Source organism: Panthera onca, chromosome D4 (assembly GCF_046562875.1).
Source record: "Panthera onca isolate mPanOnc1 chromosome D4, mPanOnc1 haplotype 2, whole genome shotgun sequence".
Taxonomy (NCBI): Eukaryota; Metazoa; Chordata; class Mammalia; order Carnivora; family Felidae; genus Panthera; species Panthera onca.
Genome location: NC_138351.1, coordinates 79,160,390 through 79,224,153, shown reverse-complemented (window position 1 = coordinate 79,224,153; position 63,764 = coordinate 79,160,390). Strand labels below are relative to the sequence as shown.

General features: G+C 40.1%; 1 long non-coding RNA gene across 1 annotated transcript; it reads left to right on the top strand.

The window, feature by feature from the left end:
• The first annotated feature begins 3,360 nt into the window (after window positions 1-3,360).
• Window positions 3,361-47,092, top strand: LOC132663806 (uncharacterized). Its single transcript, XR_013551573.2, has 4 exons — window positions 3,361-3,549; window positions 3,898-4,010; window positions 32,442-32,475; window positions 46,800-47,092. It is a non-coding gene; the product is annotated as an uncharacterized LOC132663806 (long non-coding RNA).
• The last annotated feature ends 16,672 nt before the right edge of the window (window positions 47,093-63,764 follow it).

The window sequence follows — 63,764 nt, the reverse complement described above, 5'->3', positions numbered from 1 at the left end:
ACATGACACTTCCAGAACTGACCCATTAATAAACTTCCCAATCTCTCTTTTTCCTCTTGCACTAGCTGGATGGCAAGTTCTCCTGTGACCTAACAGAGGGAGAAGACACAAAATGAAGGGAGTCTAGGACCTTGAATGACTATGTAAAGCAAGCATCCCTTCAACTTCTGATTCTCCACATTGGATTGTACTGTACAGGAAAAATAATGTTAGGCTTTTATTTCATCAAGCCATTGAAAGTTGAAGGTTACATGTTACAGGAGTTAGCCTACTTTGAGTAGTATATCTGAAATATGACCAATTGAACTGTGTGCTATTCCCTAGCAAAAACAACAAATCAGCATTTTTTGACCTTTGTCCATCTGTCTCTGTCTCTCATGTTTTGTACATGGATACACATTTTGTTAGCTTTTCTTTTAGAGAAGTTCCAAGTCTCTCTGTTCCAAGTCTAAGCTTCCCTATTCTTAGGAACTCTTTTTTTCCCATCCTTCCCTCCCCCCTCCCATGCCGTACAAAGCTGCTGACAGTCTACATTAGTAGCTATCATATCACAAAAGCAGAAACAAAGGGATAAGTTTCTTCCCTTTATGCATCAGAATTTCTGGGATCCAGGAAGCATCACGACTCCATAATAGATTATAGGGTTCTTGAATGACTTAAATTCAGAAGAAAGAAAACTTAAGCACTGTGCTAGTCTCTGTGGGTCATAAAAATGTGTTATATACATGATTGCCTTCAAAGAATTTATATTCTGGTAAAATAAATTAGAACAAAAACATAAAGAGCTATGATAAATACATTATAAGGACAAATAAATTCCTCTAGAAGTTCAAGAGAGAAGTTCAAGAATATCATATGTAGTTAGAGACTTCAGAAAATAATAAATTGAAGCAATGTCCTTTCACATGGGTTTCAGGAATAGGTAGGTTTTGACAAATGAGCATGGGGTGAGACATGAAGCCATTGAAATGCCAATTACACTAGGGGGCAGCGGGAAGTCTAATTGGCCAGAGTCTAGAGCAGCACCATCCAATAGAAATATAATGAGCCACAAATGAAAGCCAGGTGCAATGTTTTTCAAGTAGCCACATTAGAAAAGTAAACAAGAAATAGGATAAATCAATTTTAACAGTATATTTTAACTCAATATATCCAATACACTATTATTTCAATGCACTTCAAATAAAAACATTAATAAGATACTTCCTTTGTTTTTTTCATTGTACATCTGTGAATTCTGGAGTGACTTTTACTTTTATAGCACATCTCAATTTGGATTTGGACGTGTCTAGTAGTTATCATATTGGACAATTCAGGGCTAGAAACCATGTAGGTAAGAGGCCGGGACTTTGTTCTTGAAATCACCCACATGGCCTACAGTGGCCTACAGTCATTTGCACAGTGGTACTCAGCGCGGTCTGTTGGGAAGAATTGTTTCCGTAAATGCTTCCACAGAAAACACAGGATTATGAAGCTTCAGAGACAGACTTTTCTGCTGTGATATAAAAGAATATGATGTACTATGAAGGAAGTCTTAATTGGTTAACCCCCATCACCTTTCCTGAATGCTGGTCTCTGATATTTGACTCTGACATTCTAATGCCTATTTTTCTGTCTTCTTAGCTGCATGAGATATATTGCAGCAAAGTCACCAACAGCACCCTGGGATAGGTCTTAACATTCTCAGACTTGCCACCAATGTCACCAACTTTAGGCCCTGAATGATGTGCAGGTCTTCTGGAGTAAATCCAGTTGCCCTAAGGGTTGTTTTGGATAACTTCATTAACTTTTGGAAATTCTGGATTAATTTTTATCAAAACCAGTGTCTGAATTTTATTTTTCTAATTTTCAGTTTTGGTTCTGCCATATATATATATATTTTTTTTTTTTTTTCTTTTTGACCCAGTGTTTGTCCATTTGCCCTCGTCTTCTAAAACTGTCTGCAACTCCTTGTTCAGGGGTTCACTACTTGCTTGATTCCAAAAACATTCAAAATGACCCCCTGACCCAAGTTTCACCTCCCTTCATCCATTCTCCCCATTGTTGCTTGAGTGATATTTCCAAAAATAAATTGGAGGGTGCTCTTTCTAAAAATATCACCATTATTTTGAGACCTTCTACAGAAGACCTCTGTCAGGGAGCTTTTTGACTCTTAATGAGGTTTTGTTTTATTTAGCTGCGAACTTTACTTAATAATAATGATAAAAAATAAGATTTAACACTTTGAGGTGCCCTTTTGAGTTCATCTTAGAACCACAGCTTCCTAGGATCTCCTCCCCTGTGCACTCATTCCCCTTTATGTGAATCTGAAACAGGGTCCAAGCTTTTCGCATTCACCACTTACAATGAACTGATCTCATATTACTTTTTACAGACTTCTATCACACCAGACTTCTTTGGTGATATGCTTACTATACTTACTGTTCCCAAGTTGGAAGGAGTAACAGCTGGAAAAAAAAAAAATCAGTGATTCCCATGCACCAGGTACTGGGCTTCACATGCAAGGTTTACTTAATTCTTAATACAGCCCGATGGGGAACTGGGGCTAAGACCTTGCTTATAGGGTCGTAGAACTGGTACATATCACGATGGGATCCCAACTTTGAGCACTAGCAGATTCTATAGCTCCAGCAGTTAAGCACTCAACTGCGTTTTGACATCTCTGTAATGTACTCATGGCCTTCCATTACCCCAGTCTCCAGGTAGCAGTACCTTTCTCATCCCAGCAGGCCCAGACCAAATGCTGCCTGCTTCATCTATGAGGCCTTCCCTGACATGTCCTGATAAATCATTCCTATTCTTTCAATCCTACAGAGGGATTTAGCAAATACTTCACTAACACTGTCTTTTACATCGGTCGCTGTCTACAAGTATTTTGCCCACTGGCTCTGAGTCACTGTTGCCTTGAATTTCAATTTCCTTTTTTTTTTTTTTTTTTAATTGAAGACGAATAGAACTTACTTCATAGTGTTGTTGTGAGAAAAAATGCCAATGGGAAAATATATGTGGAGTCCTTAGAAGAGGGTCCAGAATATGGGAAATGATCAATACTGGTTAGCAGGTAAGCCTATTATTAACCTCACCAATATTGTCACTGAGTATAAAGGAATTTGCATTAGACATTTCTATACCCCTAATTCCTAATATCATATCACACCTTTTATCCGGTAAGGGTTCCATAAGAGCCTGGTGAACTGAATCATGGTGAACTGCTACTTTTTTCATTCTTCTTGGACTTTAGCTCTATAGAGCTCTCTTATAACTATCAGCATTCTGCTTCTTTGACCTCACAGAGATCTTTATGTTTTAGAATTCTTCTAGAATATCTCTGTATACTTATTTTAAATATGGTAGCTCCTGCTTATTGTTTCTTTCTTTCTTTCTTTTCTTTTTACTTTCCACTCCTCTGCTCTGCTTCTATTTTAAGGACTGAAAATGAAGTAAGGAATAAGAGAGGTTAGTTTCCATTTATGTGTAGTCTTACTTTCTAGTGGAAAAAAAAACACAAGGCCACGAGTAAATGCTCTGAAGAAAATAAAACACTGCAAGGTAATAGAGAATTCAAATTAGTTAGGGAGGGGGTCAATGGGTATTTTAATAAGGTAGAAGGCTTCTCCAATGAAACTTGTATGATGGAAGAAGTCAAAGAGACAGATAAGAGTGTTTCCAGGTAAAATAGCATGTAGTAGGCCCTGATTTGGGGATAGGTGTGGACTTTACCACAAATACTAAGAAGAGGCTATTGCAGAGAGTGTTAGAAAATGAAGCCTATGAGATAGGGGGATGCCAGTTCACTTACGGTCATGTTATAGACCAAAGGGTGGAATTTTTTCAAAGACTTTAGGGTTTCCATTGGATTTTAATCCACGGTGACATGATTCAATTTAAATTTTAAAGGGATATCTTGGTTTAAGGCTAGTGAGAAGAGGGTAGGAGGACAAGAGAGGATGCTGGAAGTACAGTTGGAAGCCATTGAAGAATTCCAGGTGATCGTGATGGTTTGAATTATGGTAAGACATGTCTGCATTTAAGATATATATATTATATATATGATATCTACATTTAAGATATATATCTTATCTTATATATATCTTATCTTAAGATATATATCTTATCTTATATATAGTCATATATATCATAATATAGTCATATACATGTCATATATAGTCATATATGATATATACATATGATGGAATTCTTCAAATGTTTGTAAAAGTAGAGAGATCAGAAAAATAAATTTGTATGTAGTCATCACACAGTTTGTCAACATTCTATGCTTCTCTCTCTTTCCTTTTTTCTCCTGCACTTTTTCTTTCCTTCTTCCTTCCCTCCTGCCTCTTTTCCTTCCTTCCTTCCTTCCTTCCTTCCTTCCTTCCTTCCTTCCTTCCTTCCTTTCTTTTTTTTTCTCACTCTCTTCTTACTGCAGGGGTTGGCAAACTTTTTCTATAAAGGCCATATAGTAAATATTTTCAGTCTTGAAGGCAGAAATTACTATTACAATTATTCAATTCTGCCCTTGTGATGCCAAAACATCCTTAGACAATATGTAAATGAATGTGGATGGGTGAGTTCTAATAAAACTTTATGACAAAAACAGGCAGAAGTTGGATTTAACTCATGAACTATAGTTTTGTTTTGCTCTTGCCCTAGAATCTTATGAAGCAAATATCACACATCTTATGTTTACCAGCAATTAATTCAGGAACTATCTCTAACAGATCATGACTATTTCTTCCTCTTTTTCTCCATCTTCTCATTGCTATTTTGTTACTATATTACTGTTAGCACACATGACAACATTACAAGGTTCTTATTGTCATCTAATGTCTAACCCATGTTCAGTATTTCCCCATTGTATCAAAAAATGTGTGTGTTTTACAAGTTATTTTCCCCAAATCAGAATCCAAACGAGATCTGCACATTGAATTAGGCTGATTTGTCTCTTAAATCCACCTTGATCTATAATAGTTTTCTCTCCCTGTTTTTATAAAATAATCGAAATGTTTTTAAGTATGCAAATCCTTTTATGCAAATCCTAAATGTACAGCTCAATAAATTTTGCATACCCATATATGAGCCAGATAATTTTGAGCCAGATATGAGCCAGATAACTTCGAACTGCATGACCCTTCATTCCCTGCAAGGAACCACCAAACTGTATTTTGTAGTACAGATTGGTTTTGACTGAATTACTACTAAAAGAAAACTCTTCCATCTCTTCCATAAAATTGGCATTATTTTTATCTTTTTCTAAAGTAAGGTTTTTGTCACACAGACATTCCCACATTCTGTAGTTGCCTGATTATATATTCATGGTGTAATCATACATGTTCCTCTATCCCCTGTACTTCCTAAGATTTGAAAGCTATATCTAGACATTTGATTACAGTCCCAGGTGACTGGGACTTCCTGTTGCATCCCAGGGGACACAAGTTCTAGTGGTCACTCTTCAGTGACACTAAGGTTGATTGGTGTATTAGGGTACCATTGATCTGACTCATTCTCTATGAAGTTCCCCCATTAACTTCTTACCTAATAGTTATAACAGCCATAAATATGTGGTGCCTTGATCTGCATTGTTTCATTAGAGTACAGGCTATTTTGGAGGGCAGTAAGACTTGATGTTAGATGGCACCAGAAAGTAGAAGTGAAGATTCCTAAGCTGAGCCACCAGGCAAATGTTGACCCCATTAATTGATTAGGGGATGACAAGGGATTGATGGGGAAAAATCAACATTTTGATTTTGGACATCTACTAGATATTCAAATTTATGTATGGAGTTTAATAGATGATTCCCAAACTAGAGAGAGTTTGTGACTGAGTACCTACATTTGGGAGTTTTCAGTGATCTTTGAAGCCTTGGGATAAAATGCAATCCCCAAGGAAAGGATACAAATAGTTAAGAGACCCCAAATAGACACCTGCTGGCCACTGCTCTAACATCTATGAAAGTTTTTTTGTTTTATTTTAGAGAAAGAGAGAAAGTGGTGGGGAGAGCGGTGGGGGGGGGGGGTGTTGTGGAGAGAGAGAGAGAGAGAGAGAGAGAGAGAGAGAGAGAGAGAGAAAGAATCTTAAGCAGGCTCCATGCTCACTATGGAGCCTGACACAGGGCTCAATCCTATGACCCTGGGATCATGACCTGAGCTGAAATCAAGAGTTGGATACTCAACTGACTGAGCCACCCAGGCTCCCCAAAAGTTTTTAATATTCAAGATGAAACATCACCTTAAAACACTAGACTATTCTTGTGATCTTACAGCTAGAAAAGCTGACGTGTAAGATGTCAAAAAACAAACAAACAACATTTAGATTAGGTGAAGGAAGTTTGGAGTCAGAGTAATCCTGCTTGGTGGATTAGTGGTTGTAGGAACCTGGGAAACATGCAGTTGGTCTAGGCTCCGGCCTCCTAAAAGAATAACACTGTTCAGACCTAGCAAAGTAACAAATGTTCATTTATTTGGCCAATTCCCAATTGTATTTTAGGATCCAGTATAATTCTCCTATCTTGGGAGGAGCTTTCTATAACTTTCTCAAACGTTCTTGCTGCTGAACTATGTTCCCCTGGTATCTTGGTGCACCCTTTGTCATAATTCTTTATTGTGAATTATTTCTCCTCTATACTGAAATCACCTTCAGGGCTTGATCAATGCCTAATATGTTCTTGAAAAAGCAAGGACCTAGTGCTTTGTCTGACACGAAGGAGGCACTCAGTAAATAGTGAGGGAAGGAAGAAAGGAAGGAATAACAAATGGAAAAAGAATATAGAAAGAAGGAAGAACAGAGGAAGGAAAGAAGGAAGGAAGGGAGACAGAAGGAAGGATGTGGGAATCTCTCTTACTAGATGAAGTTTCTTAAGGCGAGAGGCATTTTCATATTCATTTCTGTATCTCCAGCTCTTATCACAGAGTACTAATAATGAAAATAACTGTATTACCAAAACCCCCAAATTATTGCAGGGCCATTATTATTTGGCAATATTTTATTTTATTTTATTTTATTTATTTTATTTTATTTTACACACTATGTACATAAACCTTAAAAATTGGGTACTTTTTCTAAACATTCTTTCAGATGAATAAAACGAGACCCAAAGAGGTGAAGTCACATGTTCCTGGTCATTAATTAAAAGTGCCAGAACTAGAATTTCTTTCCTGTAAGTGTCCAAAATACCTTCACTGGGTAAAAACTAAAATATTTGTCCAACAAATGAAAGAAGTTACAACTCAAGTGACACATGGTAACTGCTCCATAAGTGTTAGCTAATGTCATCCTTAATTTTCTACTCATTTCCAAGTAAGGCCTCCCACATGACCAGCCAATATTGGTTTTGCAATTGTTCATACTTACGTACTTATCATATCTTACTCACAGAATAGTTCCTACGTCTCACTTTTGCTTTTCGAGCCAATGGTACTCACCTGTGCACTGGGACAGTACCTAAAAACACCATTATGTCTGTCACTGTTTCAACTCTAATGCAAGTAAACAGTAGGTGCTCCCTAAATGTTCCTGAATGATTGGGGTGGTTGCTAATTGAGAGGCAGCTTTGTGCAGAAGAGGGAACATGAGATTGACTCATGAAGGTTGTAGTCCTGGTTCAATTACCAGCTGCACACAGGAAGGGGGCCACTTAATCTCTCCATGCTCTCACTTCCAATCTATAAAATTGGGATGATAGTTTGTCCCCATAACTCTCAGAGGTATCGTGAGGTTCAAATAGGATAATGCAAGCCACAAATTGCAGCGCAGATACAAGGTTTTATTATCCCAGTCATATTATATCCCTCTCTGTCTACTTGCCGCATATTACCACCTTCTCATTTAGGTGAACACTCAATATTCACCAAATGATTTTCCCTAAATCAATAATATAAACAAAGGAAACAAGATGATCTAGTAAAAGAGGCTCAGGAAATTGACTCTCAGGGTGTGTGTACAGTATAGTCTTGGAAAGGTAGGCTGATATAATATGCCACTAACTCTGTAAGTCAGAGAAGAATTTACCAGAAAGCTTGCAAGTAAATGCATTTTCTACAATTCACTCTAGCGCAGCAATTCTCGGGAGATAACACCATTAATACTCCATTTCAAATTAAAAAACATATGCTTTTTCCTCTCTTAAAAAAAAAAAAAGCCAGGGAACATGGCCCATTTTCTTTCCTTTACAAAAACAAAAGCTTTTAAAATGATAAAAATTGCCTCTGCTTGATAAAACAGCCATCTGCATCTGATTTAGTTAAGTGTTATTCTTGTATCTTTTTATATTATTATTATTGCTGGTTGGAGAAAAATGCATAAATACACAGAGAGGTCTTTGCAAAGGTCACACAATTTCTACTTCAATTATCCTTAAAACTTTGCCTCACCTTCCAGTTGACCCTACAATTGAATCTTAACCCTTAATGGAAGGATTTGAAATAAAGCTTAAGGAAACACTTCTAATTATTTATGTATAATATCTTGTCTTCCCCCTCCCTACTTTTATGATGTTGGTAGAGAAAAGATATTAAGAAACTTTAGAATGAAGAATAGCTTTTGCATTTGGCATTTATATGACCCTCTATTATTATAATCATTTTTATTAGTTATTTCTCATGTCGGTTCTGAGAGAAGGATTGGATAAGCTTAGTATTCAGAGTGGGTGAGCTCCCCATATGCTGTTAACTCCAGTATGATGGTCATAAACACCAAATGGCATGCCATATGAAACAGACACAGGGCGGGTTTCCCAAATAGGCAATTAATATAACTGGAGATGGCATCGTCTCTACAAATGCTATAGCAGTTTTGGAATTAATCTCATGGAGATGGTTCCTTTGAGTTTAGGACAAAGGAAGCAGGAGAGAAGGCTTGTTGATAATGCTCTTAAATGGGCTGGCCTGATATTAGCAGCTGAAGTCTGGAGATAAGGCAGCTGGGAGAAAGGGGCTGGGTGCAGTTTTGGCTATGCATATTCAGGCTTGGATTGAATGGTGAAAATAGTGACTATTATGACACGAAACGAAGAATTCAAAGGTCAGAAGACGTGGATTTCAGTCCCCTGCTCTACAACCTACAAACTTCGTGATATGGATCTTATTTCTTACATCTTTGATCCTCCTTTTGGTCGCCCCAAAAATGATAATGGCCTCTCAGATTAATGCTGGAGAAGAAAGTAGGATTGCCAAAATAGGGCGAACCGGACAGAGTTAACGGACAGCCTTCTAAGCAGGAAGTAGCCTGGGCAAGGGCAGCGGGGCACAGTCCCAACATGTAAAATGCAGAGGCTCAGTGCAGTGGAATCTGGTAGGGCTGACAGAGAGCAATGAGATCTAAACAGACCAGATCATAGAAGGATAGGGATACTGTGCCAGGGACGTTGCCACAAAGAACTGAAAAATCATGACTTGATTTCTTTTTATCATAGTTCTTTATTGGTTTGTTTGTTCATTTTTGGTAGTAGAGAAATGAAATGTTAGGTGTTCCGGGGGAAAAATTAATCCAATTAAGGAAAATGTATTGAAGGGGGGAAGAGAAAAAGCAGAGAGACCAGTTGGGAGACTTTTGAAAAATGTGGTTCAAACCATTGTAATTGCAAAAGAAATGGAAGACAGTGGAGAAGTATAGGGGATGGGGCTAGAATTCTACATGCAGCTCTTGTCTGCATGACAGATATATACAGGCGGTGTGTGTTATCTGTTATAATTTCCTCTGCTGTGCTGTCCTTCGCAATTTGGAGATGACCCCTCTGATGGTGATTACTGTGTTGTGTGCAGCTGTGGCTGAAGAAAGCAACTTGAGGGAGCAGGATTTATCACATGAGTCAGAAGGCAGCCTGGTGGGGACAAGTCTGTAAGGCAGATTCAGACTTTCATCTAATAACCTCCCTTTCCTTTCAGAGCCTCTCCCCCCGACCCTCCCCACACACACTCCTCTTTCTTCCTGTGTCCAGTATCCCTGTCCTCGTGAATGACAGAATCCTAGAAGGTTTGAGCTCATAAATGGAGAATGACAGAGATATTGGCAGACGTTGGACTAAAACGAGTTTACAGTGGCAGAGGACGGGGTTCAAATTGTGTTTCTATGTTATACTCGCTGCACAAATGCAAGAGTTTCTGACCTTGGGCAAGCATAAAATACCTCTTGGCTTCAGTTTCCTCACTTGTAAAATTGTTATGCACATGCATAAATCACTCGTATCATTGTGCATTAAATGATATAATGCAAAGTGAGCATTCAGCACAATGCCTGTCCACAGAATGGAAGCCAACCAAATGGTAACTATTCCAGGAGTGTGGAGAACGCAGCTTGCTACCACACTTCACATGTTTTTCCCTCTCATTTCTCTGTCTCTCTCTCTCTCTCTTTGTGTCTCTGTCTCTATCTCTATTTTTGTCTCTGTCTCTGTCACTTATAGTAACATCAACTACCATGAAGTAGGTTGCCCTCCACAGATAGCACCTTTCCCATTTGGATATCGAGGAGGTACCATACTGGAGAGTGGCATAATTAATGTTAAGTAAAAGTAGGGAGCTAGGTGGCAGGTAGCCATTGCAGATTCTACTCTCTGACTTTAGAAGCAAACATCAGAGACCAGTTAGATTGTGCATGGGCATCCCACGATACAGATCTTTTAAGTGAACCATTTATTTTAAAATAAAAATACAGCTTCAAAGGCTTATTTCTCACAGGAGAAAATCTGTGAAAAGAGGAATGGTTAATTATGGCTGAGATTGTGGCTGATTTTCAAATATTCTAGTCAACTGGTCTAAGTCTAAGTCAATTGGTCTAAGTCAGTGGTTCTTAACCTGGAAGCGACTTTATCTCCAAGGGAACATATAGCAACGTGTGGAGATATTTTTGTTTGTCACAACTGGGGAGGGATGCTACTGACATCTAGTGACCCAGGGATGCTGCTCCTTCAATACACAGGATAGCATTTTCAGGACAAGGAATTATCTGGTCCTAGAATGTCAATAGTGCAATGGTTGAGAAACTTTGGTCTAAGCCAATCCTGGTAATTCTTCCCTTTTTGCCATTGATGGTTTCAGGAATCCAGCCAAAAGCCTGTGAGTGTGTCACATCCTGTTGGTGCCTATTATTCATCTTGGGGTCCACATACCTACTTAATTGGCTAAAGGGAAGAATAGATTTCAAAGTCAGGAATCTTGTTTTCCTACTAGATGTAAATAAGGAAGTACAACACCCCATTTTCTGTCGGCCACAATCTTGTGAACTTTAGAACAATGAGTCTGAGGATAAAGTGTATCTTTTGAAGACAGCAGAGAAGAGAGATGGAAATAACTCAGGTTCTTGAAGACGTTGAATCTATTCACCCTCAAATCTATCTCAATTCTTGAATTTCATGCTGTGAAATAATAAATACCATTTTTGTATATGTCAGTTTATATCAGAGTTTTTCTTTTTTTTACCTGCAAACATGATTATACAAGCGAAAACTCTGAACAAGTGATCTCACACTTTTCCAGGAGTTTTGCCTTCTTTTATGGATTCTCTTGCTTGGAATTCAATAGTTTCCAAGCAATATATTTCTCCAATTTAATATCCTGGCCTACCAGTATTAGGCAGTTCTCTTTTCTTCAATTTTCATGATAGAGCTTAGACCTGTTAGGATTAAACATACACAAAAAAATTTAATGCCAAACAAGAACAAAAGGAAAATAAACACAGGAGAAAAACAAAGTGATATTTTCTGTTTAATTTTAAAGTTTATTTATTTTGAGACAGACCAAGAAAGAGAGCAAGCATGTGATGGGGGGGAGGGTCCGAGACAGAGAGACAGAGAGAGAGAGAGAGAGGGAGAATCCCAAGCAGGGTCCTCACTGTCAGTCCAGAGCCTGACACAGGGCTTGAAGCCATGAATCGTGAGATCATGACCTGAGCCAAAATCAAGGGTCGGACGCTTAACTGATTAAGCTACTCAGGCACCTCAACAAAGTGATATTTTCAAATGAAAGTTGTTATAAAGTCTCTGATCCCAAAGGCTGTCACAATTCAACTCAATTAAAAAATTTTAAGTATCTACTAAGAGAAACTGAGAACTCTGCTAGGGGCTAAGGGTACATTGATTAGAAAAGGCAGAATTCTTTTTTTCATGAGGAGCTCACAGTCTTACGTAGGGAGAGAGATGAGTAAGGAGTTAATAAGAGTATGGAAAGATGGGTCCGGTAACAGTAGATGGAATAAGGAAGAAAGACAGCCCAGAGGAAGGAATGATTTAGCAGGCCACTTTCCTGTTTTCTCCCTCTATGTCCTGATCTATTTTTAAGTGTAAAATTCCAGCATACAATTCTCCTCATAGAATTATCTTCCAGCCACCTTGACCTCTCCATGATCAAGAATACAAAAGATAAATCTTCATCACTCCTCCCGTCTATAGTTCATTCTTTTTGTTGCTTTCTGGTTTGAGAAACATCGTGGACAATGGCGCCCTGAGTGACTGTACCTTTCAGGAAAGAACACCAACCAACACCACACCCACCTGGGTGAGGAAGGATGAGTAGAGCGACCATGCTTTACCTTCATTACAATTCAATGCAAAACAACAGATGATATGCAGTGATCAAGATAATGTGATTGAGATCACAAAAATTATACAAACACCGATGCAAGAGAGTCACCCCCTCATAGACCCACACGAGGAGCACACAGTAGAAATGCAAAGAGAGATCAACAAAAACATATATTTCTGAGGAAGAATCAATAAAAGTTAATGACACAAGAAATGGAAAAGAGGGTGGAGAAAAATGGAATCCAGCATTTGAATCACAGATAACTTGGACAGTAACTGTGTCTTAAGAGTGGGTAGGGAGCAAGGTAAGAAGAAGCCAGTTTAAGAGAGTAATCACAAATTTGTTCTGATCACATTACCTTCAAAAATCTAAGATTGCAGCTTACTTTGGAAGTATTGTGACATTCCAGGACTAATTAAAAGAAGAACCAATGAGACCAGACATAAGGAGGGAAACTTAAGAAAAAAGAAAGAAGAAACAAGTCTTTTCCAAACTCTATCAACCAGTGGCCAAAGATATGGTGAGTTAATATGTTTCTCCTGTTCCCCCCCCCACCATTTCTGTCAAGCATAAAAAATAGACCAATTTGTCACTGCGTCTGCATAATGTCAGGATAAGAGTGTACTGTTCCCTTCCCTTAGCAGAGGTCACTCGAAAGAGTGTCTCCAAGATTGTCTGAAGGAAAACAAATGAGCAAGCCCAGAAATTGGAGGCGAGGTGCTCTGCTGTGGCGGGGGAAATGCCGAGATGATGACTTTTGGAAAATTGCATCGGGTTTATCCAACACAGGACTGTTTTAATCACTGCACCGGGGGAACTGCTTCAAGGACGGATGGATAATGCATGTTTCAGAGAGGCTGATAGGGAGATAGTGCGGATCCTCAAACGTCTTGAACAGGCCATTAAGTGAGCAAACGTCCTTGCACATCTGCTTGGGGGTATGGGACTCAGAATTTCAAAGGAAACTTCAAGGTTCCCCTATGGGCTCAAAGGAGCACTTGGGGAGGCAGACTCCAGCAAGACTCTGGAGAGAGAAAGGAGGCATGTTCTTCTGCAAAGTCAAGCCCAGTCAGGGCGTAGCACCCCCTCACTGCCCACCCTTATCCACTGGGAGTAACTGGAAGATGGATGACTGATATGCAGATGAACAGATACTCTGACACATACAACGACCTTGCTACATTCTCATCTCCAAACCTTCCGAATCTTTCTTATGGAACTGAGGTGCCAAGAGTTTAGGAAGGCACAAGGGATGGGGTGAATTTAATGGAATGGGGAGAGGCTTTGGCATTAAATTATCCAGGTTCATATCCCAGCTTTGCTCTGAATTATTTGTGCAACCTTGGGCAAGTCACTTAATCACTCCAGGTCTGGGTTTTGTCTTGCAAAGTAGGAAAAGGAGTTCCTATCTGATGACACTTGCAAATCTATCATGTTACACAAATATCAGTTTCTGTTATTGTTATTATATATGCATGTATATAATATAGTATATATATATTAGCGAAGGGATTGCTCTTGTGACCATCAAAATGTCATAATTTCATATCACCTCCCTGGGTCTTGATTTTCTTTTTTGTTAAATGAGGTAGCCCTTTGATTAATGATATGCACAATAGTAACAGTAGAACAATATTTAAGGAGCTTTCACTATATGCCAAAACTATTCTAAACACTATATATGTATTTACTCAAAACTCAGCTTATGCTGTATGTACCATTGTCTCAATTCTGAGGTTGAGAGAAATGACACCTAGAGAGAGTGAGCTTCTCATCCCAGGGCACACCACTGGCAGAGCTGGGATGTGATTTCAGACATTGTGGGTTGTTTTGTTTTGCTTTGTTTTGCTTTTAGAGAGAGAGATAGATGGGCACTTGGGTGGCTCAGTCGGCTGAGTGTCCGACTTCAGCTCAGGTCATGATCTCATGGTTCTTGGGTTCAAGCCCCACATCAGGTTTGCTGCTATCAGCCTGTCAGCAGGGAGACCTGTTCAGATCCTCTGTCTTCCTCTCTCTCTCTGCCACTCCCCCACTCACTCTCTCTCTCTCTCTCTCAAAAAATAAACAAAACATTAAAAGAAAATTAGAGAGAGAGAGCAAAAGTGCAGGGAGAGGAGCAGAGGGAGAAAGGGAAAATCTCAAGCAGGCTCCACACAGAGTGCAGAGCCTGACATGGGGCTCATCTTGGGGCTCAATCCCACGACCCTGGAGTCATGACCTGAACCAAAATCAGGAGCTGGACACTCAACAGACTGAGCCATCCAGGTGCCGCTGATTTCAGATATTGTGACTTCAGGGCGTCTTCTCTAACTTCTCCAGCACCTTGCCTAATATTATGTGCCAACAGAATAACACGGAGCCTGGAAACAGACTCTTTGCAGGCCTATCTCTTGGTGTTAGGAATATGTCTTACCCTCCAAAAAAAGTCTTATAATTATCTTATGGAGAGAAATCCCCGATGCCACTGGCCGCTTCTCTTGATATTTTTACCTGCAAGGCTAGGAGGGAAATTGCTTCAATTTGAGGCAAAGAAAACAGCATTTGTAGAGAAACTTCTGAGGAGGGAGCCATGGAGCCATAGATTGTATCAAAGTGGAAGAGACAAGAGAGCCCATCCAGATCATTTCTCTCAACTTTAAGATGGTGAAACTAAGATACAAAGGTGGGGAGAGTCTAACCCAAGCTCACACAGTAAGAAAGGAGCAGAATAGGGGCTGGGACCCTCCTGATTCCCAGTCCATGCCCTCTCTTATGCTACATGCTCGGTCAGCATTGGACACAGAACTTAGCATGGCATTGAGCCCCTGCTGTGATTTTTTATGTGCATGGGATTAAAACACGATGATCAAAATACTAATATATTTTCATTTACAGATTGGAAAAGCTGGCTTTGAATAAGGTGGAACACCTGTATTGAAACAAACACTTGGTTAATTGCTTAGTCCAAGGTTGGGTACGCAGCAGATATTTGATCAATACTCTTAAGTTAGACTGAATGTCTTGGATAGCATTCATATGACTCTTTCGTTCATCTCCTAATTGTCTCTTCCATCTCAAATCCTCAACAGTCAATGCTTTAAGGACACAATCTGATGTCCCCATTATTTTTGAATCAGCAAATGGATCATATGCCATTTGATGAGCAACTTGGAATCAAAAAGACTCCTCCTATGCTGTCATTGAAAGGAGGCCTTAACACAATTCGTGGCTTGTAACAACTCTCCATAAACATTAGCTACTAGCATTGTTGCTCAGGGAACTCATAAGGGTCTCTGTGGATAAATGATGATGAATGAAGAATGCCTATTTTCCCCAGGAAGCCCCCAAGTAAGGGAGAAATTGTCACATAACAAATAATTATAACATTACAATTATTAATGATGAAATCACACAGGTGGAAATCACACATGCACATACTTCTGTTCAAAAACTGATGTTTTCATGAAGTTCTAAATTATCCAAGCCCTATGCTTTCTCCTTGTGGTTTTCTCTTACTGGAGTAACTTTCCTTGCCCCTGCTCACCTATCAAAACCCTATTGAGCATTTCCTCCCTGTGAGCCTCACTTTGAGCTTGCTTCCACAGCTTTGAATAATTAACCAACTACCCTCTTTTAGAATCCACCTGTCTTTTACAAGCAGCGATGAAGTTCCACACTAGGAAGGGGCTGATTCCTGGAGATTATTCATGCTGAATTTCAGAACTTAGTTTGTAGACTGAATGCAACAGGGATCCTTCATTGGGTTTCAAATGAGATTTGTGTTTTAGAAAGATGTTGCTGCCAGCAACATAGTTATCAGAAAGGAAGGCAGAAGTTGCAAAGGGGAGGGAAGTATTGGGAGGCTATTGGTATAACATAGACATGACCCAGGATTCCCACCTGTATATACCCAAAGGAAACGAAAACAAAATACTGAAGAGATATCTGACTGCCACGTTCATTGCATTTTTCACAATAGCTACGATATGGAAAAACCTAAGCAATGGATAAAGAAGATATGGACAAATGGATAAAGAAGATATGATATATATATATAACTGTATGATATATATAACTGCATATATATATACATATATATGTATATATATATATATATATATATATATATGAACACATATCATATGGAATATTCGTCATAATGGAGTATTATCCAGTCATGAGAAATAAGGAAATCCTGCCATCTGCAACAACATGGATGGAATTTGAGGGCATGGATGATAAGTGAAATAAGCCAGACAGAGAAAGGTCAAAACTGCGTGGTATCAGTTACACATGGAATCTAGAAAAAAATGAGTAAAATTCACAGAAACAGTAGAATGTAGTAGAAAGTTGTTGCCAGGGGCTGGAGGTTGGAGAAATAGAGAGGTAAAAGGGTACGGGTATAAGATGAATGAGGTCTGAATATCTAATGTATAAAATGTATGGCTATAGTGGATAATTGTGTTGCATATTGAAATGTGCTCAGTAGAACTTAAATGTGCTCACACACAAAAAAGGTAAATATGCAAGGTGATGGCTGTGCTAATAAATGGGGGGATCTTTCACAATGCATAGGTATATCAAATCATCACAATGTACATTTAATTATCTTGCAATTTTGCCAATTATACCTCAATAAAGCTGAACAAGAAGTATTGTCTTTAGAACGGATTTAGAAAAATATATAATTTAGGTTTAGCGGTTTATCTTGTGCTTACTTAAATCCTGTGGATATTGTCTTGAACATTTCAGTACTGAAATCAAGACAATAAAGAATCGGGAAAATTTAAAAACAAATTTTTTTTTAAAGAAGTAACATAGGCAAGAGATAACGGAGGCCCGAATAAATGGTGGAAGAGGGGAGAGACAGACAGAAACTTAGGAAATGCACCTGACAGGACTTGGTGGGAGATTAGACGGAGGAGCTGAGTGGGGGTGAGCGGGAACCCTCCTTCCGCGGGGTGATGAAACGTGTATCCCAGCAGCCTCCTCCCCTCTCTTTTGGTGCCACCTTCCTTCCAGCACTGGAATTCCACTGCCCCTCCTTGGTGGGGGCTGGAACCTGTGAAAGCAGATTGCTGTCTTTCCAGAGCCAGCTACGAATGGGGATCCTGGCAAAAACCTTTCTCCTCCACCTCTCAAACCTGCGGTGTTTATCACTTGAGCTATTTGTCTTTGCCGAGCGAACATGACCATCTGTTACTATAACCCAACTATGAAAAAGAGATGCTTTTATTTTTCCCTATGTCATTTTGTACTGCTGGGGTGACACCTCAAGGAAGAAAAAAAGGCAGAAAGCAACAACAAACGGCATCAGTGATGAAAAGGGCGAGTCAAGGCTTCCATTCCTCACACATTTTGCAAGTAGCCACATAAAAGGACCCACGAAATGTGTGGTAATATCAGTGCAGATAGTTATCCAGCTGTCCGTGCACATCGTAGCCCTTACAAGTGACTTTTTTTCTTAAATCCTTTCCTTTTTTTTTTTTTTTAATCTCCTCATCTGGCAACAAATGTTATGAAAGCAGGCTCCAAGGTCAATAACTTTTCTGAGTCTCTCTTTAACACAGAGTACCTTAGCCCAGATTATTTAACTTGTCAACTCAACCTCCCTGCAATACAAACTCAACCTACTTTTCCTTCAAAAACTTCCACTTTTCCTCCTCAGGTATGGAAAGCCCGTACCAAATGCAATTACCGCTAATTCTCAGGACAAGGGATGTTCTTTTCTAGATCTGTTTTCTTAGTGCAGAATATCCTTTTCCTGCGTCCCCTCTTGACTCTCAGCTCCAGCCTCACTGACCTCGTTTCCATTCCATAAGGGAGCCACGCTCCCTCTCTCTTCAGGACCCTTCCTCTCCCTCACTTCCCCCCCCCCCCCTAACCCAGTTAATGCAGATGTCAGCCCAGGTATCGCTTCACGAAGGCAGTAAGGCTTCCCCGATCATCCTTCACCATCCCCACCGAGTTCTGTCAACTCACACTGTACTTTTCTTATTACATAACGGCTATAGTTATTTGTAATAACATACATACGTAATTATTTGATTCATAGCTATGTCTTCTGTAGACTGTAAGCTCCATAATTCCCACCAGTGCATACAATAGCATCGTGCCGGGTACACAGTAAGATCTCAATGTGTACATAGTGAATAAATGAAACGTTAGAAAAGTTAATGGACTAATAAATGGATGTAAAAAATCTTACTTGCTCCTGGGGTGCCTGGGTGGCTCAGTCAATTAAGCGTCTGATTTCAGCCTACGTCATGATTTCACGGTTCCTGAGTTCAAGCCCGGCATCGGGCTCTCTGCTGTCAGCACAGAGCCTGCTTCCGATCCTCTGTCCACCTTTCTCTCTCTGCCCCTCCCCTGCTCACCCTCTCTCTCTCTCTCTCTCTCTCTCTCTCTCGAAAATAAATAAACATTAAAAAAAATCTTGTTTGCTCCTCAAGGACCATCTCAAATGCCATCTCCCCTATACAGCTTTATCTTATGCTTCCTGATAGCCACAATCTTAAAAGTGTTGAAAGTGATTTCTCAGTCATTTGGACACTTAAAACATTTTTGTTGTAGCTCCCTTGTGAAATGTTTGGGAGATGGCTTCTGTTGCAACAGGGGTGCTATTTTTGACTTTCTGATTAATGGCAGATTCTAAAGCAAAAGCTTCCCTCAAAAAAAAAATGGGCTTCCCTTTTATTTTCTGGGGTTAGGCAAAGATAAGGCTTCTGAAAGCTTTTCCGGCCTCATCCATTAAGTAGAGCCCTCTAAAACACCTCTGAGGTATGTTCGGATTTTGTGTACTTATTTAAGTGCTTCATTTAAAGATAAGGAATCTGTGATCCCTACAAGTCATCAGCAACTTCATGGCCGAGTTTGGGCAAGAACCCAGGTCTGCTGACTTCTAGTCTAATCGTTTCTTTTTTTTTTTTTTTTTTTTTTTTAATTTTTTTTTTTAACGTTTATTTATTTTTGGGACAGAGAGAGACAGAGCATGAACGGGGGAGGGGCAGAGAGAGAGGGAGACACGGAATCCGAAGCAGGCTCCAGGCTCCGAGCCATCAGCCCAGAGCCCGACGCGGGGCTCGAACTCACGGACCATGAGATCGTGACCTGAGCTGAAGTCGGATGCTTAACCGACTGAGCCACCCAGGCGCCCCTAATCGTTTCTTTAATATCTGTTTATTTTTGTATAAAAACAAACAGATATGGCTGAGAGAGAGACAGGGAAAAAAAGACAGCTTATGTATTACCTTCGATTGCAACACATACCTAAAATGGGACAGACATAGACACTATTTATCCTGGATGGTGGATTCCAAGTTTAATAAAGCAAGCCTTCTTGCCAAAAACTGGCAGGATGATTCTCTATAAAGTTGCAAAGAATCGCTAAATTAGCCACATTCATCACACATTGACATGTTCCTGGGATGACACAACACCACGAACAAGAGGCCCTAATTTAGATGTCATTAATAACCAAAACAGATCTGACGAAGCAGAATACTCATGCAAAGACTTTCACAATTTTAGAGCTTGAACTTGCTTTGGAATCAGTACATATTTTACTTTAATATATATGTGCAGGACAGATGGTAATTGAGGCTGTCTTAGGTTCAATCCATTTTAGCAAGACGGCATGGTTTGTTGGGAAGACGTCTGCTCTGCCACCAATTTGCTGTGTAAACTTGGACAAGTCGACTCTCTTCTCGCTTTGCCATTCGTAAAATAAACTCTTGGATTTCAGCTTAATGGATAGTTTCTCCATAAATAACCCAAAGTCTGTGCAGTTCACTTGAGCACACAGTTAAGTCCTACAGTGTGAAAGGCACTGTAGCTGGTGGCTTAGACACAGGTGAGCAAAGCCTAATTCCTGACTTCAAGGTGCTCAGAGCCTAAAGAACAGGGCTGATCTATAAATAGCCACCTTAAATGAGAGTAATAGAAAACAAGGGAAACTCGATGCCATGCCAGGAAACAGAAAGAACTTATAACTCTGGGGGCGCCTGGGTGGCGCAGTCGGTTAAGCGTCCGACTTCAGCCAGGTCACGATCTCACGGTCCGTGAGTTCGAGCCCCGCGTCAGGCTCTGGGCTGATGGCTCAGAGCCTGGAGCCTGTTTCCGATTCTGTGTCTCCCTCTCTCTCTGCCCCTCCCCCGTTCATGCTCTGTCTCTCTCTGTCCCACAAATAAATAAACGTTGAAAAAAAAAAAAAAATTAAAAAAAAAAAAAAAAAAGAACTTATAACTCTGGATAGAGAGGAGCCATTTAAATGGCTGAAATAATGCGATGTGGAACTCTTTGCCAATATACTCTAAAATATCTAGAACATTATTCTCTAAATAAATACAAATTATCAAGGTTGATGGAAGCATATGTTCAAAGTCTGAAACGCATAGTGATCATAGGCGAAATGTGCAAATCATCCAAGCAATATAGAGACAGTGCAGAGCTCAGAATTTTTAATGGAAAGATTTCTAAATCTTTAAGAAACCCAGTTCCTATGTAACTTCTAGACTCCCTAAGTGCCTAAAAATGGAGGGATGCTTTTTAATATATTTTATGAACTTGTAATAAAAACTATACTTATTCCTGGGGCGCCTGGGTGGCGCAGTCGGTTGAGCATCCGACTTCAGCCAGGTCACGATCTCGCGGTCCGTGAGTTTGAGCCCCGCGTCAGGCTCTGGGCTGATGGCTCGGAGCCTGGAGCCTGTTTCCGATTCTGTGTCTCCCTCTCTCTCTGCCCCTCCCCCGTTCATGCTCTGTCTCTCTCTGTCCCAAAAATAAATAAAAAACGTTGAAAAAAAAAATTAAAAAAAAAAAAACTATACTTATTCCAAAATGTGAGAAATATAGTATATAATTTTATCTACACTTAGAAATGGAAACCAGCATGAAGAAAATGCTATTCAATCAGTACCGAATGGGGCACCTGGGTGGCTCCGTTGGTTGAGGGTCAGACTCTTGATTTGGCTTAGGTCATGATTTCATGGTTTATGAGGTCCAGCCCTGCATCAGGCTCCACGCTAGCAGTGCGGAGTCTCTCTGGGATTCTCCTCTCTCTCTCAGAATAAATAAACTTTAAAAAATAAATAAATCAGGACCATGACTGCCAGTAATAGCCACATGATGAGGACAGGTGATTTCTTAGACAGATCATAATGATAAAAACTGGACTAAATGAACAACCACCACCATTTGGAGACACTACAAAACAGTACACAGCAGCTCAGAATGGGGGAAGAGGTTATACCTAGAGACTGCCACTGAGCCACAAAAGAACTGTGATGCCACGGCTTTCTTACCTACCAGTGCTGCACGGCCCATACAGAGCTCCAGCTGTAGGAAAGTGGAAGCCTTCTCGGCTGGATGTGTTAGAGGCATGAATGAAAACTGTTTCAGGAAGCAGAAAAGTAAGGGAGAAGCCTTAACTCATGAAAACCACAGAGAGCACTGAGCCCCTAAAAAGCTAGGTATGAAGTCTGCCCCAAACTTCCGCTGACCACTAAGGAGCTCCGTGTCTAAAAAAGCAATAGCCTGAGGCCAAAGACCCTGAAAAAAGATAAGAGTTGCTGCAACCACAGGGAGAGAGCACTCAGTGTGACAACAGCCAAGTTAAGTGTGGATTCAAACTGACAATACTCAGAAGAACACGACAGATTCCACAATCCCTATAACCAACTTTTCAACCAAAAATTACCAAAAATGCAAAAACCCAAAAAGTATGAGCAATATGTAAGAAAACAAACAAAGCCATAAAACCCAGTCAATGGAAACTGACTGAGTGCATTCACCTTCTGGATTGTTGCAGGCAAAATCATCAGCACGACTAATATAAATGCATTCAAAGATTTAAGGGGAAATAAGTTTGGGGCTCCTGGGTGGCTCAGTCTGATAAGCGTTCGACTTCGGCTGAGGTCATGATCTTGTGGTCCGTGGGTTTGAGCCCCGCCATCAGGCTCTGTGCTGATAGCTCAGAGCCTGGAGCCTGATTCTGATTGTGTGTCTCCCTCTCTCTCTCTGCCCCTCTCTTGCTCGTGCTCTGTGTCTCTCTCTCAAAAATAAACATTAATTTTTTTAAAAAGGAAATAAATTTGAAGAATTAAAAGGAAATGTATTAATGAGTGAATAGAGAAATCAAAACTATGAAAAGGAATTTTTAAAAAATCTAGATCTGAAAATACAACACCTAAGATGAAAACATAAATCATTAAATAGGCTTGATGATAGATTTGAGATGGCAGAAGAAAGAATCAGTAAATGTGAAGAAAGATCAATAGAAAGTGTCCAATCAAAATATCAGAGAAGAGAAACATGGAAAAATATATAAAAAGCCTCAGAGACCTATGGTCAGTATTGAGCAGTCCAACAAATGAACTCCCAGAATGAGAAGACAGAATGGGGCAGAAAAATAGTTGAAGATATAATGGTCAAAATTTCCCCCAACTGTAGAAGAAAACACATTAATTTACAGATCCAGGGATCTCAACAACCCCCAAGAAGTATACAGATGAAAAACAAAACTAAACAAAATGAAACGTGTAAGTAAATCACAGTAAAAATACTAAAAGTCAAAAAAAAAGAAAAATTGCAAGCAGGAAAAATAAAAACAACACATTACAAGCAGAGACACAATGGTGATTAACAGCTGAATTATCATCAGAAACAATGAAAGGCAGAAGATATTGGATTCAAATATTTAAAGTGTTGAAAGAAAAAAAAAGATGTTATAAAGACACTCTCAGATAAACAAAAACTGACAGAATTCATTGCTATCGTACACAATTTAAGGAAATGTTAGGAGAAATCTTCCAGGTTGAAAAGAAATTATATCAGATAGTGACTCGTGTATACAGGAAGGAATGAAGAACGCTGGAAATGGTAAAAGTATGTCTATATATATTTTTCTTCTTATGGCAGTTTAAGTCATCCAAGAATTAGATACCTCGATGGGTTTAGATGTGATCGATTATTTTAAGGAAATGTTTATGAAGAATTAATAAGGAGAGAAGTTGAGTAGGCAGAGAGCCTTGAGACTATAGTGCAGCTCCAGCATCTATGAATAAAGAGAACAAAAGATGGATGGAAATGTAACATAATAATTACATTAACAAAAGATGGATTGAAAAAGCTCGGCCCGCAGTACATTTCTGAGAAAATTTCAGCCAGGCTGCCTGTCAGAGTAATCCCACCTTGGGCAGAAATGCACCAGCACTCATTTTTCTGGCTTGCTCAGTCACTGGTTATGAGAAGCCTGGGGGAGGCATGACCTCAGTGTTCATGGGAACATCACTGGGAGGTGTCAGTTAACTATGCTCCCCTCGGCGTGTAGTTTTAAAGGAGATAAATCAATGCATCTCCACGGTCATCATACTTGATTCCTTTAAAGATACATGGCTATTTAAGGCAAAAATTGTATCATAAGCATTGTTGAGTGTAACATACCTGTGTAAGTATATAGATATAGATGTAGATATGTGTATAGAGAGCTACAGATAGGTGTTATAGATAATTTAGGTATATGGATAGGTTTTATAGGTAACACAGGTATTATCTCTATTGATTTACCTATCTATTCATATGGCAACATATATGGCAAAACACTCCATAGGATAGAAGGGGGTAATCAGAAATGTATTGTGGCCGGAATAATCTATTTTTTGTTTTAGCCAGAAGAAATCCAGTGTTAATTTTAAGTAGATTGTGATCATTTAAATAGATATATTGTAATTTCTAGATCAAGCAAGAATAAAAATGAAAGGAAATGTAGCCAAAATTCGGTTGTGGATTTCAAATGGTATACTAGAAAATATTTGCTTAACAAAAAGGGATGAAGAACAAAACAAGGAATACTTGAAAACAAATAATAAAACTGTTAGACCTAATTCCAACTATTTTAATAATTACATTAAGTGTAAATGAATTAAATATTCCAATCAAAACCTAGATTGCCAAATTCAATACAAATGTGAGATTCAACTATATGCTGTCTACAAGAGATACTCTTTAAATACAAAGACACAAATAAGTGGTAATTAAATTTACAGAGATAGGAATCTTGCATGCAGTAAGTGTAAGAAATCTATAGTAGTTATATTACTATCAAAGTAGACATTAAAACAAATATATTTCTAGAGAAAAGGAGAGATACTTTATAACAATGAAAGGACTACAATAAAAATATAAAAAGATATTATTTATAGATGTTTAACAAAAAGACTACAAATTGCATGAAGCAAAAACTGGCAAACTTTAAAGGAGAAATAGACAAACATTATATCTGAGATTTCTTTTGTTTTTAATTTTATTTTTTTTAATTTACATCCAAATTAGTTAGCATATAGTGCAACAATGATTTCAGGAGTAGATTCCTTAATGACCCTTACCCATTTAGCCCATTGCCCCTCCCACTTCCCCTCCAGTAACCCTCTGTTTTTTCTCCATATTTATGAGTGTCTTATGCTTGTCCCCTCCCTATTTTTATATCATTTTTGTTTCCCTTCCCTTATGTTCATCTCTTCTGTCTCTTAAAGTCCTCATATGAGTGAAGTCATATGATATTTGTCTTTCTCTGACAGACTAATTTCACTTAGCATAATACCCTCCAGTTCCATCCACGTCATTGTAAATGGCAAGATTTCATTCTTTTTGATTGCCAAGTAATACTCCATTGTATATACATATACCACATCTTCTTTATCCATTCACCCATCGATGGACATTTGGGCTCTTTCCATACTTTGGCTATTGTGGATAGTGCTGCTATAAACATGGAGGTGCATGTGTCCCTTCGAAACAGCACACCTCTATCCCATGGATAAATGCCTAGTGGTGCCATTACTGGGTCGTAGGGTAGTTCTATTTTTAATTTTTTGAGGAACCTCCATACTGTTTTCCAGAGTGGCTGCACCAGCTTGCATTCCCACCAAGAATGCAAAAGAGATCTCTTTCTCTGCAACCTCGCCAACATCTGTTGTTGCCTGAGATGTTAATGTTAGCCATTCTGACAGGTGTGAGGTGGTATCTCATTGTGGTTTTGGTTTGTATTTTCCCGATGATGAGTGATTTGAGCATTTTTTCATGTGTCGATTGGCCATCTGGATGTCTTCTTTGGAGAAGTGTCTATTCATGTCTTTTGTCCATTTCTTTACTGGATTATTTGTTTTTTGGGTGTTGAGTTTGATAAGTTCTTTATAGATTTTGGACACTAACCCTTTATCTGAAATGTCATTTGCAAATATCTTCTCCCACTCTGTCGGTTGCCTTTTAGTTTTGCTGATTGTTTCCTTTCCTGTGCAGAAGTTTTTTATTTTGATGAAATCCCAGTAGTTCATTTTTGCTTTTGTTTGCCTTGCCTCTGGAGACGTGTTGAGTTAGAAGTAACAGAAAGAGAAATCAAGGAGAAATCTGTTGTTGCAGCCAAGATCAAAGAGTTTTTTGCCTGCTTTCTCCTCAAGGATTTTGATGGCTTCCTGTCTTACATTTAGGTCTTTCATCCATTTTGAGTTTATTTTTGTGTATGGCATAAGAAAGTGGTCCAGGTTCATTCTTCTGCATGTCACTGTCCAGTTTTCCCAGCATTACTTGCTGGAGACTGTCTTTATTCCATTGGATATTCTTTCCTGCTTTGTCAAAGATTAGTTGGCCATACATTTGTGGGTCCATTTCTGGGTTCTCTATTCTGTTCCATTGATCTGAGTGTCTGTTCTTGTGCCAGTACCACACTGTCTTGATGATTACAGCTTTGTAGTGTAGCTTGAAGTCTGGGATTGTGATGCATCCTGCTTTGGTTTTCTTTTTCAAAATTGCTTTGGCTATTCGGGGTCTTCTCTGGTTCCATACAAATTTTAGGATTATTTGTTCTAGCTCTGTGAAGAATGCTGGTGTTATTTTGATAGGGATTGCATTGAATATGTAGATTGCTTTGGGTAGTGTTGACATTTTAACAATATTTGTTCTTTGTATCCAGGAGCATGAAATCTTTTTCCATTTTTTTGTGTCTTCTTCAATTTCTTTCATAAGATTTCTATAGTTTTCAGTATATAGATTTTTCACCTCTTTGGTTAGATTTATTCCTAGGTATTTTATGGTTTTTGGAGCAACTGTAAATGGGATTGGTTCCTTGATTTCTCTTTCTGTTGCTTCATTGTTGATGTATAGGGATGCAACTGATTTCTGTGCATGGATTTTATATCCTGCACTTTGTTGAATTCATGAATCAGTTCTAGCAGTTTTTTGGTGGATTGTTTAGGGTTTTCCATATAGGGTATCATGTCATCTGTGAAGAGTGAAAGTCTGACCTCCTCTTGGCCAATTTGGATGCCTTTTATTTCTTTGTGTTGTCTGATTACAGAGGCTAAGACTTCCAATACTATGTTGAATAACAGTGGCGAGAGTGGACATCCCTGTCTTGTTCTTGACCTTAGGGGGAAAGCTCTCAGTTTTCCCCATTGGGGATGATATTAGCATTGGGTCGTTCATATATGGCTTTTATGATCTTGAGGTATGATCCTTCTATCCCTACTTTCTTGAGGGTTTTTACCAAGAAAGGGTGTTGTATTTTGTCAAATGCTTTCTCTGCATCTATTGAGAGGATCATATAGTTCTTATCCTTTCTTTTATTGATATGATGAATCACGTTAATTGTTTTGCAGATATTGAACCAGCCCTGCATCCCAGGTATAAATCCCACTTGGTCGTGGTGAATAATTTTTTTAATGTATTGTTGAAGCCAGTTGGCTAATATCTTGTTGAGGATTTTTGCATCCATGTTCATCAGGGAAATTGGTCTCCTTTTTAGTGGGGTCTCTATCTGGTTTTGGAATCAAGGTAATGCTGGCTTCATAGAATGAGTTTGGAAGTATTCCTTCCATTTCTATTTTTTGGAAAAGCTTCAATACTATAGGTGTTAACTCTTCCTTAAATGTTTGGTAGAATTCCCCTGGAAAGCCATCTGGCCCTGGAGTCTTATTTTTTGGGAGATTTTTGATTACTAATATTGGGAGATTTTTAACTACTAATTCGATTTCCTTACTGGTCATGGGTCTGTTCAAATTTTCCATTTCTTCCTGTTTCAGTTTTGGTAGTATATATATCTAGGAATTTGTCCATTTCTTCCAGATTGCCCATTTTATTGGCATATAATTGCTCATAATATTCTCTTATCATTGTTTTTATTTCTGTTGTGTTGGTTGTGATCTCTCCTCCTTCATTCTTGACTTTATTTATTTGGGTCCTTTTTCTTTTTGATCAAACTGGCTAGTGGTTTATCAATTTAGGTAATTCTTTCAAAGAACCAGCTTCTGGTTTCATTGATCTGTTCTACTGTTTTTTTTGGTTTCAATAGCATTAATTTCTGCTCTAATCTTTATTATTTCCTGTCTTCTGCTGGTTTGGATTTTTATTTGTTGTTCTTTTTCCAGCTCTTTAAGGCATAAGGTTAGGTTGTGTATCTGAGATCCTTCTTCCTTCTTTAGGAAGGCCTGGATTGCTATATACTTTCCTCTTATGACCACCTTTGCTGCACCCCACAGGTTTGGGTTGTGGTGTTATCATTTTCATTGGATTCCATATACTTGTTAATTTCCTCTTTAACTTTTTGGTTGGCCCATTCATTCTTTAGTAGGATGTTCTTCAGTCTCCATGTATTTTTATGTTTCCAAATTTTTTCTTGTGGTTGATTTCGAATTTCATAGCATTGTGGTCTGAAAATATGCACGGGATGATCTTGGTCTTTTTGTACTTGCTGAGGGCTGATTTGTGTCCCACTATGTGGTCTGTTCTGAAGAACGTTCCATGTGCACTCAAGAAGAATGTATATTCTGCTGCTTTAGGAGAAATGTTCTGAATATATCTGTTAAGTCCACCTGGCCCAGTGTGTCATTCAAAGCCATTGTTTCCTTGTGGATTTTTTGATTACATGATCTGCCCATTGCTGTGAGTGGGATGTTGAAGTCTCCTACTATTATGGTATTACCATCAATGAGTTTCTTTATATTTATGATTAATTGATTTATATATTTGGGTGCTTCACATTTGGTGCATAAATGTTTACAATTGTTAGGTCTTCTTGGTGGATAGACCCCTTACTTATGATATAATACCCTTCTGCATTTCTTGATACAGTCTATTTTAAAGTCTAGATTGTCTTATATAAGTAGGCCTACTCTGGCTTTCTTTTGTTGACCATTAGCATGATAGATGGTTCTCCATCCCTTACTTTCAATCTGAAGGTGTCTTTAGGTCTAAAGTGGGTCTCTTGTAAAGAGCATATAGATGGATCTTGTTTTCTTATCCATTCTGTTACCCTATGTCTTTTGATTGGAGCATTGAGTCCATTGACATTTAGAGTAAGTACTGAAAGACATGAATTTATTGCCATTATGTTGCTTGTAGAGTTGGAGTTTCTGGTGGTGTTCTCTGGTCCTTTCTAATCTTTGTCACATTTGGTATTTATTTATTTATTTATTTATTTATTTGTATTTTAATCTTTTCTCCCTTCAGAGAGTCCCCCTTAAAATTTCTTGCAGGGCTGGTTTAGTGGTCACAAACTCCTTTAATATTTGTTTGTCTGGGAAACTTTTTATCTCTCCTTCTATTTTTAATGACAGCCTTGCTGGATAAAGAATTCTTGGCTGCATATTTTTCTGATTCAGCACATTGAATATACCCTGCCACTTCTTTCTGGCCTGCCAAGTTTCTGTGGCTAGGTCTGCTGCAAACCTGATCTGTCTTCCCTTGTAGGTTAAGGACTTTTTTTCCCCTTGCTGCTTTCATGATTCTCTCCTTGCCTGAGTATTTTGTGAATTTTATTATGATATGCCTTGTTGATGGTCAGTTTTTGTTGAACCTAATAGACCTCTGTGCTTCCTGGATTTTTATGTCTGTGTCTTTCCCCAGGTTAGTAAAGTTTTCCACTATGACTTGCTCACATAACCCTTCTACCCCTATTTCTCTCTCTTCCTCTTCTGGGATCCCTATGATTCTGATGTTGTTCCTTTTAATGAGCCACTGACTTCTCTAATTCTTAAATAGTGCTCTTTTGCCTTAGTCTCGCTCTTTTTTTCTGCTTCATTATTCTCCATAAGTTTGTCCTCTATATCACTGATTCTCTGTTCTGCCTCATCCATCCTTGCCACGGCAGCATCCATTCCTGATTGCAGCTCAGTTATAGCATTTTTATTTCATCCTGACTCATATTTACTTCTTTTATCTCCACAGAAAGGGATTCTAATCTATTTTCGACTCCAGCTAGTATTCTTATTATCGTCATTCTAAATTCTGGTTCAGACATCTTGCTTGTATCTGTATTGGTTAAGTCCCTGGCTGTCGTTTCTTCCTGCTCTTTCTTTTGGGGTGAATTCCTTCATTTTGTAATTTTGAAGGGAGAAAAGGAATTAATGAGGTAGAAAAATTAAAATTAAAATTAAAAAAATTAAAATTAAAAAATATTAAAATCAAAAAATTAAACACACACACACACACAACAATCGGATAAATGACACTAGATCCTAGGTGTGTTTTTGTTTGGGTGGTGAAAGTGGCTTGACAGATTAGAGAAAAAAGGGGAAAGAAGAAAAAGAAAGGAAATTGTTTGAAAATGTGAAAAAATGAATACACTGAAGTAGACTAAAATGAAATGATGGAAGTAAACTAGAATTTGAAAAAATTTACACAAAAGTAAAAAATATAGTAGAAAAAAAATTAAAGAAAAATATTTTTAATAAAAATTAAAAATAAAGATGACTTTTTTCTTTCTGTATTCAAGAGAAAGAAAAGAAATGAAAAAGAAAAAAGAAAAAAAGGAAATCCTTTCAAAATTTGAAAAAATGAATACACTGAAGTAGACTAAAATAAAATGATGGAAGTAAAATAGAATCTGAAAAAAATTACACAACAGTAAAAAATATAGTAAAAAAAGTAAAAATATTTTTAATAAAAATTGAAAATAAAAATGATTTTTTTCTCTTTATTCAAGAAAAAGAAAAGAAAAAAAAGAGAAAAAAAAGAAAGAAAATTGAATAGATGGACCTGCTAACAGACTGAAATAGGACTGAAATTACTTCATTTTCACATAGAAGTCAGACTATGAAGCACTTTATAGTCCATAAACTAAGCAGGCGGTGAGACTTCTGTTCTTGAAGAGCAAGGTTGGCCCAGTTGGGTGGGGCTTAGTGTAACGGCTCCCTTCTCCACTAGATGGCGCTACTAGCCTACTGGGGTGGATTGTTGTGGCGCTTGTAGGTGCAAATGCTCATGTGCAGGAGTAGCGAAAATGGCGTCATTCAGCTACCCAGTCTCTAGTATTGGAACTCTGTTCTCTCCCATCAGCAATTGTGCACCTGTCCTTTGTCTTCAGCTTTAGTCCACTCTCTGCTTTTACACTGTCCATGATCAAGCCCCAGTTAGTACCTCTCTCCTGACTTTTATCTCAGATACGGCTGTTTTCCCCGGCCCCTTACTTCTGAGGGACTGCAGCTTTGACCCGTTCCACCCCTCTGCAGAGGGTCTCACCAAGCAATGGCCAAATGCCGGCCGCACCCAAGAACGTTTGCAGGACTATGCTGCTGCCCATGCCCAGAGACTGCAGCCAGTGCCAGCCTGCCCCAGGAAAAGTTCATGAGATAGTATAGCAGCAGTGTTTCGGGATTATGGAAAATCACAAAATCACAACACACATCTGGCACCAGACTTCACCCTTAAGGACCTTGTTCCAGCACCAGTGAATGTGGCTGTTCTCTGGGGTCTGCTGTGACCAGGTGGCCTCAACAGTCTCTACCAAATGTCCTTCCAGCAGTGGAGCCGCTTCTCCCCGTGTGGCCCAAGACCCTCCCAGATCCCATTCAGCTCCTGGGGATTTGCCCTTCCCACCAGAGCACCACCAGTTATCGAGCTGCAGAACTGCAGACTCTGCGCTCCCCTTGTTTACAGTCTTAATGGAATTTAACCCCTCTCCTTTCTTCTTTCTCCCTTTTTAGTTTAGTCCCTGTGGCTGTTTCCAATTTTCCACTTTCTCTCCAGCTGCTTTTGGGGAGTGGTGCTTTTCCCGTATTCTCGCCATTGTCTCTGTCCTCTTTCCACACGCAAGAGCACCTCCCAGCACTCCGTGGCTTCTCTCTCCCCCAACTTCACCTCTCCGTGCTGTGTACCTGCTGAATTCTGTGTTTCAGGTTGTGCAGGTTGTTGTGTTAATCCTCAGATCAGTTTTCTAGGTGTGGATGGTTTAGTGTTGGTCTGGCTATATTTCACAAATGAGACACACACACAAAACTTCCATGTGAAGGGAAGCATCTTGGCTCCTTCTATATCTGAGATTTCAATAGTTGTCTCTCATTAACTGATAGAACAAACAGAAAGAAATTCACCAAGCATATGGAAGAAATTACTACTAAACTAATTGAACATTACTGATTAATTGAACTTACTTGATGTTTCTAGAATATTCCATCCCCAACAAGAGATTACACTCTCTTCCAGCATACATGGAACATTCACGAACACAGGTAATTGTTTAGACCATAGGAGTCTCAATAAATTTAAAATAATAAGTTTATACAAAACATGTTTTTATCATAATTATATTCGAGATAAAACAACAGAAAAAAATCTGGAAGTTACATATTTGGAAATTTAAATAATACACTTCTGAACAACCAATGGATGAAAGAAATTACACAAAAAATTGAAATTATTTTGAATTCAAATATACATGAAAACAGAACATATCAAAAGACATATGGCTATTTAAAGCAAACTTTATTCCATGAGTATTGTTGAGTGTAACATAGCTGTGTAAGATATAGGTACAGATGTAGATATAGGTATAGATAGATATAGATAGGTATTGCAGGTCATATATCAAAAATCAGCACCTATAGAGAATTTTATACCTTTAAATTGTTTATTAATTTACAGGAAAAGTCTAAAAACACTTATCTAATCTTCTTCTTTAGGAAGTTAAAGGAAGAGAAGAAAAGTAAGCTTAAGGTAAGTAGAAATAAAGAAATAACAGAGTGGTAATCAAATGTTTAAAAACTGAACAAATACAGTAAATCACTGCAGCCAAAAGCTGGTTTGTTTTTGGAGTTTGTTTTGTTTTGTTTTGTTTTTGGAAGTCTACAAAACTGAAAAACTTCTAGCTTGACTGATCAAGAAGAAAGAGAGAATGCCCTAATTACCAATATCAGGAACAAAAGAAGGCATCATTTAGACATTACAAACATTGAAAAATAATAAGTGAATAATATGAACTACTTCAAGCCAATAAATTTGATGATATAAATAAAATGGTCAAATGTCTTGAAAGGCAAATCACATACAAAAAGAATTTCTCTCAGGCTGTGATGCAGTAGCTTGTGTATAAGACCAATCTCCCACAAAGAACAAACTAGGAAAAGAAGAAGAAGGAGGAGAAGAAAATTTTAAATAATTTTTAAAAAGACACAAGACAACTAACTACTGAGGGAAATGAGGCTGAAATTCCAAGAATCAGAGTGAAGAGAATCATGGAGAGGGTAGCTCACTTACAGCACGCACCCACATTATTCCTTAGGGCATTTGCTAATTATTGGAACATGGAGCCTGGTGCCCATCCCTGAGTGGTTAAGTATTCAACAGAACTGTTGGTGAACTCATAAATCTAAGAAGAAGAAAAAAATGCTTTTGTGACTGCCAATGCAGCCAATACCTAGGGAGCCAAAATTCTAACGAAAAGGATAGTTCACTGAAATGAGCATAATTGTTGGTTTCTCCTTGAGGCATTTGCTAAATTCTTCAATAGTAGAGGTCAGGGGAATAGTAAGCAAGGCATAAAACTTTTGAGTGTAGAACAGTTGTCTTTAAATCTCTCAGAGCTGACAAGATAAAAATTGGAGATGAGAAACCACAGAAGGGTGTGAAGCTGTGGGCAGGGGAACTTATTAAATACCCAAGGATCTCAGTTGGGAATCCATGGAGAGCTTGAATTAAGGAGTGTGCTTAACCAGAGGTAGATGATACTTTGTAAGAACTGAAACTCTGCTTCATATCAACCCTGTTTCTAGTCAGATTAAGGTGATCCACCATCAGTCTATTTTCCACCAAAGGACAGGGTAAACATCTCTGGAGGAAAATAACATGGTAGCATTCAATTAAAAGTTATCTGGTATGTTAAAAAAGGTGACCAAAGGAAAGCATAAAACAGAAAGATACTCTCTAGTGACTCAGTTTTCAAAGGCACCAGAAATACAATGAAAAAGAGCTACTTTTTAAAAAAAAAAAGTTTATTTATTTTGAGAGAAAGAAAGAGAATGAGTGAGTGTGGGGGGGGGGGAGGGGCAGAGAGAGGGAGAGAGAATCCCAAGTAAGTCCTGCATTGACAGCATGGAGCACCCCCATACAGGGCTCAAACTCATGAATAGTGAGATCATGACCTGAGCGAAAACCCAGAGTCAGATGCTTAACTGACTGACTGAACCACTCAGGTGCCTCCAAAAGAGCTACTTTTTGAGGAAGTCCCCTGAGTATACACAGATGTAAAAGCATAGTAAAATGGATATGTCAGGCTTGTGTATACTGAGAGAATTTACAGAAAACCTAAGTAAATAGAGACATATACCAGTTTCGTGGACAATAGGATTCAATACTCTTCCCATAGTGACCCATGAGTTCATTGCAACCCCAATCAGAATCCCAGTCATTTTGTTTTAGAAATTGACAAGCTAGCTCTAAAATGTATGTGGAAGTACAGGGGACCTAGAATAATTAAAATAATTTTTGAAAGTAAAGAGACAAGTGAACGTTTATGTAACAGACTTACTATATAGCTTGAAATAATCAAGGCAGTGCGATATTAGCAAAATAAAAGACTTATAGGCCAAGGAACAGGAGAAAGGGTTTAGAAACAGACCTCTGTTTTTATATATTTAATTGATTTTAGAGAAAGTTTCCAAGGTGATTCAACAGAGACAGAGTATTTTCAATAAATGCTAGTATAACAATAAAGGACGCTTCAACTCAGACAAATAAAAAATTAAAAAATTAAAAAATTAAAGATGTTTCATAATAGAAGATCTACATATAGCCAAAAGGAACATGAAAAGACCCTTGATAACATAAACATAAAGGAACATAATGCATGTGTTCCTTTAAAACCCAAAACTGAGTAAAACTAATGTGTGATGTGGAAGTCAGGACAGGGCTTACCTGTGGGGGGTAGTAACAAGTGGAAAAGGACACCATGGGGCCTCTGATGCGCTGATAAATTTCTTGGTCTGGGTGTGGGTTGCACATATCTGTTCACTTATGGTTCATGTACATATGTAGGCTATACCACAATAAAAAGTCTAAATAGATTCAAAGACTGGCTTTAAACGGTTAATAAAGTTATTTTAAAGTTTATCTCCAAGAGTAAGTCATGTGAGAATAGGCAGAAAAATGCTTTGAAAATGAGTAAAGAGAAAGTATTGCTCTGAATTTCAGTTTGTAGGTCTGGTGTCAGGACAACTCGAGTTTTAATCTCAGTTCTACTAGATAATAAATATGTTTCGGTTTCCTTAGCTGAAACATGTATATAATAATTGTACCTATTTCACAGAGCTGTTTGAAAGAATAAATCAGATATAGTTTGTAAAAGTATTAAGCATTGCATGCTGAAATATGTGAGTCATGATCAAGAAATAGTAGCTATGACAGTAATGGTGTTAATAATAATAATAACATAAAAATAATATTGATATGAACCAAAGTTAACTTAAAAATAGAATAGTGGTAGAGGAACAGGTTGATGTATTATTTTTAAATGTTCATAAACTGATCTGAGCATATATATGAATCAATATATAACAGTGGTAGCATTTCAAATCAATGGGGATTGGATGAATTGTAGCATAAATCATTTTCAAATTCAAAGGCAGACAGCAAAAAGAGATAAAAATTTTTGTGAGGCATACATGACAGACAAAGGATGATATATAAAACCAATGAAAAAAAGAGATAAACATTGCAGTTGAAAGTGAATCAGAGGACCCAATTAAGAAAATCACAAAAGAAACATATATATATATGAGTTGAGTATGCAAAGAAAGTATATTATACCTCACAGAGGGATTATATTAAGACAAGTCATACTTTTTGCTTATTCAATTGCTATTAAATATCATATATTTATATTACCTTTGTGAGGAAATGGACATATATTGCTTTTGGGAGTACCAGTTAATAGCATGTTTTTGAAAGACAATTTAAAAATGTGTATCAAAAGGCTTAAACTTGTATATCCTCGTTGATCGAGAAATTACTCCTGCTGAATTTATCAAACAGAAATAATCATGATCACACTCAAAGATTTGGCTATAAAGAGAGAAATTGCCTTGTTTGTAATAAAAACTTTTAGACATAACTGTAGTTCCAGTAATAGAAAATTATTTTATTCATCCAAGGAAATACTTTTCAGCATTGACAGTGATGTCAGGAAATAACTTTAAAGACAGAAGGTGATTTTTACAACATCCCCTTTGATTTCAAAAAGCCGGTGATAAAACAATATGGATAGTATGACCATATTTTTGCAAAATAAACACTTACATATGTTTGGAGAGAAGACTAGAGGTAGAGTCCACCAAAATGTTAACAAGAGTTGCATCAGAGTGACCAAATTATGCATGATTTTAATTATTCCATTCTGTATCTATATTTTCTTAAGATTTTTAGAAGGTGCGTATATTACTTTACAATAAAAAGGAAAGCAATAATATTTCAATGCAATCTGTGTAAAGATAACAGCACCCATAAAATACTTATTCTGGTATTAAAATGAAGGGTGTTACAAATGCTCTTTGTAGGGATGAAGTTGATGTTTGAGTTTTGCAGTTAAAAAAAAAAAACAGACAATAGGTATTCAAAAATTGTGGAGACTCTTCAAGCAGGCAAGAGAGACAGTATGGAAAAAGGACAAGGGGATTTAAGCCCTTTTGCAGAGAATGGACAAACATTGAAAGTCAAGTTACTATATCTCTACTTTTTCGTTGGTCTGGGTTAGAGGCAAACTTGGAGACATAAGCAAAAGCCAGGTCAAGCTAGGTCAGTCCATCGTGTCATGCAAGGAGACTGAATCTTCCAACAGATGGAAAACCACTGAATTAGCAGAGAGCACGATCAGATCTGGGTTTCAGAATTATCCCTCTGGCAACATTTTCGGGGATGAATGGCATTGCTTAAGAGCAAATGGAGATCGGATACTTCAGATGCCTTTGCGATGGTCCATGCACTGGTGACAGCTTGCAAAAAGGCAGTTGTTAAGGTTGGCCAGAGAGGGTTGAGTGTGAGAGAAATTTAGGGTGTAGAAGTAACAAGCCTTGGTGACTCTGAAGGTGCAGAAATGAAAGTGAGGAAAACATCGAGGAAGCCCCAGTATGTTATTTTGAACACATGACGTACAGATGAAGTAATGTTTTCCTTGTTGTACCTAGAGGCTTTCTACTTACCAGACATCTATGGAGTACACACACTCGCACGATTCATTAAAAACATTGATACAACTTAAAAGTTAACCAAACCAGATCAAAACAAGCGATAGAAAAGCTATTGGTAAATAAGAGAGAAAGCAACAAGAAGAGCTGAGAAACCCAAAATTAACAAAGAAAATAGAAAAGAGGTCAAGCTTGTTTAGGTACCTAGTAAGACCTTTTGGCCAAGAGAAAAATATTAGGGACTCTAAGATTCAGCTCATTAAGAAACAGCAGTGTTTAGGGGCACCTGGGTGGCTCAGTGGTTAAGTGTCTGACTTCTGATTTTGGCTCAGGTCATGATCTCACAATTTGTGGGATGGAGCCTGACACCAGGCTCTGTGCCGACAGTGCAGAGCCTGCTTAGGATTCTCTCTCTCTCTCTTTCTCTCTCTCTCTCTCTCTCTCTCTCCCTCCCTCTCTGCCCACTCCCCTGCTTGCCCTCTCTCTCTCAAAAATAAATAAACTTGAAAAAAAAAAAGAACAGTGTTTATTTTGTACTACAGATTCTGGTCTTCATGCGGAACCACACTGTTTTCCTAAAAGAGCAAAAAAAAAAAAAAAAAAAGAATTAAAAGTACTACTTTTCCATATTGGAGAAGGCAACTTGATTTCTTCCATTCTTTGTTTCATTTGCATTTAAAGTTCTTTTCACGATTGTTGCTGCTTGCTAAAAGCAAAACTATGGCATTATATAAGCTTTCACTGTAATCGTGACTTTTTTCTGGTGTGCTGGTGTGGGCAGGAAGGTACCTTGGGCGGAGCAGAATGTACCATTTTGCTAGTCATGACAGCTTTTCTTGGTGCCTTTAGCACCCACTCTTATCACAGCTCCTGATGCAACATATAGGAAGTAGTGGCTTTTATTTCTTTCTCCCCCATTCGATGAGGCAGGGGCTTTGTTAGGTAGGTAGATAGAGAAATGGAGAGAGGGAGGGAGAGAGAGATGAGTAGATAGGTGTATGAATTCATTCATTCGATAAATGTTCACTGAGTGCCCACTATGTGCCATGGAATCATGGTCCAGTTCCTAACACGATGAAACACACACGTCCCAGTCTCCAACACCAGCGCCTAACACTGGCCAGGACAATTAGCAGGAGCCCCAAAATACACAATCACCTAGATGTGATCTGTATTTCGGCCTCGATCATTTGTCTTCTGTGGGACTCTGCACATGTTGCTTTATCTCGGAGCCTTCCGTTTTCGTGTGCAAAAGTTGGACGAGCTGAGGGCAGATAAAGGGAGTGGGGTGGGATCGATGCAGAGTTCTCTCTAAAGTGAATGACTGTGGGAGGCAGCTTGTCCTGTATCTCCAGTCTGATTGTCGCACAGCCTGAGGAGTTGTCAAGTATGTGGATCTGATAATGACAGTGAGGAAGGACTTGGAGGTGGACGTGTTTCTTATTCATGGGGGAAGCCAAACGCCTGGTGATTAAGAGCACAGACTGTGGAGCCATCTGACTCAAAATTCTGATGCTAAAAGTTCTTGTCCCGTTTGTCATCCAACTTTGGTCAAATTCCTTAGTTTCTTTCCTCCTTTCTGCAGTGGAGGTCACAATACCTACCATTTATTGAGTATGTACTAAATTCCGGGCCCTGTGATGCAAACTCATCCAATCTTCAAACTGTCTCTGTGGAAGAGACAATGCCTTGATCTCCACTTTACGTAAGAAAACTGAGACACAGAGAGGCCAAGTAACTGGCCCAAAGTTGCACAGTTAATAAATGGTAAGCAGGCAGATGCCAGGACTGAGCCCCTAAACATTGCTCTGCCTCTCTCTGTAAGTAAGATGATGCGGTAACACAACGCTAAGGTATAAATATGAAAAGGTGCTGTGGGAATTGTTTAGGCTAAGAAGCAGTAGTCGTGAGTTGCTGGCCCAAGAAAAACATCATTATTATGATGATAACTACCATTCCCGAGTATGCATGATAGAGTAGGCAGTAACCAGGGTGCTTTATAGACTTCATTCCATTAAATCTTCACACCTGCCCTGCCAGGAGGTTATTACTCTTCTTACTTTATGGGGGAGGAAAGTGAGAAGTTAAATAACCTGTCGAATGTCCCACTGGTTAGTAAGGGGCAGGGCCAGAATTCAGACCTGCCTGACGGAGAACCGGGCACCTACCTCGACGCCCCAGTGTCCGTCCACAGGTGAAGGACCAGAGGCAGGAAAGGAAAGGCACGCGAGGCTCTTACTCCAAGGTTGCGCAGTGCAGAGATGGCAGACAATAAAGCTGAAGCATAAGCTAGGGCGGATGCAACATGTACACTGAGATTTCACCTTGAAGACAATGGTGAACCATTCATACGTAAGCCAGAGTATGACCAGAAATCATCTCACGAACACGACTCACAAACCTCCATCTTTGTTGCTGCCGGCATTTGAACCCCTCCAACCTCCAAATGCATTCCTTAAACACTGGCAAAAAGTGTTCCCTGAGTATGCAGGCTATAGTACTTCTGTCTTCCCCTGGATTTTCACAGGATTTACTGACAGAGCCTCTCACTGAATATCGAGCGGTATTTATGTTTTACTGCCTATTACTTGTCCTTTCATCTCGGTTGCAATTTCCTAGAAAACTGGCGTTGTGTCTAAGGTTTCCGTGTGGTAAGTGCCTATCTTCGTGACCGCACGTAGTAGTACTTTAAAAATGCTAACTATTGGGGCGCCTGGGTGGCTCAGTCGGTTAAGCGGCCGACTTTGGCTCAGGTCATGATCTCACGGTTCGTGAGTTGGAGCCCCGCGTCGGGATCTGTGATGACAGCTCAGAGCCTGGAGCCTGTTTCAGATTCTGTGTCTCCCTCTCTCTGACCCTCCCCCATTCATGCTCTGTCTCTCTCTGTCTCAAAAATAAATAAAAACGTTAAAAAAAATTTTTAAAAAATGCTAACTATTGGTGATAGAATGGATGTGGCATCATTTTAAAAAGACTGCCTCCTCTCCAAAGGAGTAAGCTACAAGAGAAAGTTTCTCTTAGTCAGGAGTCAGAGAAGATCTGAACACATCTCAAGGTGATCGAGGGTGACCAGACTGGGAGATATTCCCCTCTACCTTGAACCCCGATTTTCTCATCTATCCAAAAGAACCAACACTTCCTCTGAGGACTGTATGTTTAAAAGGAAGGGAAAACACCAGGGACCATGCTGAGCATGTAGTAGGGCTGTACTAATGGCTTGAAGGTGGAAGCCATGATGTAGTTTTGGAATCAGAACATCTTACGTTTAAATCCATGTTCCATCTGGATGCAGGCCACTTGTTATAGGCTGAACTGCGTTCCCTCAAAATTCATATGTTGAACTCCCGCCCCTCATACCTCAGACTGTGACTGTATTTGGAGATGTGGCCTTTAAAGAGGTGATTAAGGTAAAATGAATTCATACGGGTAGGCCTTAATTCAATATGACTGGTGTCATTACGGAGGAGATTAGAACACAGATGCACATAGAGGGATGATGATGTGAAGCCGCAGGGGGAGGACCGCCATGTGCAACTCAAGAACAGAGCCGTAGAAGAAACCAACCCAGGGGTGCCTGGGTGGCTCACATGGTTGAGTGTCCGACTCTTGATTTTGGCTCAGGTCATAATCTCATGGTTCATGGGATCGAGCCCCCAGGGCAAGCTCAGCAATGATGCCATGGATCCTTCCTAGGGTTCTTTCTCTTCCTCTCTCTCTCTGCCCCTCACTGGCTCTCTCTCTCTTTCTATAGATAGATGATAGATAGATAGATAGATAGATAGATAGATAGATAGATAGATAGATATAGATAGATAAAAACTAACCCTGCCAACCCGTCTCCAACTTCCAGCTTCCAGGAAGAAAGACTAAGAAAACAGATTTCTATTATTTAAAGCACCCAGTGTATGGAACTTCGTTATGACAGCCCTAGATGACTGATACACTATTTAACTTCTTTGAGGCTCAGTTTACTGCTGTATAAAAACGGATATCCATCCCGATCTTCAGAGAAGTGTTGCAAGGCTTAGACATGACTTATGAAAGGCAGGTATGGGCACTCTATGAATGATGTCTGGAAGTTGTAGTGATGACCATAATAGTAGAAAGAGGGTTGGTGATAGGAAAAATATTGTTGACTCTAGCCCACAGGGCTATTGAGGGGATCAACTGAGGGGATGATAATTTTGATGTGGAATATAAACTTCATCCTCCGGAATCAACGTGCCTGAATGTGAACCTTGGCTTCACCACTGACAATGTACGTGATCTTGACTATTCTAAATCTCCCCAGGTTTCAATTCCCAACCCATTAAACATAACACATAGCCCACTGCATTGAGTTGTTAAGAAGAATGGTTAACACCATGGGATACTTATTACTATGTGTCAGGACCTGTCTTAAGCCCTGTATTAACTTATTTAATATGCACAAACGGTTGGGGATTTGGTAATTTGGTTATCCCTATTTTTATAAAGTAAAGAATCTATGGCATAGAGTGAGAAAGTCTTCAAGTCACAGAGTTAGCGAAAGGTGTAGCTGGCATTCAAACTTGCACAGAAAAACAGAAATGAAAGAGTAGAATGGTAGCTCATTAAACATTATCTGTTTGAACTTACTGTTCCTTCCTAGGCTTTGTTGCCGGTTTCCTCTTCAACTGGAAGGAAGCGTGGGTCACGCTCCTACCAGGACTGGAATCTTAATCAGAGAGTGTTTGGAGACCTGTCCACTTCTGAAACAATATACTGGCATTAACGCCTTTGAGGGCTTTCCTTCAATTCCCGGCTCCCCTGGGGTAGATGTTAGTGCTCTCTGACTCCTGAGCACGTGGTTCTGGCCCCTTTTGGGAGAGTGGGGCCATGTGACTAGGTCATCCAATGTAGGATGGACAAAAGTTATGTGTGTCGCTATTAGAGCATTTAACTGCTAGTGTGAGACCCTTCTGAACTCAGTTTCCCCTTGACACAATGACCAGCCGTGGTTGTGAGGCTGCCTGTTCTGTCACCTGGATTCTTGAAAGACAGCAATGGCCACAACATACTTCTGACACACAATAGACATGCGGCTTAAATGGGAAATAAGTTCTTGTTGATTTAAGCCACTGAGATTTCAGAGTAGATTGTTACTACAGTGAAACACTCCACCTTAACTGATGCATCCATCCAATTTGCTCATTTTAATGTCCCGCCTCTTCCTCCTGGGAATCTTCTCTGCTTAGTCACAACGCCCCAGGTCTTCTATCTCCTCCTCTGTTACTGCCTCTTTCTTTCTACTTTTCGTTCTGTCTTTCGGTCCTGTGCAATTCCTTTCTACAGTCTTCCTTCAGTGGGGGTGTCTCCCTGGGGAAACATGAGTATACTTGAATTTAGGGACAGAATCATTCTGTCTGCCCTCCTCCTGTTTCAAACTAGGCTCAGAATGTGGAACCCATCCTAGGTTCTGCTCATGAAATGCAGCCACTAGAGCCTGATTTCTGAGGACTTAGACACACTCTGGGTAACTGCAGCCAAATCAAGCACTGCAGAACTTATCTTTCCAATGATAAGGCTGTGTCCAGCCATGACCACATGGAGTATGTCCACTTAACAAGGACAAGAGAAGCTGATTTGTCCCTAAAGGGCTTTGAAATTCACTCCACTAGCATGAAATGGGTCAATAAAAACAAGAAATGAAATTGAGGTCAGAGACTTTCTCTGGAGAGACAGTAAATAGCATCTGAGGCCTCCTCCACACCCCTGTCCCCACGGTGCTGCTGCAGATTCATCGGCAAGGTGCCGATTAATAGCCAGAGGAAATGTCACTGCTGCGTGGTGTCCTGGGAACCACGGTCCTCTTTTCCCAGGAGGAAAGAGGGAGCTGTGAGGAAATTCTGCAAGCCAGGCTGCAGCCATAACAGGCAAGATTGCTTCAATTGCTAGTTCTATATTTGTAGCTAAAATCCCAGGGCTATGTTCATTGATTATGATTGGGGATTTGGCTAGGGTGTAAGCATTTTAAGGGCAGGGATTAGATCTCATTGAAGATTATCTTCAGTACCTTGCACGGTCCATGCCATAGAATAAATGCTTATGATTTTTGATAAATGATTCAGTGGAAATATGGATGTCTTAGTCTATTTGGACTGCTGTAACTAAAACACTGGGTGGTTTATAAATTAGTTAATTTATTTATTTATTCATCACAATGCTGGAGGCTGGAAAATCCAAGGTTATGGCCTTCACAGATTTGGTGTCTGGTGACAACCCGCTCCCTAGATGGCTGTTATTTCTAATGTCACTTCACATGGCAGGAAGACAAGGGAACTCTGTCAGTCCTATTTTATAAGAGCATGGGTCTCACTCATGAGGGCTCTGTCTTCCTGTCTTAATCACCTCCCGAAGGCCCCCACCTCCTACTACCATCGCCTTGAGGGTTCGTATTTTAACATATGAATTTTGGGGGGATGCAAATGGTTAAAAAACATAAGTTGCTCGTTGGCTGTGTCCTCTATTAAATTATATCTATTCTGTCATGTGCACACGTGTATCCCCCACATTTGCCACAGCGTCCTGCTCAGAGCACCCCAATAAATGTTTGTGCAATTAATGGTCTAGCCATCTTTTACATTAGGAGAGGCAAATGTTGCCTGGGTGAGAAAAGTCCACTCATACAATTAATTAAACACTTACCGAGTGTTGGTTGTGTGACTGTCCCTGCTAGCGACAGGGTCGAGGACACCAATGAGGCAAGACTCTGCTCTCCTCACTTTAGTGAAGAAAATAGGTCTTCCTATTAAGGATCTGCAGGACAGTAAGTAAAGAAATCATGGGGGCAAATGAAAAAGAGAAAAAATCTTCCCCAAAGACTGAAGGAGAGCAAGATATGGCCTCTGAGAGTGATGACCCTTGATGGGAGGGCTCGGGAGATGACAGGAGTTTGTTATATGGATCTGTCATAGGAAGGGTATTCCAGACAGAGTTTCTATCCATTTTAACACCTGGCCTTTCTGATAACCCTGGACATCTAACCAGCACAGGGACTGTGGGCCATCCTGAAAACCTTCCTCCAAACTTGGGCTTCCTGAATCTTAACAAGATACACTCTTCAATATGGTTTGTTCCGTCTTTCAAAGCTCTATCAAGCCTCATCCCCTCTGGGAAACCTTCAGACTAATCTAGCAAAGATTTCTACTCTGTGGGCTCAGAATCTATCAGCTCTGTCTCAAGCAAGCTGTGTGATCTCAGGGAAGTCACCTTCATTTTTTTTCATCTGCTAAATTAGGGTTTCAAGAATACCCTTCCCTCGAAATCACAGGATAATTAATGACACAGCACCTGGTAGTTCATCAACCTTTCAGTTCCTTGTTTTTTGTTTTTCTCATCTATGAAATGTTATGATAATAAAATGAGCCAACAAAGGTAGAACACTTAGAACAGTGAGCAGCACACAGCAAGCATATATGAGTGTTAACTATTATAATTCCTACTACATGACATGTCCATTCCTTAATAGATACTGCTTGGTATTAATTATAATAATAGTACATGAGAGCCCTCTTTATTACTCTGAACCTTCTTCCCACACTGATCTTGATCATTAAAGAATTGGTGGCCTGAGATCAGAGTTCCTGTTTGGAAATTCTAACTCCTGGCCCACGGTCCTTCGGTCATGGCACCAGCCAGCATGCTCCTTAGTTAAGAATCAAGGCTGGTGAACCATCCAACTTCAGGCACTCAGCTCCTCTGAGCCTCCTGCCCTCCTCCTGGCTAGAGAACACCGTGGGCTCTGCCTTTTCCCCAGCAATGCTGGCAACATAGGTTCTTATGCTGCTAAAAATATGCAGCTCAAGATTCAAGGTGAACCAGATGGACTGATTTTCAACTTGAACAAAAGATGGGACAGAAAGAATGTAGTATTTAGTGGCTTCTGCTTGGGGTTGAGCGGGCTGGGAGAGGTAAGGTTTTATCTTAACTACTAAAGGATATTTTTTAATCCAATAGACTTTCTAACTGGTTTGGTCAACAGTTATTAATGTAGATTCACTAGCAATGCCTTTTTAATGGAAGAGGGTGAGAAGCTTCTCAATTTGAGACACAGTCCCTCTGGCATTAAGGACTTACCCGTCTTCCAACTTGACTTTTATCTCTGGGCTTCCTCCCTGGTGATTCCTGGTCCTTGATGGTTACAGAAACTAAGATTCAAAAACACTTAGTACCTTGTCTTCTAGGGGATTCTGTGAATCATGACTTCTGAACTAAAACTACATATGTAATATTTCTCCAGCAATAATGATGGGAGGTGTAGGTGCAGGGTTTGCTCTGTATGGTTTACAGTGGACCTACAGCATATTTTGGTAATTAGGAATACAGAGACTGAAGAAATGAAAATATTGCAAGAAATGTTGCAGCGCTTGGTATATTTAGTGAATAAAAAAGTAAAGAAAGTCTGAAGCCATGCACCATGGAAATAATCTTGATAATTTTCTAATGTTGACAATCGGTATCTATTGAATATTTTGGCTAGATCATAGGCTAGATACTTTCCAATACAACACTCCCTATAATCCTCATCAGCAGCGTGGTGACAAAGGAAGCAGTATGAGGCTCAGAAGAACCAGTAAGTTTGCCTAAGACCACACAACCAGGCAATGAAGAAGGAAGGATCAGACCAAGTCTCCAACATCAATGTCCCGGATACTACAGCCAAGTCTGTCTTTAAGTCCAGGGACAACCAGAGTTTGAATTCTGAGTATGGCAGAGTGGGGTTTGTCCAGGTGGAGTCCCCAGTCTGCAGCATCGGTGTCATACGGGAACTTGCTAGAAATGCAAGTGCTCTGGCCCACCCAGACACACTGAATCAACAACCCTGGGGGTGGAACCAAGCCATCTGGACTTTTCAACAAGTCCTTTGCATGATTCTAACGACCACTGTTGTGTCAGTAACGTTGGCGAGAGCCTCAGAAAGGCAAAGTCAATTGCCTACAATCCTAGAACAGCACTAGGTTTTGAAATGAGGTTTGTCTTCCCTTAAACTTGTAATGTTGCATGAGGTGTTTTCTAGTGTAGAATAAGTTCTTTAGTGTCTGAGCTTCAGTTTTCTTAGCTGCCAATTAAAACAGTGGCCAAAGATGAAGATTCTGGAAATCAATAGCATATCTCCTATTTACTAGTCATGTGGCACAGGCAATTTGTTAATCTCTTTGTGATCTGGTTCCTCACCTGCTAAATGCCTCTTCAGGCTGTCGTGGCAATCAGTGAGAAACTGCCTGATCGGTACCTTTGCACAGTGCCTGGCACAGAAAAGAAGCTCAGTGACATGTGAGTCTGTTCGTGGACCTTAATAGCTCATCTTCTTTCTCTCTAAATAAAATGGACAATATCCTTACCCAGTGCCTGGAGCATAGTAGGTGCACAGTAAATGCTCAGTCCTTAAGGTTCTTTCTAATGGAGGCTTCTTTTATTCTCCTTGACAAGGTAAGTATCTCCCCAAGTGGTGTTTCACCTCCTGGATCTTCTCCCTGCAGCCAACTCCCGTAATGTCAAGCAGTGAAAGTGGATCCCCAGGAAATAAATTCCAAAGCTATTGTAATGGAAAGAGTCAGCTTCAGTCAACTTTACCATTAAACTCTTAATAAGAGAGTCTGCCCTATAAGGGAGTCGCCTTGCAGCACTTTCTCCTAAGAACTCTGGTTATTAACTATAACTCCCTGGAGATGTACTGCCCCGCCCCCCGCCCCTTTCAGAGCAGCCTCTGTTTTTCTCTAAGGAAGCCCTGGAGAGTCTCTGCATCCCACTTGGTAAAATAGTGATTTAATAAGATGCTTAATTATATTTGAACCAACAACGATATTTTATGGAATACTGTAATTGCATTTTCCATTTTGCTAGAAAATCGAACGCTGAGAAGCCTGTGAACTTGTCACATCAGTGTGCAGCCTGGACAACTGACAGACCCAACACCAAATGCTGTGGTTCCTTTTGCAATCGTCTGTAATTCTCCAACTCTGAGCAACAGGTTTAGAGGTCTCTCTGAACCCAGCTCCAGAGGAAACACTCAATACACAAGTATAACTTAATTGGCAATGTAGATGCGGACATTGAGGAAGGCTGGGTAGCCAGGAATTGTATACAAAGAGCCTACAGCTACTAATGTATAATCTTGTAACAAAACTGCACCATCACCTCTGGTAAGTCTTAATTTACTCATGTCTGAAATAAGAATAATAATAATGCCCATGCTGCTGGTAACGGAGAGGTTTAAAAGATACCACTGTAGCTAATGGCTGGACCTAGTAGGTATGCAATAAAACAAGAGTCTTCCCTTTGGTCCAAGGAGACAGCCTAGAAAAACTGACTTCAGTGTTTAAAAACAAACAGGAAAACAAAGAAAAGTGGGACAACAATGCCCCCAGACTTTGCTTAGAGGAAGGCTCAGAATAATTAAAGCAAAGTCATGCTGGTGCTTTGCCCGTCTGTGCTTATCACTCAGCTCCTTGGCACAGTTCTGCATTGTCTTTACCTTTGTCCCCTACCGGCTGCAGATAGCGCTGGTGACAAATTGCTGTTTCCATGAATCACAGGGCTGTTAATCCCCACCGTGTCTCCTTAAAACACATCCCTGCATATCGCGTGATGCTGTGCTTTCTTTACAAATCTTTTAGTTGCCTAGTTACTGGGCTAATATTGATAATACCTGCTGCATTGCGTACCCAGCTCCTCTCTGTGGTATGCGGGGTCCCCAAAGCACCCTGTGGGCATGCTTCTGTCCCCAAACTGCTCCATGGGAGTTTTTCAAAAGATAGGCTTCAGCTTTCTCTGTTCTCAATACCTCATACACATCAAGACGTGGCCCATTAGGGGCGCCTGGTGGCTCGGTAGGTTAGACATTCAACCTTGGTTTCTGCTCAGGTCACGATCTCACCGTCCTTGAGTTCGAGCCCTGTATCGGGCTCCATGCTGATAGCATGGAGCCTGCTTGGTTTTCTCTCTCTCTCTCCCTCTCTCTGCTCCTCCCCTGCTTGGGCTCTCTCTGTCTCTCAAAATAAATAAATCAGTTAAAAAATTTTAAGACATGGCCCATTATAAGCACCAAGGCAGTTTGGATGACATGGATGTGTCCCAAATTTGGGACCAGAAGTTTATAATCTTAAGAGTCTTATAGAGTCTTTAATTTTTTAAACATTCTACGTTTCCATACTAAAAACAAACCTGCTCATTATTTAAAAGTTGCAAATCATTAGGGGCACTTGGGTGGCTCAGTCAGTTAAGTGTCTGACTTCAGCTCAGGTCACAATCTCGTGGTTCACCAGTTTGAGCCCCACGTCGGGCTCCGTGCTGACAGCTCGGAGCCTGGAGCCTGCTTCAGATTCTGTGTCTCCCTCTCTCGGCCCCTCCCCCACTCATGCTCTGTCTCCATCCCAAAAATAAATTAAAAAAATATTAAAAATTAAAAAAAATTAAGGTTAAGAAAAGAATAAAACATTAAATATCTATATAAATATAGATAGGCATCTTTTTATCTAGATATAAATATACATATATAAGTATAGATATAATATCACCTAAAGAAAATCTCTATGAATGCCATGACACATTTCCTCCCAATGTTTTTTTTCTATTCATAGTTATTTTTTTAAATTTTGGTGTTTATAAGATAGCACTTACGTGAACCTTTTAAACTATCCTCTCTATATGTATGCTTTCCTGATAGATTCTCTCTATAAACATAATTTAAGTGATTGCATACTATTCCTCTGAGTAGAGGCATCAGCTTCCTTGATGCTTCCTCTAATGTTGTCCCTTACAGTGTTTTTAATTTTAAATTTCTTCTTATCATAAGTAATTCTATGACGGGCTACATTATAGGGCCCATAAAGCTGCCATTCCAGCAGAAGGAGACAGATCATAAACAAGAAATGTAATAAATAAATGAAATAGTACATAAGGGATAAAGGGGAGAGAGGACAGCAGAGGGACAGTTGCTGCTTTAAATACAGTGGTCAGGGTAGGCCTCACTAAGACTGAAGACTGGCAGGAAATAAGGAGGTCAGACACCCCAAGATCTGGTAGAAGATCCTTTCCGGGGGAAAAAAAAAAAAGAAGCATGCAAAGGCTTTGAGGTAGAAGAATTAACAAGTGGAGACAAAGATAATTTAGTGTAATTGTGCAGGGTCTTGCAGTCTGTGGCAGAACAGCCCCAGGCTGCTGAGATTCCATCTCAAGTGCCAAAGTTTCCGAACCTGGAAGCATCAGATGACAGAGTGAGCAGGCAGTCTTAACACTGCCCCTAGTCTAACTAAGCCTTCGACAGGTTTCTTCCTGAACACGACCTGCCTTTTCGTAGAGCGTTTGCTTCAGAAAACTTCCAGTGTTAAATTCTTTCTCTGTCCCTTTGAGATGTAAATCTTCTCCCAGACTGTTGCAAGTTTTATAACCCAGAAATGTCTTTCTCAAGGGCCTGGGAGCCATCTTTAAAATATACCCATCTGAGGAGACAGTGCCCCTACTTCCTAGTCTCATCTCCATCACTGGTTGTGCCAACGTCATCATCTCTCACTTGGAATACTGCAATGACTTCTTAACCAGTCCTCTACGTGTTTACTCCTCATTGTTTATTCTCTGTAGAGCAGGCAGAGAGCTCTTTTGAAAGTCAAACTGTATCCTACCCCTACCCAGGAACCTCCAGTTGTTTTCCATTACCCTTTCCATAAATTCCTAAGTCTTTCCTGGCTCCCCAAGGCCCTGCCTACTTCTCTGACTCAACACTATGCTCTTAGGTTCTCTTTCACTCCACCCCAGCCACTTCGGCCAATAACCCACCCACCCCGAGGGCCTCGGACCCTGCTGTTGGTACGGTGCGGACTCTCTGTATGGCTTCCATTCTAACTATTCAGCTACCTCCTGACATATGCTTTTCTCAACCCATCTAATTGCCCCGTCTGAAAATGTAAATTTTGTCACTGCAGCCTGCTTTCCTAATACATACCTACCAGGACCAGACATTATGTGTTTCTTTTATTATTGCCTAACTCCCCCTCCTCACTAGCAGGCAAGCTCCATTTTGTTCACTGCTACATTTTTTGTAGCCTCACAAGTGAACAGTAAGTGTTGACAGAATGAAGGATAAGTAAAAGACTCTGAGGTGTCTGGTTGTTTAAAAACAGTGGTTCAACTTTCTCAATGTACTTATCCACCAAATCCTTTTCCATGTAACACTTCTCAATATGGAGCAAAATCAAAAGCTTAGATAGTGGCAGCTTAAAGGTGGCTGAAAGATCTTTGATCTTGCCCTCATCAAGAAGCAGGGTCTATGTTGTCTCTACTTGAATGTGGGTAGTCCCTACGATCGCTTTCTGCAGTAGCATGTGGCAGAAAGGGTGCCATGCCAGTTTTCTGGGTGCAGATTGTAAGAAACTGTCAGCTTCCACCTCCTGCCCCTTGGAAAACTCTCTTAGAGCCTGAGGTGCCATATGCCAAGTCTGATTATCCTGCCAATGCCGTGCTGGAAGGGTGTGCACCCATAGGTGCTCCAGTCAGCAGTCTCAGCGGAGCACAGCCTTCTAGCCATACTCCCAAGGCACCAGACAAATAAAGTAGGTATCCTGCACTCTCCACACCAGCCCGTCTGCCAGGGAAATACTACGGTCTCCACTGAGACAGAAGAGAAGGATCTGCTATGGAGCCCAGCCTCATTTCCTCACCACAAAAGCACGAGATGTACGAAAATGATTAATGTTTTAAAAACAACAAACCAACCTACCTTTGGGTAATTTTTATGGAGCCATAGATTACTGGAATACCGATACAATCCATTCTTTTCATTGGGAGAGGGAAAAAAAAGGCACGGAGAGGAGAAAGTCACTTTGCCAAGGTGTCTTAGTGGATTCATAGCAGAACTGGGACCAGAACCCCTATCTATCCAGTGTTCCTGCCATGAGCAAAGGGTTTTAGGAGTTGCTCTGGATCCCTTCCTCCTTCTCTCACATGGGCTGTCCCCTTCAGTATAAACCAACATTTGTTGAATACACTGTGGGTGTCAAACCAGACCTGGGAACATGTACATACTCATTTCATTCAGTCTCTCTAGCCAGAGGAGTTCTTTAGGAACCAGCCAGTGTGGACCAGCAAAGAGGGATGTCATCAAAGCTATAAAATGAGAGGCAAGTCCAGCCAGAGTGTAAATTGACCAGAATATATTTCATTCTCCTGGCTGCGAGGCCTCACACTTTTGAATGAATATGTGCTTAACTATTTATAATTGACCTTTGCACAAAGGAACATGAAATTTTTATAGCCCAAAGCTTCATTTATTAACTTTACTGGAGTGTAAAATATTTCTGTTTGCCATAAATTTATACCAGGACAAACAATATATATGCTAATTAGTAGTCATGTCGTTGTCTGCACGCTGTTGTGTTGGCCGGTCATTTCCAACAGGCAAAATAGCAGAATTCAATCGACAGATGACAATTGAATGGCTTGATACTTGCTGTTCAAACAGTGAAGTCTGGAGTGGTGAATTAATGGTGTTCATTATAACGAGTCCATTTCCTTTTCATTTCCTTTATAAATTAGTCCAGGTAACACGCTGAGTCCCTTCAAGAATGGCTCCCGGGAACCTGCTGAGATACACCTGCAAAACCCACAACTCAGCAGAATCCCTCCGGCTCTCATCCTGTGGTTTTCATGTTCCTTCTGGAGTTTCAAAAACTCACTGATGTTTCAGGTGTGGAAGGAGCCTTAGAGATCATCTCTACTGGTTTCACAGAGAAGGGGACTGAGACTGAGAGTGGTTAAGCGTGTTGCCCAGGGTCACATAGAAAGGCAGCGTTGGAGTCAGAGCTCAGGAGTAGGTCTCAGTAAAAAATAAAGCTGGGAAACCCCTGAGCGATCATCACTGTGTCCTATCTATTTAAGAGGTGGTAAAATAAAGGATCGAGGAGGACAAGTTCAAATGCTATAGACCTCATGGAGCCTAAATAGAACTTGAGGCTTCATTCTACTCATTCATGTGTCCATCAATTTAAGAGATGTTTACTGAGTACCTACTATGTGCTAGGTGCTGGAGGTGAAATGGTTATCCAAGTACACATAGCCCCTTCCCTCACAGAGTCTAAAATATAGGGCAAGAAATATATATCAATCAAATTGTCACACAAGCATATACTAGCAAAATGTGACGGGCACTATGAGTGTTAGAAGGGTGGGATATGGTCTAGTCAAAGGGGCTAGATATCATATGAGGGATGAGATTGAATGAATAGAGATTGATAGGTGAAGTGTGTTGAGGTGGGTAAAACATAATTCTAAACAGAGGGAATGGCATGTGCAAGGGGCCTGAGGTACGAAGAAGCTTGGCCCATTACAGTAATTACAGAAAGCTTGTGATGGATGTGTGCCCAGAATGAGAAGGGATGAGTCTGGTAAGGTGGTCCCAGTTCTGATCATATTGAACTTTGTGGGGTTTAGTTCTTTGTCCTAAGACATAGGGAGAGCAAATCAAGGCTTAGAGGGGCATGCAAATGGCATGCAAAAATAGAACACTTTGTTTCCATTGTAGCACATGTTATATTGAATTTCAATGTTGCTCCCACGGTTGGTCCTTAAGTGTAACCATTGCTTGAATCATGTCTATTTCTATCTTATATTTACAGCACCTAGTTCTTGGTATGTAAAGGAAATTTGTTCAGTTCTTGGTATGTAAAGTAAATTTGGAATGCTGCCTGCTGCATGAAAACACAATTTTCCCATCATCACCTACAAAACATTGGCAAAGAAGGGCCGACTGTTTTGTCTTTATATCACATGGATTATTCCTTCCCTTCTCCATCATGATATAAGTGTGAAGATGCAAAATATCCCAAAGCCGATCCTTCTTCGTCTTTGCTAACAACAAATAAACCATTTTACTTCTCAGAACAATCTTTCAGCTAAATATTTCTCCGGTTATACATAATCTAAAGCCTCATGAAATTTTCTAGGAAAACTTTTGTTCCTCAATAAAAAGGAAAAATGAAACTGGTATGTCTAGCCAGCCTTCTTCTTGCCTTGATTTCAAATGCAATGGGTGGAGCTGCAGCAACCATCTTGTGACTAGGAGGTGACAAGGAAATGGCAAACAGACCTGTTAACATACAGCTACCAGTCTCCATACTGTCAAGTCCTTACTCTGGATCCATATTTGACCAACGAAAATAAATTTCTATTAGTTTTAGTCCTCTGGTTAGGCTTTCGGTTACTTGCAGGCAATCGTAGTTCTAGCTGATAGAAAGCTCTAACAAACTGCCTGTCACAAAATAGAAACTCAGTAACTATTCACTCTCTTCCAGACGCAGGCCACCCCCTTTTCCACCAAGCTATTTTTCTTATGCATTTCTCCACGTTTTGCTCTCTTCATTTGGTTTATCATGTGTATCCAAATACTGGAGATAGAGATGAGATAGAGATAGAGATAAGGATAGAAATGAGAGGGGAGAAATAGAAAGAGAGAATGAGGAGAAAGAGGTTACCCTGGGAAGCTTAAAACCCTGTTGGAAGATGAGGGACTTGCACAGGTAAAATAATAACACCATACACAAACCTGCTGAGAAATGGGCACAAGGTCTGTGTTGCAAATCCCATCTTGCCATTAACAACAGCAGAACTTTGGAAAGTCACATCACCATCTGGGATCTCTATCTACATTTGCAAAATGAGGAGGCTTAGATCATCTCAAATGCAGTCCTCCTCAAAAGATATTCCACAAACCACCACATCTAAGTCCCCGATGAGGCTTGTAAAACATAGACCCTTGGGTCTGGACTTAGAGTCTCTGGGACTGAGAATGAATGATGGGCATCTCAAGCATGCTCCTGAAGTTGTTATAGCACTTGAGACCCATTGTCAAGTTCTATTCTTGATCTAGGACTGTCTGATTTACTTGGAATGAAGTACAAACTCTATATTTTAGATGTGCAGTTAAGGCAGAAGCCTGATGCTTTAAAGCATTGTTTTAATTGACTTAAGATGATTGAGAGCTAAGGCTCCAGTGCAGCTGGAGATCCCAGCTCCTCCCGAACGAGAATCAAAGTTTACTGACAATTGCTGAATTAAATTATAGGAATCTCCACGGTGTTTGCTGCTGGAGCTGTTCACAGTGTTGTCAAAACACCCTCTGTGCATATGTATCTGTGTGGATGTATGTTTGAACACATGCATGCCTGTGTATAAATATATGCATGGTCACATATGGATATGCACATGGGCTATCCACAAACAGACTAATGTTTGTGCATAGGGATCAAGTATGCATCGCTATATACAGCTACATGTGCCTACAGACACACATTTCTGAATATTTGTACTTACACATTCACACGAGATTACACATATGTATATACATGTACCATGTTTTGCACCATTTGTTACTGATTTAAAACTGAGTTGTGAATAGAAAATAGTAAAAATCTTTGTTTGATAGTCCCCGAGGTGTGGGAAAATAGAAGAGACTATTGGACAATTTGCAGAGGTTAGACTCAGGACGTTAATTTCATTTAGTTTCTTGAAATATCTTCTTATAAAGGTTTTTTTTTTGGGGGGGGGAGGTTGTATTTATTTTCAATGAGGACAGAATGCTGGGCTTCTTGTTCCAGCACTATGCATAACACATTGGATGTTCTTGGGCAAGCCATGTGATCTCCATGGGCCACAGTTTCCCGTTCTTCTTCTATAATCTTAGAGTCCCTTGTTCAAACCTGAATGACAACATTTACAGTTTGTGTCTATTTTCCTTAGAATATTAATGTCCCTTTGGTAATAGGAACTACATCTTATTCACCTCCATTTTCCCAATGTCTATGAGAGAACCTAGCATGTTATGATGGTGATAGTGATGATGGTGGTGGTGGTGATGGTGATGGTGATGATGATGGTGGTGATGATATCACTGATGAGGATAGTGATGATGGTGATGGCGATGATGGTGATGGTGATGATATTACTGATGATGGTGATGATGGTGATGGCGATGATGATGATAATGGTGATGGTGATGATGGTGATGATGATGATGGTGATATTACTGATGATGATGACAATGATGGTGATGGCAATGATGATGATGATGGTGATGGTGATGATGATGGTGATGATATTACTGATGATGATGGTGACGATGATGATAATGGTGATGGGGATGATGATGGTGATGGTGATGATATTACTGATGATGGTGATGATGGTGATGGGGATGATGATGATAATGGTGATGGGGATGATGATGATAATGGTGATGGTGATGACAATGATGGTGATGATATTACTGATGATGATGACAATGACGGTGATGGCGATGATGATGATGATGGTGATGGTGATGATGATGGTGATGATGGTGATGATATTACTGATGATGATGGTGATGATGATGATAATGGTGATGGGGATGATGATGGTGATGGTGATGATATTACTGATGATGATGATGATAATGGTGATGGTGATGATGGTGATGGGGATGATGATGGTGATGATATTACTGATGATGATGACAATGATGGTGATGGCGATGATGATGATGATGGTGATGGTGATGATGATGGTGATGATATTACTGATGATGATGGTGACGATGATGATAATGGTGATGGGGATGATGATGCCAATGACAAATGAAACTAGTATTTACTGAACTTCACTTTTAAGTACTTTACATGGACAACATCATTTAATTTTTACCACAAACCTCGAAGCAAGTACAATTGACCCTTAAACAACAGGAGTTTGAATTGCACACATCCACTTATAAATATTTTAAACACATGTTTAATTCCAGAATAATTAAAATACAATGTTATATTAGTTTAAGGTGTATAATATAGTGACTCATCAGTCCTATACATTACTCAGTGCTCTTCATAATAATAATATATATATATATTTCTTATAAAATTTTTATATTAATATATATTTTTATAATATACATATATTATATATATTTTATATATTATATATATATTTTATATATATATATATATTTTATATATATATATATATATTTTAGAGACAGCAAGCATGCATGTGTGTGCACACAAACAGGAGGGGCAGAGAGAGAGAGAGAGAGAGAGAGAGAGAGAGAGAGAATCTTAAGCATACTCTACGGTCAGCATGGAGCCCAATGCAGGGCTTGATCCCATGGCCCTGGGATCATGATTTGAGTTGGAATCAAGAGCTGGATGCTCATCTGACTGAGCCACCCAGGTGCCCCATGGTAAGTATACTAGTGTACTCTTAATCCCCTTCACCTATTTTGCCCATCCTTCCACCCATCTCCCCTCTGGTAGCCATCAATTTGTTGTCTATTGTTAAGAGTCTGTTTGCTTGTTTGTTTGGCTCTTTTCTTTTCTTTGTTTCTTTGTGTTATTTCTTTTTCTTTTTTTTTAAACTTGTTTTTTCATGTTTATTTTTAAGTGAGAGAGACAGAGTGCGAGTTGGGGAGGGGCAGAGAGAGGGAGATACAGAAATGAAGCAGGCTCCAGGCTCTGAGCTGTCAGCACAGAGCCCAACACGGGGCCCGAACTCACGAATTGAACTGTGAGATCATGACCTGAGCCAAAGTTGGATCCTTAACTGACTGAGCCACCCAGGTGCCCCTTATTTGTTTTATTTCTTAAATTCCACATGTAAGTAAAATCATAAGGCATTTGTCTTTCTCTTATTTATTTCACTTAGTATTATGTCCTCTAGATCCATCCATGTTGTTGCAAATAGCAAGATTTCATTCTGTTTAATGGCTGAGTAATATTCCATTGTGTGTGCATATGTGTGTGTGTGTGTGTTTGTGTGTGCACACCATTTATTTATCATTCATCTAATGATGGACACTTGAGCTGCTTCCATAATTTGGCTATTGTAGATAATGCTGCAATAAACATAGCAGTGCATATATCAATGTGTTGTAGCCTTTACATAAATACCCAGTAGTGGAAATATTGGTTCATATGGTAATCTATCTTTAACTTTTTAAGGAACCTCTATACTGTTTTACACGGTGGCTGCACCAGTTTGCATTCCTACCAACAGTGCACAAGGGCTCCTTTTACTCCACATCCTCACCAACACTTGCTATTTCTTGTGTTTTTGATTTTCGTCATTCTGACAGGGGTGAGGTGATATCTCATTATGGTTTTGATTTGCATTTCCCTAATGACTGGTAATGTTAACCATCTTTTCACGTGTCTGTTGTCCAACTGTATGTGTTCTTTGGAGAAATGTCCATTCATGTCTTCTGCCTGCTTTTTAACTAGATGATGATGATGATGATGATTTGGTGTTGAGTTGTATAAGTTCCTTATACCTTTCAGATACTGAACCTTTATTGGATATGTCACTTGCAAATGTCATCTCCCATTCAGTAGGTTGTCTTTTAGTTTGTTGATTGTATGAATTTTTAAAATAAATACGGTACAGTACTAAAAACATATTTTCTCTTCCTTATGATTTTCTTAATAACTTTTTTCTCTATTTTATTATTAGAATACAGTATATAATGCATAGAACATACAAAATTGGTATTCATTGGCTGTTTATGTTATTAGTAAGGCTTCTGGTCACAGAAGACTATTAGTGGTTGAATTTGGGGGACTCGAAAGTTACATGTGGATTTTCAACTGCATGGAGTGTTGACACCCCACACCCCTGCATTGTTCAAGAGTCAGCTACACTACCATTCTCCCTATTTTGGGAAGATTTTGGCTCAGAGAAATCAACTAACATGCTCAGGAGTACCAGGCTAGGAACTATCATAACTTGAATTCAAATCCAAGTCTGCCTGACTCTGAGAGGTCATATGGACCACGTACTGCTTAGTAAAGAGTTATTAAATGATGCATTATAAGAATGATATTTAGTAGAATGAATTGGATTCCCAAAGAGCCTCATCTACAGAGAACAGATTCTGGTTTAGAGTCACATAGGAGAGGCACATTTTAACGTTGAAAGGGATCACAAAAGTCCCCAGACACATAGGGAGGTAAAGTGACCTGTTCAAGGTTGCATGATTATAGTTACCGTGGCAATAATAAAGATAGGATACTGTATTCTTCATTCCCAGCCCAGGTGTGCTTTCTACTATTGCAGAGGGCTTTGTATCCTTTCCTCTTTTCATACAAAAAGACAAAAAGACTTCAAGGTTACCTTATGGTATCTATAACAAGCAAATCAATGGAAGTTTCCTCCACACAAACATGAGTTGCAATTATCATTGTTATTATTATAATTCTGCTGTTTATGCCTCTTCTCCCTGTTAGTTCCCAGAATCAGTGGACAGACACCAGGACAGGATAATTAAATACGCTGAAGTGCTTGTCATGACTCCACATGAATCCAGGAGACAGAGCTTTCATGGACCAATCACCTCATTCCCCCAAAGTGCTCCCTCTCATAATTAAAAATTAAACCGTTTTCCAATGAAATAATTTTGTTCATTCTTCTTGCTCCCGCTCCAGTGCCTGTGGCACCAGCTAAATTTCAAATTAAATAATTCAGCTGCAATACATTTAAAATAGATCACGTTGAGCGCTTCACTTCCGATTGGCTGCAAAACCAGGCCAATTGAACAAGATTCTCATGGATGTCACCTGCCAAGGGTGTGCAAGGCATGGGATTCCATTAATGAGGGATGATCACCTTTCTCTATTTTCTTATTCCCGGGCTCTGGCACAGTGAAACTTTCCCCCTCTTTAAACCATTTTGTCTCATTTTTATCCCTTTGTTCTCATTTTCCTCCCTTTGATCAAATCAAAATCTTCCTTTAGAATACAGGTTCCTCCCCCATTTTGCTTTTCCGGTCGTCAGTTCTCAGCTTGCTTTCAACATCTGCTTGTTTGCCAAGGCAATAGAGACAGATTACCACTCTCCCCCTGTGCCGTGCGAGGAGGAAGTAGAAGACAGGATGGATTAAGGGACTGTGCTGAGTCAAATACTCTCTCCTCCTGGGGCTGCCAGTTTTCATCTGGCTCAGGCTGCCAGAATCTCAGAATCATTATTTCATTTGACAGATAATACTGTAACGATAGTCTGCCCTGCTAATGGTCCTCACCTGGGGAGCCAGCATGGCAGAGAGAGGTGCTGTGGCAAAAAAAGAACCCTGATGGGGAGGAGGCAGGGGTCTGATGTGCGGATGTGTGATCCTGAAGGAGCCACTTAATCACTCTGGACCTCAGTTTCCTCAACTGGACCCTGCTCTGCCTAGACATCAAAGTTTTATCTATTCTCAGGCTCACAAGCAAAATGGAAATTTGAAGCACAAATGACTTCCAGAGAAGGTCAACCAGGATTATGAGTTAATGAGGCCAGCCCAACAAGAGATATCAATCGCTAGGGAGGGGGAGGGATGTTCCTCTTCTCTACAACTCAAGTATCTGCCGAGGGAGGGAAATCTTATCCCATTGCAAAAAAAAAGGGGGGGGAAAGAGACTTACTGTTTCTCTCTGGTTTTACTTTCCCTCTTCCCCAGAGGATAAGTATTCACTTACATGGTTGCTGTTTGAGAGGAAAACACTGGCTTCGCTCATCTCGTCCCCTTCTGAGCTACCTCTTTGTAGAGCCGGCCCCTGTCCGCAGGACCTACACGTCTGCCTTTTCCCAGTGGATAGTTTACAGAGGCAGTCTCTGCCCAGATTGGGGTCAGGACATGGGGAGCACTCAGTGACCCAGTGCTGCATACAACAGGTGGGTAAATTTAATTCAGAGGTGAGGTAAAATAAAGCCCTTAATGACGGCTGACCTGGTTTACCTTCCACATAAGCTTTGTCAGTAACAAATCGGGGAGGTTTTAGTTTCACTGCTGTGTTTCTTGAATCTTATTTCTTAATAAGCTCTGATCATTGTAAAGGAAAAGTAGTATTGTTTATTAATGTTCTAAAACTTAATTTTTTTCTTCCTGCCGGGGGCCGAGGAAAGATAGGAAATGCTATTAGGTAGAAGGGACAGGTTAGCTCCTTAAAGCTCTACAGAGCCACTGAGGACCAACAGAAGCTGTTACAGAGAACCTGAAACAGTAGTGGGGAACTCTCCCGAGGTGGCCAGCTCTTCATCACAAGGGGCATCTAAACCATGATGCTATCGAGCACTAGTCTGTAATGTTGGCGCTCAGTGGTTTCCTTTGATGTAGAAACGGAAGATAAGATTGTGGGGGGTGTTTGGGAACATCCCTGGGTCCTGCTTCCCCTGTGCAAGTCTGTTACTTTCTTCTACAAGGGCTTCCCAGTGGTGAATGCCAGGATAGCTGTGGTCTTGAATAATTAATGACTGCATTTGTCATTTGCAGAAATGTGTTTATATAGAGAGAACACGAGTCTACGACGTGGCACTAAGGAACTAGTAAACGTCTCTCCTCGTCAGTGCACTCAGTGGGGGCACACGCACACACTTGCACACATATATGTACACTCATGTATACACAATGCACACACACTCACACAAATACAAGAATGAAAGGAAATGGAAATCTATCAAAAAGAAATGGGGAATCTAGGTCCAGAGAGACTGCCACGTTATGATGCTTCTGACTCAGGCCTACCAGCCAGAGGTATACGTGTACACAGGAGACAAAAAATTGGGAACCCCAGGGGCACCTGGGTGGCTCAGTCGGTTAAGCCCCTGATTTCGGCTCAGGTCACGATCTCAATCGAGGATTGTGGGTTCGGGTCCCACAACAGGCTCTGTGCTGACAGCTCGGAGCCTGGAGCCTGCTTCGGATTCTGTGTCTCCTTCTCTCTCTGCCCCTCCCCTCTTACGCTCTGTTTCTCTCTATCTTTCAAAAATAAATGTTAAACAAGTTTATAATAAAAAAATTGGGAACTCCATTGTGTGGTGTGGCTGCCAGAAACATGGAGGCCACCATGGTTAGAGACCTGGGGAGGGGACAATCCGTCATCACACATTATCGCAAAGTGGCTGGTGTCTTGTCAACATACTTTCAGAAACTCATGCTTGATCCTGGGTGCTGCTCACTGGTACGTTCCAAAAGGACTGTGTTTCTTGGTCATATCTGACTCTCACTGGACTGGATTTGGAGTGGGGGAGACTGCCAGCCTCACAGGAATGGAGGGTCTGAGGCTTGGGTTGGTCACTGAGAAGGGTCCCTTCATTCCCAACTTTCCTCTGTTCCGAGGTGTCACAATGGTCACCGAAATGTGAGCACTGAAGTCATCATGCACTTTCCATGCTCTTGTTTTTTTGTTTGTGTGTGTGTGTGTGTGTGTGTGTGTGTGTGTGTGTGTGTTGGTGTTGTTTTTAAGTTAAATATTAATTGACAATCAAGAAAGCATGGGATCCATAGTCAGTGGTGAAGGGTGGAGAGCAGGCAGGTGGTGAGCCTATTCATCCACAGATTCCACATCTGGGGTGTTGAAACTGGCACGTTTTTGTTTGCAGGGTTCTAGCTGGGTCTGGGAGGGGGAAAAAGTGCAAAGTAATTTGGAGAGAAGAACAAAATAGAAAGTGCCCTTTCCTGAATAAGACCCCTTAATTTTCCACTAACCCAGTGCATAGGACAGTGGGGAAAAATCCTAGATTTCATGGCTGAAGACCTGAGTGTGAGTTCTGTGCTTCTGGGTAAGTGACTTAACCCTCTGTACCTTAGCTTCCCTCATCCATTAACTGGGGAAGGTCCTAGTAGCAACCCTTCCCTCACATGAGAGTGGTCATAACTGCAAGAAGTAATAAATATTAAAATACTATAACATTGAATATGCTAGAGTCCTTGTTGTTTCCCTACCTAGGGTTTTGTGAGATTTCTGAGGTTAAATTAATTGAATGACATGAATGTATTAAAGACCCTGATAAGCCCTGCTATAAGTAAACAGAGTATATATGAAGAAACAAAAATTTTATTTGGTTTTGAAACCTAGTAGTTTCCAAATCTAACTTTACCCTTGAACTCAGACTCCTGGAAGCACCATTTAATGTCCCCTTTCACATGTTTTGAGGAGTGGGAGGTCATACAAAGAGCTTCTATTTTGAAAGACAATTGAGCATAGGGTAGGAGTGGGATCAGCCTCCAAGTCAAGGAAGGCACCGAAGATCATAACGTGCCACCTGCCCTCCGCCCCCAAGTATTTAGCTTAACAGTTCTGCCGAAAGTCTGGTCATGGTTTGTCTCAGTGAGCCATTAAAAACGTCATGACTACACCATCCCCAGAAGTTGGGGTTCAGTGGAGATTCGGACAAGCTCCTTTCCTTATGGGGACTTCAAGTCCCTCATTGTCCTAGAAGGCAAATATCTCAGATCACTGTGAATTACATAGACCATCAGCATCAGAATTACTTGGGCTTAAAAACAGACTCCTGAGGGGCGCCTGGGTGGCTCAGTCGGTTAAGCCTCCGACTTCAGCTCAGGTCACGATCTCACGGTCCGTGGGTTCGAGCCCTGCATCAGGCTCTGGGCTGATGGCTCGGAGCCTGGAGCCTGCTTCCGATTCTGTGTCTCCCTCTCTCTCTGCCCCTCCCCCATTCATGCTCTGTCTCTCTCTGTCTCAAAAATAAATAAACGTTAAAAAAAAAATTAAAAAAAATAAATAAATAAAAACAGATTCCTGAGCTCTAGACCTGGGACGGAAGCAGAATATGAGCGTTATCAGCCGTTTCTCCTGTGGGGGAATTTCATTCCCGCTGCAGTTTAAAAGCAGTGGTTGAGGGGAAGTCTGGGTGCCTCAGTCAGTTAAGCATCCAACTTCAGCTCATGATCTCACGGTCTGTGAGTTCGAGCCCCATGTCGGGCTCTGTGCTGACAACTCAGAGCCTGGAGCCTGCTTTGGATTCTGTATCTCATTCTCTCTCTGCCCCTCCCCCACTCGTGCTCTGTCTCTGTCTCTCAAAAATAAATAAATGTAAAAAAATAAATAAATAAAAAATAAAAGCAGTAGTCGAGAAAGTCTCAGAGCCATATCAACCAAAGCCATCCCTGGCTTTCTGGACGTCCACATACTTCAAGTGTCCAAAGAAAAAAATAGAGATCAGGAACCCTGAACAAAAGGCAACCTCTCTCCACTGGGAAAACTGCGTAAGACAAGGCTCCTTACCTAAGAAGTTCTCCAAGCCCCGTGTTTAAGGCAAAGCAGAACCAGCCTGTTATCAAAGCTTTCCACTGTAATTCTAGAGAAGCTTCACGCATGCATACACAGATCCCTCTCTGAATTGGCCCGTCTGAAGCCAGGACCGTTGGAGTGAAACATAAAATATCACAGCATTGATTTAATGGCCTTTAAAAGTCCCTCCTGAGCGGCTGGGGAGCTCCTTGTCTGTATCCCTATGCACCACTGTGCTCGTAAAACTGTCACCATTAATCGCTGCCCAACATCCTGATAGTATTTGGGTCACACATCAAGGGGAGGGATGCGGTTTCTGAAGAGGTCTGGAATGTGGTTGTGGCAGCCTTAATCCTAGCCCACTTTTCCCAAACCGTCAGTGTGGGTGCGGCATCTGGCTTCTACTAAACACCTCGCTGGACATAAAGATACCACCTCTTTTCATTTGGAATGATCATTCTCTAAGCTGCCTGGAGCCAGAATCTGAATTTATTCCAAATGTTTCCTTCTTCTCCTGGGCCCTGGTAGTAATTGACCTATCCACATCTCTGTATTTCTTGGAATTTGTTTTCATTTTTTTTTGTTTGTTTGTTTGGTTTTTTTGGTTTTTTTTTTTTTAATATATGAAATTTACTGTCAAATTGGTTTCCATACAACACCCAGTGCTCATCCCAAAAGGTGCCCTCCTCAATACCCATCACCCACCCTCCCCTCCCTCCCACCCCCCATCAACCCTCAGTTTGTTCTCAGTTTTTAACAGTCTCTTATGCTTTGGCTCTCTCCCACT